This window comes from Streptopelia decaocto (genome assembly GCF_964273445.1).
Source record: "Streptopelia decaocto genome assembly, chromosome: 1".
NCBI classification, from domain to species: domain Eukaryota; kingdom Metazoa; phylum Chordata; class Aves; order Columbiformes; family Columbidae; genus Streptopelia; species Streptopelia decaocto.
In genome coordinates this window covers 190,301,173-190,373,261 of record NC_138663.1, presented here as the reverse complement: position 1 = coordinate 190,373,261, position 72,089 = coordinate 190,301,173, and the positions used below count along the sequence as shown (strand labels likewise).

Here is a 72,089-nt window from a genome sequence, read left to right as displayed (position 1 = left end):
GTCCCCCCCAAGCTGCGAGACTCGATAGCGGGGGCAGGCTGTCACCCCGGGCCCCCGGGGAGCTGCTGGCTGGCAGGGAGGGTCTGGTACAGCAGAGGCCAAGGACCAGAAGCCTCCTGACCATCCCCTGAGCCTTGATGACAGATGTCACTTACCAGACAGCATCAGTGCTCCCCAGCATCAATCTCTGCGCAGCCTGGCTTTTGGCACATGTATTTTCCCTTTGGAAACACAGAAGATGAGAGTGTGATCTAGGAAAGAGACAATTTTCTAAACAGAAGCAGCTGCTTCCTCTCCCCACAGGATTTCAAGCAATAAATACGTACTGTCTGCATCCTTTGCATTGCGTCTTGTCAAAACCACTATAAAGTACAGCTATGAATCCCCAAATGACATCCACTTAACATGTAATTTTAAAATCTAAAAATTGGTGTGTTGAGGCTTTCTGACTTGGAGGAAGTTTCCAACATTTGCATGTTTGTTCTCAGCTGGAATAGAGAGGAAATAAAATTCGAATATCAAAAAGTTCTGCAAGCTGGTAACATCCCTTTTGGTCAGGGCAACAACCACCAAAGGCTGTTAAAGGTAGGACCAACGTCCAACATCTTCATCCTACCTACAAATTAGAAAATGTTGTGTGCTTGTCTCTGCTTGAATTAATAGTAGGTAATTAGCACATCCCCACAGTAATGCTGCACAGGCACCAGCTGGAGCGATAAATTACAGCTGGGGAGCTGATTTCCCAAAGAAGCCATGGCAGCACCAGCACGGGCTGGGGCTGGAGCCTGGCCAAGCAAGGAAGAAACACTACTGCCATTGGCTATGGGGAAATAACAAGCGCGATTTTCAGTAACTCTTTATAGAAAAAACCAACAAGATATTTTAATCTTTCAACGTAATTGGAATGAGTCCTCTTGACTTTGCCAGAGACTGTTCCTAGATGTTTAACAGCTTAAAGTGAATGGGTTTTGCCATAACTTTGGGTGATTATAACCGAATGTCGCTTTATTTATTCATCAATAGAGATTTGTCAGGGGAAGAATACCACATTTTGAATTATCACTGGAGAGAGAGGGGCTGACAACTGTGTTCAGGTTTTTAGTACCTAATTAGCAGCATGCTGGAATCGCACCTCCTCTAATTACTCCTGATTAGAGCCTCATGCCGTTTTGTAAAGAATTAGCACGATGTTTATAAAGCCCTTCCTCAAGAGTTCGTTTCTGAGGGTTTTTGTGTTGCTGCCAATCTGTTTGCCTCCCTTGGTGGGAGACAAGAGCTGATATTTTGATGAGGAAAAGGGAGGTGGGGTGCTGGGGAGATGCGCCCCCCCAAGGCATCAGGTAGCAGCTGGAGGGGCAGCTGCTGCCTTGGGCAGGAGCAGCAGCGTGCCCGGAGCAACCTCCGCCTGGCAGCAACTGGGAAAACTCCATCTCTCTTCATCAAAAAACAGTGTGCCGAACAGGAACATTGTTTGAATGAATGGCAACAACTCACTCCTCATCAGAAACACAAAAAGAACAACTTTTCAGGGGCTCATCCTGCATCTGCTCATTACTTGTTGACAGAAAACCAGAAATTCTAAGTGTTGGTTGAGCTCGCTTCATTACACAGAAAGCAGTCCTCCAGCAAGCTCAGTTTGTTGTTGCAGAGGAGATGAGACAGGCCTGCAGTTAAACCCAGCAGCAGTATGATGGCCGTACACAGTAAAGCTGTTGTAACACAGCTTGTTTTAGCACAGTTTGTCCTCCTTGCCTTATCTGGCACCTGTGTCACGGGTGATGCTGTTTGGACAAGCTGCCCTGGCCTGAGGCTGGGGATCGCAGCAGGACAGCCGAAGCACCGCACCCCTGGCTGCCTCCCCAGAACCACTCCCCAGTGCCCACAGCCTCCGTCACTATGGCTTAATTACAGCACCAGGAAACCCCAGCGCCCCTGCTGTGCAGGACAAAACATGAAAATGGCAATTCACTACATGGAGCTGAGAACAAGAAATCCCACAGCAGATGGAATCCCCATCACCACCACAGGAGGAAAAACAATAAAGGAATTAGAAATACTACTGAACCAATCTCATCACACACACACAAAGTAATTTCCATCACTGTCATGGTGGATACAAATATAAATCTGAGCTCAACAGTAGTGAATCACAGAATAGTTTGGGTTGGAAGGGACCTTCAAAGGTCATCTAGTCCAACCCCCTGCCATGAGCAGGGACATCTTCAACTAGATCAGGTTGCTCAGAGCCCCATCCAGCCTGGTCTGGAATGTCTCCAGGGATGGGGCACCTACCACCTCTCTGGGCAACCTGGGCCAGTGTTTCACCACCCCCTTTGTAAAAAATTCCTTCCTCACGTCTCGCCACCTCAAATGCCTCCTATTTGAGCATTTAATATCCTTCATAGCTAATGACTGCTGTGGCTGAACTTCCACAGCGTACATGGCCCCAGCCCCAGTGGACTCATGCATTGTAAACAGGTGGTAATAACCTGGTTCCCCCTACAATCTCAGGATAATGCAGTAACTCACCAGAAAATATAAATGGATATGAGCAGTGCAAATTTAAAATTAGAAAATGAGAAAAATTATGATATTATTAGCAGCAGATACAGTACATCAGATGATTTCACAGGTGAGTTTCAAGGATAATTTTGCTTAGGAAGGAGATAATGAAGTCATCTTGCCAATGCTTTTAGTTTACAAATGACTAAATTTTAAGCAGAGTACTCATATTACGCATAAATGGAGGTGAAGGAAAACGTGTTGTGACTTTGTTAGAAGTTGTCCAAGCCAGGGTGCAGCTAGAGATGAGCAGCAGACCACTGACAGGTAGGAAGACCTGGAACTAAAGCATGTAGCTTTTGTGTAGCACAACAAAAACACTGCACATGGGAGAGGGTTTCCAGGTTAAAAACAGAGTAATTGGCAGTGTCCCCTCAGTGCTACTCAGACCCTGGTGAATGGTGACCCCATGTTACATGGACTGCCTTGAGTCTGTGAATCTGCAGGTCTCAAAGGTGGGACTCATGAGTCACAAGCCAAATACTGGGCTTGTGGGTTAGACTTGAATCTGCAGCAGAAGCATCCTGCTGCTGAGCCTGGGCAGGGCCATGCACTTCCAGTCTGAATACAGAGGGAATAAGTCTCAGATTGATCCCAGAGGAGGAGAGACAGAACAAGAAGAGAGCGGGACTAGAGCTGGTGGGACGAGTTGGGCTGGGAGTTGAGGCTGGGGAAAGCAGAGGGAAGAATGGAGAGCAGAACAATATGGGTGCAGACATCTGCCCTGAGATGCAGGTAGAATGTGGTGGTAGGGAGCAGGTCATATGGAAAATGAGACACACACACACAGAAACTGGGACCAGAGTCAAGGGTAAAGGCAAACATGGGGAAGGAGAGACTAATCAGATGGGATGAGAGGAAATTGCTGGTTCAGGCTGACCATATGTGAGGTGGCAGCAGGAGAGAAGGGTACTGAGTTCAAGTAAGTAGCCTAGTTAGAAATGCCAGCAAGAGGCATCTTAAATGAGGCATCATGTACCACTCAGAGGTGTGCCACAGGAGCAGCTGGATGAAATTTCTAGCTCTGTGATACACAAGAGGTTACATTTACTTTGGTTTTCAAACATGGAAAATGGAAGCCAGGCTATTCTCTATGGTACATGGTGGGTGGATGAGAGATAATCATCATAAACTAAAGAGAGAGAAGTTCAGGCTCACAAGGAGAAACTTGCACAACAAGGACAATCAAGCAGTGGTGCAGGTTGTGAGGCTGTGAAGTCTCTTCCTTGGGTGTTTACAAGACCCAAATGGAGAAAGCCCTGAGCAATCTGTTCTGGCCACAGCTTTCAGAAGGGAATAGATCCTGGTCTTTCACTAACCAACCATCTAATTCCCCAGCATTAAAAGCAAACAAGAGGATGGCATGGGAAAGCAATTAAAAAAACTTGCCATGGGCAGGTGTGAGAAAACGGAGGATTAAATCGGAAACAATCTCCTCCAGCCTGTGGAGTCAGAAGCTCACTCCAAGGTCACTTATTTCCTTCAAAAAGTCTCTGTGAAGCCCACTTGCTATCTCACTAATTTCTTTTCATACCAAACTGTTCGGGAGATAACCATTCTATCTCTTGCTCTGTTAGCTCAAATGACAGTTTTTTAAGACAGATCCAAAGTTTCCAGTCCTTCTAGATACTGATAAATTACCAGCACAAGAAAACACTTCAGCTTCTTCCTGTTGCCCTTCATTAAAATCCAGGAAGCTACAAACTCCAGTGAATATTATCAACTTTGTAAAGTCAAGCACGCAAAGGGTAGAAATGGGAGGAACGCTATCTTAATCCAGACTTCTGGTACATACAATTTAATACCCAAATGCTGAAGCCACAGTGAAGATTGAACAAGCACAGCAGCCTCAGATATTTACATTGTCTTAAAGCCTCATGACTACCCAGTGGCCTGGTGGGCTAAGGGCTCCTCCAGTTGGGATCTCCTGCCGCCGAAGAGTTCACATAGCAAAGTTATGCCTGAGTCCTAAAATCTGAGCTACCCATAAACCTGTCCAATGACCTGGTGGACAAGGAAACTGATTGCTCTGCAGCTGTTTCAACACAAATTGCTGAATGACATTCCCACAAAGCATTTCAGTTTTCACAACTCACTGATTTCTCACAAAATTATCTCTGCTGGAAAATCCCTACTCAGTTGTAGCTCTGGAGACACAAGTGCACAAATACAACAGGAGCTGACCCTCTTCAGAAAACGCTGTACCCCACTAGTGCATTTTACCGTGGCCCTTGGCAGTCTGTTGACTCCATTCTGTTGGGGGGTTGTGGAGTCTCCTTCTCTGGAGACATTCAAAACCCGCCTGGACACATCCCTGTGTAACCTCATCTAGGTGTTCCTGCTCTGGCAGGGGGATTGGACTAGATGATCTTTTGAGGTCCCTTCCAATCCCTGACATTCTGTGATTCTGTGACTCTGATCAGAGAGAGAAGGACAGGATTTGAGAAAGTTGAGGTACATTCCATTGGCACTCTGAAGATCAGGAGCAGAGCAATGGATCCAAGCCAGTATCTCACTGGAAGCTCATAGAGGGCTCAGAGCACCAGGGTGTTATGTTTATTGTGACGAGTGTAGCTTAGTTCCAGCACACTGGAACTTCTCCAAAGCTCCCTCCTGTAATCCCGGTGCTTGCCCAAGAAAATTGCTGGATTTCATTTCTGACATAGAAACGTGTTTCGACAGAACTAGATTCTCTTTCCCCACAAAGCTGCTCAGGCAGCCCTGCTTTTAAAAGCGTGTATCACTGACATGAGTGTAACTACTTTTCCTCACAACAGCACTCTAAACCAAAAAATCCCTAATACACCATTAGTCATTAGTAAAACTCCTGATGATGATCAGATACTTAGCACATATCATGTGTGGCGTTGCTTCGGGAGGACTGGTTTAATGAGAGTGTGTGAATTCTGCAGCAGTGCAATGTTCCTCCTCCGACATGGCAGCCAGAGCTGCAGATGGAGCCCAGGCAAGGGGGCATCTCAGTGGAACCCCTGCCCTCTCCGGTCGGCATCACCTGGGAGTCACTGCAGGTTAGTCCCAGGGGGACCTTCAATTGCATTTTCATGAAAGCATGAGTTTGGATAAATCTGTTCCATAACCATAGTGCTTCAGTTTGTCTTGTTCTTGAGTGATATAGAATCACAGAATCATTCTGGTTGGAAGAGACCCTCAAGATCACTGGGTCCAACCATAACCTAACCTAACTCTAGCACTAAACCATGTCCCCAAGGACCTCGTCTATGCGCTTTTAAACACCTCCAGGGATGGTGACTCCACCACTTCCCTGGGCACCTTGTTCCACAACCCTTTCTATGAAGAATTTTTTCCTAATATCCAATATGAGGCAACACTAGTCACAGTTAGTATGAGCACACATGTTACATACAGCAGCCAGTATTCCTCTTTGCTTACCAGTTCTAACCCAGCAACACGAACACCAGGTTCAGTTTTTATTCTCAGAGCTCTTTGAGCACAAGACAGACATAAGGGAAAGACCAATATTTACATCCAGCAACCAAAGCAGGATTTACAAAACAAAAATCCCAATCCTTTCAGCTAGCTGGCCATTCTGCAGCTCAGAATTGCACTTTATTAAATCAGGATCACCATAAATGTTTATTTCAGTATTTTATGAGAGACATACACAGTTTCACGGAATTACATGTATATATTTACACAAATTTGTAATTTAGTTGATTAGGTTTCATAGAAGAGAGCTTTTCTTCTCAAACAGTATGTATGCTTTTCAAAACAAAAAAAAACCCTACGGTCAACAGTATAAGAAAACAGAATAAGCAGAGTTCTCCAAGTATTATTAATTCTGTTTCAAATATTTAAAAGTCTACATGTAATGAGAGCTATTAGTGAACTGTGAGCAAACTAATCATAACTAAGCCTGACTGAATTAATCAACTCAGTTTTAGTTCAAAACTCATTCATTTGAGTTTATAAAGGAAAACAAATTTACTGTGAATGTTTTCTGCAAGTCCCAAATGGTATCTGAAGGAGACCAGATGAAATTTTGGTGAAAGATTTGTGCAATTAACTAAGTGCAGTAAAGTTATAAGCAAAGCCTGTTTTCAAAAGACTATTTAAAGAAGACGGAGCTTCTCTCCCACACTTGGTACGTGAAAGCTCTGCTGTTGGTGTTAGTATTTTTGTATGAATAGCATTAATCATCCATAAACACAAATCTGGGCTTATACAGGTTTGACTATGCTATGCTGTTACACCACACTTAGAACATTCCTAAGGCTTTGACCATTGCTATTACTGGCTCCAGTAATTTTTTAAAAAAAATAGAATTTATTAATGTAAAAATTTATTTACAATTATATGGAACTGTAGTTTTTCACCACCATCCACAAGATGTATTCTTTACCTTATGTGAAGCTACTGAAAACTTCTATTAATAAATCAGGGCAAAATTGTCAACACTATGTAAAAAGTTAGGCCTCCAACTCTATATTAGGCATCTACATTATAATGACCCTTACAAAGACATTGAGATTATGTAGCTCCTTGTCATTTTAGGGGAATTTTACTAATGACACTGAAAAAATATTCAGATGACAAGTGGAATTTTAAAACACATTGAGATTAGCTTCAGGCACTTGCATTTCAAAAGTTTTTGTTTTTAAATAAATACCCTGTTTTCCAGTATATAAGTAGCATCTTGAAAGCATCCATATTTAGATACTGCAGAGTGTAAGCATTTGCATGTCTACATTCAGCTTACATTTGCACGAGTATGTCAAAATGTTTTTTAGTTCCTCCTCACGCTTTAGGAGAAACATTCAAGAACTGACAGATTTGTGGAAAAAACCCTGAAGTTGGCCATTAGCAAGAGTCAGTGATTTACATATAATTATCTAGACATCCACAAAAGACCAATCTGCCCAATAAATGGAATGCTAATGCGACAGCTGACTTCTAATCTCCACATCTTCCTTACTATAATTAAGGAAATAACAGCAATAATGGGAAACCAGCATTGATACAAGGAGACTTGGAACTTCACTCAATAATCTATGAGAAGTATTTCAGTAAATTATTAATCACAAAACATCAAACTAATTTTCAACGAAAAACATCTCCAGCCTCAAAATTTATGTAGATCTTGCTTACAGAATGGGAAAAATGCTTCACTACTTTTAATTTCAGCAGATAATATGTTTGCATTGAATCAGCACCTCAAAGACAATGCTCAGGGAGAACTATTGCCTCTTGAGGGTCCATATGCTCTTATGGAGCACCTGGAAGGTTTGTTCTCTCAGATATTCCAGACCCCAAACTTTCAGCACTCTGTGCTTCTCCAGAAATTACTATGGATCTTGCACTATGCTGTCTTTGGTCCTTACTGACAAAGGTATTTAAAATACATAACTCCTATTAAATCTAATAATTAATTGGATTTTAGTTATTTCTCTGCATGCTGACCCTTACTATCTGATCCAGCCCCTGAGGGAACTAAACAGAAAATCCAGTGCTGATCTCAGTACTTGGGTAAATAGCTATGAAATATCAGGAAGTTTTCTGTCCATGCCCTGCCAGCGATGGAAATTGGAGTCCGATCATGCTTTAACGAGATAATCTTCATGTGCAGATGCTAGATGCCCCTCAGCTAGAAACCACCAAACAAGTTAGAACAAGAATGACTTTAACATAGAAAACCACCAAGGATACACATAAGTCCTAGAAGCTGCTGAACCTGTTGCACACAAGTGGAAGAGCAAGTAACCAGCTTATGTAGCCTTTCTACCCAGTCTTACCTCTAATTTTGCAAGGAATGATCTACAGGATAGAATTTTTATGTGCACTTCATGTAGAGGGCACAGTAACAAATTCAACAGTGGCCGCAATGCTGGACCATAGCAGAGTAAGTGGCAGGGAGGGCTCCTTGGGTGAAGATTTCACAGAATCACAGAGTGGTTGGGGTTGGAAGGGACCTTGAAAATCATCTAATTCAATCCACCTGCTAAAGCAAGTTCACCCAGAGCCGATTGCACAGGAATGTGTCCAGGCAGGTTTTGAACATCTCCAGAGAAGGAGACTCCACAACTTCTTTGAGCAGCCTTTTCCAGAGCTCTGGCACCCTCAAGGTAAAGAAGTTTTATCTCATATTCAGATGGAACCTCCTGTGCTTCAGTCTGTGCCCATTGTCCCTTATTCTATCACTGGGCACCACTGAAAGGAGTCTGGTCCTGTCCTCTTGACATCCACCCTTGAGATATTTATAAACATTGATGAGATCCCCTCTCAGGCTTCTCTTCTCCAGGCTGAACAGACCCAGCTCTCTCTGTCTCTCCTCATAAGAAGGATGCTCCAGGCCCCTGATCATCTTTGTAGCTCTCCACTGAACTCCCTCCAGTAACTCCTTGTCCTTCTTAAACTGGGGGGCCCAGAACTGGACACAGTACTCCATATGTGGCCTCACCAGGGCAGAGTAGAGGGAGACACGTGCATTTTCTTCAAGGGAAACACTGAATTGGGATAGGACTATTCCAGACTCCAGAGAATGACACTCAGCATCCCCATACACCCACGAGTTTGCTTTATTTTTGGGGTGGACACACATGGCAGCTGTATTTTCACATTATTCCTTCTCAATTTCCAAAATTTAAGTTGATATTTATGCACTTAAATACTCATGCGCTGTAACTATTGTAACAGGTGTGTTCTTTACGGAAGTCTTCTGTTGAATGAACAGCTGTGTTTTCTGCTGTATCTGGATGTATCCGACATACAGCATAAACACCAGGAGATACCATTTTTTGGACACACACGCTGACAGTGCAGGCTGATAATCTGTGTCATACGGACTGGCCCTTCCAGCCTGCACAAACAGCTGCCCTTTTTTTTCCCTTCCAGTCTGGTAGGACAGTCAAGGCTTTTTTCATCTCACTCTAATCCTTATTAATAAGCTTTCAGTATGCTAGTTAGTTTTATAAGTTACCAAATTCGGCCAAAATCAGTGTTTCACTGCCTTATATTCTTTAACAATTACTATTACTCACTGAGGCACAAAATTATCATGCACTATAATTTTTGTAAATGCCTACGTTATTTTTTAACCTTTTTTTTCCCCCGAAATACCTTCTTAATAAAGACAGACAAAGAAAAGTTTAGGAACTCTAGTCACTTTTGTCTTGTTTCTCCTCTGGTGAATTAGGAATTTTCCTGCATGCAATATATAGAAAAAAAGAGGTTAACTGGTGTTGCGATCTATGTGTGGAACATACTTCTTGATCTCAACCTGTAGGCCTCCCCCTAAGACTCTGCTATTCAGAAAAAGTCACCAGAATTTTACTGCAAAGAAAGGTGAGTGAAGACACAGACTATGCATATCAAAATTGTATTTTCAATATTGTCTTTTATAAAAAAAAATGGAATGAAAAGGTGCAGTGGCCAATCTCGGAGCCTTGCACATGCATAGAGTCCTGCTGAATGCAGTTTTTCCCCAGATAGTCACTGAAAGTTCTTGGTGGCTTGTCTGCAAATATCATGGATGGAGATATTAGCAAAATTCAGGTCCTGCTGGAATACATTTGGATTAGCAAATGCAGAGATACCTCCTTGGTATCTAGCTCCTACTGGTCTTAACATAACTTGTCCCTCATTCTGATTGACCTCTTTGGTGTGGTATCGCCATGGCTCCACAGTCAGCTCTGGGTAAACTCAAAAATAATCTGAAGAGTATATCTTTCATAAAACAAATGTTTCCTTTTCCAAATATGTTTCTGATTCTGTAACAATCTTAAGAGAAACACTGAATGTCTTTCAGAGTCTCCTTAAAGAGGAAGAAAGAGGTATACCCACATTGTATTTTTTCAACCCCATGACTCCAAAAAAGATTTTTGATATTGAAGAGTACTTTTACCAGAGAGGCATGAGGATTAGAAGGCAAAAAGCTACAGATATTTTCAAAGCACAAATCTTAAACATTGATCTCGTCTCTGAAACACAGCTCAGTATTTTAGCAAACATTGCCTGTAGCTGCGTATCAGCAGTCTTCCTTGACACAAGAGATGCAGAGACAAGACTGACGTGACATAACATTAGGATAATCAGCTTCTAGAAACACAAATAAATGTGCACGCATGAAAGTATGTAACTCGAGCTGAATGTCGTTAGCACATCTCATGAGAGCTGATTAAAGCAGCCATTACAATAACGCAACATTTAGTGAAACAGAGTTGAAATAACATAAAAGCAGCTCAAAGCAGCTGATGTACTTGCGTTACGATGTGATGACATTCAAACTCTCAACAGCCAATACTTGACAGAAGTCAGACTTTTAGGCATCCACGGATATTGAATCACTTAATAATATCAGACATAGCATGCTAATAAAATATTGGGAGACCTTCAATTTTTTTCTAACTTAAAATTAGTAACAGAAAACACAGAGATGAATCCTAGTGAACAGCTGAAAATGCTTTGTAGAGCAGACCATTAAAAGATTATCTTCCATTTGACTGACATACATGCATAAATTGTTTCTAGAGGAGTGCTCGTTAATACAATCCTATCAATCCAGCAAATTCGTGTAGATGGAAATTTCAAGTATGTGCTTAAATAGCAAATTCAACGCACACACAAAGGCATGACTCTAATAAGCAACAAAAGCCTAGAAAGGCAGGATACTTTGAGCATTCCCTGAATTGTCTGAGCACCAGACATCTGCATTAAATGTAATATTTTATCTTTTAGGAAATGCTGCTTTTATATCTAGTATGTTAGCAAAAAATTGTAAAGCCACTTTCCATATTCTTTGACAGATCCTGCTGTGCGTTTGCTCTCCTGGATTAGATAACCTGCAGAATGCAGGTCAAGGACACGACTGATGATCCTTCTGTAATTAAAGCTCCCTAATGCTGCCAACCCGAGTTCTATACAAAGAGCTGGGTACAGAGTACTTTGCCCTTTTCTGAGCCCTTGCCATCTCTTATGCAGGCAGCAACCACAAGCCATTAGAGGGAAAGAAAGAATATAATTTATTTGTACTTTTTGGAAGAAACAGGAAGATATTACTCAGCTCATTTTAAAACTGGTGATGTCTGCAAACAATTCCCCTTTATTTCCAACACATTCTTACACAAGTTTCCACAAAAGGATTCGTCAATTCCTAGGTTTAGCCTAAAATCTAACTCAAAATTTAACTCTGGTATGAGGCAGACAATATTGCAGACATTTTTGAATAAAGACCAAAGAAAGTTTACTTCTGCCTTTCTACGCTACCATTAAAACTGGAAATAACAGATTTCAGAGATCTCTGAATTTAGAAGATGAAGCATGTGTTTGTGTGATAGTTGACCTGCATGGTTCATTTATAACAATCAGCAGCGAAGCTGCTGCGAAATGAACAGCCCTTGAGTACAGAGTATGTAGAATATTAATTTCAATAATAATTGAGCACTTGGAGTCTTGCATGTAAAGAGACTAATGTATTATACATCTCACGTCATGCTCTGAGAGGTTAAAGAACTCTGAAGTCTTTCAAGACAAAAACCATAAAATGTGGATATTGCATTATCAAGAGGGAAAACAAAAACTGAATTTCTAAGATACACGAACTTAAGAACAACCCAGACAAATGTGGGGGGGAGAAGTGGACAGCTTAGAGCGTGAAGTCACTCTTTGAGAGCAAATAAGCTGTTATCTGCAGTATTTAAACTTTTTTTCTAAAAGTCACAAAAGTATCTGCAATGTAATACTGCAACCCACAGATTATTAACATCTACTGGAATCAAGTTTTCTCCTCTTACACTTAAAGGTAACTAAAAGATACAGGTACCGCTGGTGTAATCTACTAATACATCTAAAGGGGTGATATGCTAGTTTCAAAGAAACGCTCTCAGGCAACTTAAAAAACAAAACAAACAAAGAAAAACTAAAAAATGAAAAGCAAACAAAAAAAATAATCAAAACCAAACACATGCGCACACACACACACAAACCACTTTTTTTTTTGCATCCTTAGTTGTTGGTGCATTTGCAACACATTTTTTAAAAGTTCCAAATTCCGCCTTTCAGCCCAAGTTGAATTCTGCCATTGAATAAACCAGCTAAATAGAAAAAAAGATGCCACCTCTTCATGTGTATAACTAGACGAGGCTTTGTGTATAACCGAATTAATCCCTGTTCCTTTAAAATCCATGTTGTGGTGGTATACTACACTGCGAGACAACTACTGATTTTGAATGAACAGTTATGAAGAAAGTTATGAGGATCTGTTTATGATATTAACTGTAAAGAGTTATGATTTTTCTGGTAAGGGCAACTGGAAATGTTTGTAGAAAAAAGTAAGAAACAAAGCTACATAAGTTCTGGTAAATGAAGACTGAAGATTTCACATATCGATGTTTCTTTTAGTTACAAGGACGGGATTGCCAAGTCTATACATGATCATCTTACACCTACAGCTGAGAGACTGGACCAAATAGCACAAGATAAAGTTCTTAAATTTTAATACGTGAATTATGAAAGTATTAGAGGCCTCAGATACTTCAGGTTTTAAACTTTACAAACATCACCACAAAAAAGTAACCAAGTAATACAGATGTTCATCTGTATGTGCTCCAAATAAAGCATATGCAACAGTGCTTGTGGAAACACCAAGACAGAGACACGGGAACAAGCCAGGACGTCCAGAAGGATGCACGTCTGTGGATCTTGTGTTGTACATGCCCGTCCTATGTAAAGGTTGACAGGTATGGCAGAAGATCTGAAATCAAATCCCCATGTGCTAACATCCAAATGCCACCTAAAGATGTGCACCTCATCTATGACTAACTTCTGAAAACACAATTAGATTTTACCACTCATACAAGTACCTGAACACTTAAAAGTCACCATTTCCATGCAGCGAAAGCCTGTGAATATGGGTGTCAAAACTACAAACATGGCAGGGTATGAGCTGCTTGTAAAACCATGAGCACATATATTTATTACAAATAGTAGCAAACACTCCAAGTGAAGAATGACTTGATGCCAGATCATACCTGGATATTGTAACCAGCTGCATCTTTTTCTTCTGATGCTGGATTCCCGTTCTTTGGTCAGTCTCTCATATATTAGTACTGTAAACACTTGTATTTTTCTGTTTCCCCTCCCACAAGGTGGTAATCCAAGAAATCCTTTAGATAACTTGGATGCATATTTTATAGCAAGGTACAGACTTTTTTGAGGAAATGGAAGTCCAGGAAGAACAGTTTTTCAAAACACTTCCTTCTCCTTTACCCCAGAAACCAAAAACTTACTTAAAAACTAATTCCACAGAAGTACACCACTAAAACCATGGCTACCATTGAACTATTTTCATAACAACACACCTAGAAAGATATACAGTGCAGTGTAATTAAACAAACTTGTCCCTCCACAGCTCAGAGCAGTTAGTTTAATACAGGAAATTCCAGATACTTTTAGGTTTGAAAACACAGAAAAGCACAAAAGGCAGCTGACTGACCATTTGGGCTCCACAAAGGATACAGTACTTACCTTTACAGAACATACTTTATTTAATAGAAGTTTTTTGCTCCAATATACAAAATAGGGGACTGTGGTCCCAATTAACATTTACATAGTTACACAGCAAATAATTTCCACCATTTACAACAACTGACAACTCTCCCACACTCCCCACTGTATTACAGCCAAGAAAAAAATCCTACAATGTTTTACATAGCAATCAATTATATTTTGTACTTCCCTGCTTCTTTTCTTTTCTTTTTTTTTTCTTTTTAAGTTGCAGTTTCTGATATCAGTCTAATTAAGAACTTAAAATTATTTCAGCTGCACTAAAAGAAAAAATGAAATATACAATTTGGAGTACTACCTCAAAAACCCTATACAAAATAAAAGTCAGTATCTTATAAAAATACATTGCAGGAGTAAAACCAGTGAAACAACAAAAATGTTTTAAATTTTGTTAGGGTATAAAAGATTTAGCAACTAGTCTCAGCTTTTAACTACACCAAGAAGAAAAAAAAAATGACCAAACATTTTAAATTAGCAAAAAGTAACATGACAGTTCTTTTACAATACTGTACCTTTAGTATGCAAAGGACTTCATCCTTCTAACATGCACCATTATACGACTTATTCACCCATCAATCCTTTCCCCACTGAAAGATGAAAAAGGTTTTAAATTATTTGAATTCTTTAAGAAGAATCCAATAATATTTTGTGCATCTCCCACAATACTTAAGCTTTGCTTTACAATGCTGGTAGTTTAAACAGAACACATTATTTTATATAAAATAATCCTAGCCAAACCAAGTCTTTAGAAATGTTGCATTTTACAAAAGCAATTTGTTAGAGTATGACAATTGCTAAATAGCCCGATTTATTTAATGACCCTGTTAAAGGTTTGTTCAACTGAGCGAATAGGTGAAGTCATTTCCTGAGCTAAAAGATACAGGTAAGTAAATAGTCACTTATAGCAGCAGACAGGAGACATTCTTTTTAAAAGTTGTAACAGTATCAATAAAATAACCTCAGAAAACTACAAGAATGTAAAAATCGCTAGCTGAAGAAGGAGTGACAAGGACATCCAAGACCTGATTGCCATAATCTGGAATGCACATCCCATGACTTTCCAGAAATTACATTCAGCTACTGTCAGATAACATACTGGTAAATTGAAGAATGTCAAATCAATAGTTCACATTTATTACAGATCAGGTGTTTTGTCAAGATTTAATTCTTAAAGCTGTTTCATTAACCTAAAACAAGTAAACGGCCTGGTTTTAGAAATTTTCATTCTACAGGACGTAAGTATGATTCATTTTAAACAATGTAGTATCTTTAGTCTCATGAAGTTCCAAGCCTCTTTCTTCTTATTACTCAGACATAATTTGTACTTGAGACCTCGAGTGGTTTCTGAGATAGTCACCCGTGCTATTGGGAACAGAAGTAGATCTATGTCTAGAAGAGGGAATACTATTCTTAAAATGGTTTACTTCAACCCAAATCATTCTAATTTGCTTAGTGTGTGAACCATTAACAAATTATTAAAGACTTACAAGGACCAGTATACCACCACTGCGCCATCATCTTCTTATGATATGCATTCTTACAGTCTTCTATGTAATAGCTTGATCACTGCTTTTTTCATCCATTAATGGAAAGAGGATATTCTAATTTAATTAAAGTACCTCACTTAGATACCAGTTCCTCCAGAAGCAAATCTCTCTTTTGTGCTATTCATTTTTTAGAGATACTGTAGGCATTGATTTTAGAGTTTATATTGGCTCTTCTTTAACATTTAAACATAATCAGCTTTAATTCAAATTAATATATAAAATTTCCAATACTTGTTAGAATATAGGACAATACACAAGATCCTAAGTTACAATAATTTATAAATAAAAATAAAACTATTACAAACCAAATCTTTCCCCATACGGAGATTAAAAGCCATAATCTTGACTGATTGTTCCCGGTCATACATTATAAATAACATAAGCTTCTTCAGAGAAGCAAAACATATTTGCCTCCCTGACATCAGTTTATATCTTCAGTTAAACTACTACCATCAAGAAGGCAATTGTGTTGGGCCCAGATATATCTTCTTGCTTACATGTTAACCCTCCCAACCTCATTCTTTTAAACTTAAGCACAGGAAACTAAGTTCACAAAGAGTCCTTTACCTTTTATATATAAAGTCTGTATAAAATACAGATTTCTAATGCTCCTATTGCACTAATCTAACAGTGCAGTTAGAACCTGATTTGAATTTTACTGAAGTCCATGAAAGGTTCTCCAGTGACCTTAATGGGCTTTAAATTAGGACCACAGAAATAGTATTATCTAAAGGAAAGCTCCTGCAAGAGTGGCTGGTATCTCTCTTTTGCTTATGAGATGCAGTGGAGATGCGTACTCAGCACAATACCTGAGCAAATAAAATGAAAACGACACAAAGGTTTTAAGAATCCCAAACTCGTTGTTTAGTTGTGTGTGCAAACTGTGCTACTGCCCCTGGAGCTCCCTGCTTTCCTTTTTTTCCAGTGCTTGCTCCATTCCAAGATAGAGAAGATGCGAGACATAAAAATCTCTCTTCACTACAGTTCTCCCTCAATCCCGAGACTGATAGAAGAGGATGTAACCAGACTCAGAGTTCTTTGAGATGTCTGATGTCAACCCGTAGAATTCTTCAATAGCTTGTGCATCAATTTTCTGTATGTAAAAACCCAAAAATTTAAAGTAAGAATACCTTGCATGACACATATATAACATTAAGTTCCACTCTAAAAACTACTGCCAAACAAAAATAACTTTCACATAATTATATAAAGTAATAAAATCTAAATCTTAAACTTGTGATGTTCTGTTTTCCCCTCTGCCATCACCTGCACAGAGGGTAGCAGCTATATATGTTTTATATATACACTTTTAAGTGTTATGTGAGTGCAATCTGCTGTACAACTTTCACACAGAAAAGTTTTAAAGACAAGGATATACTTTACATCAATTTGAATAATGTAAGTACAAACTCTCTAACTCTAAGCGTTGTAAGTCAATCAAATGCAGAGGAGAATAAGGAGAAGGCGAAGAATGAAGGCTAACTTTTTATATGTTTTTCACACAGAATCTTTGCTTGCGATCCTGTTAGCTTAGAAAGCCTCCTGTAACCAAGATTTTTGGGAAAAGATGCAAAACTTGTGTTAGGAAGGTGAAGAGTATTGTTCCGTTTTCATTTTAATGATTTTTGGCTACAAAAGAAACTGAAACTGAAAGTAAGCTCTCTCACCACATTTTAAAATAAAGGCAATTAGGCTACAAACAACAAAGGTGGAAAGATAATTCTTCCTTCACTTAGGCAGGTTTAATTTAATCTTACTCCCATGACGTGGAATAAAAACTCTCTCAGAAAGGAGTGAGCCCTGGGCCTAAATCTCAATTAGATGTTTTAGATTTAAGAACAAAAAGTTCCTTATTTTTTCTTTAGAAGGGTTAAGAGAACAAAAATACATTACTGCCAGGTGTTACTGCTTTGGAACTGGAGAGATTGTCCCTGATGTTTGTGAAATGATGTGAGATCTGCTACAGCTCTCACTGTTTTCCCTGGAGGTAAGTGAACTTTCGACCCTACCAAGACATTTCAATTTACTGTGTATCTTGATAAGACACAGAAGAAAACCTTTCACTTTCCCATCAGCTCTGTATTTCCATGTTTGTCATTTCCTTTGTGAAAAACTGTCCATAATGTGGCTTGGAGAGAAGAACTCTTCAATACCCTTGACCCATCCTGCCAATTAAAAACGTAAGTCCAATACCTATCTCACTCATTTTTCTTCTTTTTAATTATGCAGTTCTTGTGTATTGCAAGGAAAATATAAACTATTCATTTTATAGATGTAATTAATTCAAATAAAGTCAGGAAAAGGACTTGGACAGCACAATCATCTTCTGTTCATGCATAAGCACACAGGAAAAAAAAAAAAAGGAAGATGACAGAACAAGCAAAAATCCTGAGATGATACAATATACGGACACCAGCAGTTTCTGCTCTTTCTCGCAATAAAGAACAAAAGCTAACTGATGAGACAGATGACAAAGTCAAAACTGGTAAAGGGAATTCTGCTGTTCCAAGAAAAGAATTAGAATCCTTTTTTTTTTTTTTTTTTCTTTAATAATAAGAATTCCTGGAAGCATGACTAATACTAGCGAGAATACCACCAGGAGCAAAAGGCTCCTGTTTCAGGGATTAACTTTAAGGTGAAATCTCAAAAATCTGAAGTTTCTTCCTATTTTGATATTCGTTACACCTTTGTCTGAAACAATCCAGGATACTCGATAAAACAGACTATAAGACATATCCATTCCATTAAATCATAAGCTCCTAGAAAATATGAACAAATGGCTCGCTCCAACAAATTGCCCTTGGAAAAGAATTGCAGTGAAACCAATATATCTATATCGTTATTTGCCATGTCTTCTGGTCATAGGAAAAGCTTATTAAACAAAGGTGAAAGGCAGTGGCCATAAACAAAGCAGCTTCTTTTAAGAAGTATAAAAACCAAAACACAATTCAAAGCATTGTACAGTCATATTAGTAAGGTGCAGCTCTGCACTCACAGTTATTTGCTCATTTAGACTGGGGTTGAACCCTCTTTTCATTAGCACACCAGTCTTTTTACTTTAAGTAATCATATATGCAAGGGGAGTGCATGCGCTCTGAGAAAAAAGTCCAGGGTTACATAGAACTTACCTCAACAATGTCATCATCAAAAAGCAACCAAAAATCATGACTCTTCACTATTGCAATATAATGTCCTCTGTTAGGGCCACTGTAAAATAAAATTAGAAAAGAACACAGACAATAACACATGTATGTACAAATGTATTCCATTAAATTGTTGTGTTTTGTTGTTTTTGTTTTGTTTTGCTTTTCCTTGCAGAAAAGCAATACTTAACAGTGATTAATATAGCTACCAGTGCAATTTCTGTTTGGACATTTATTTTCTTTTTTACCCTCCACTTATCTTCATAATGAGGTCTTACTTATCTATACATTTAATATTGTGCTAAAAATATGTATATATGGTTTCAAATGAGGAATAACTGGCACATATATCAAAAATATAAGTGAAATTAAAAAAAAAAAAAAAAAAAGAAGAGGGAGACAGAGAAGTGTAATCAAGAAAACATTCTGATGTCTGGAGGAACAGAACAGATCCCAAACTATTTCTGATCGATCTTCAGAAAGAAAAAGCTGTAGAGCTGATGTTCATTTACAGTCTCAATGAAGAACCTCTTTATCTGGTCCACTGTAAATAAAAACTTAATTAAAATGACAGTTTAGAAGACCCAAGAATCCTCACAACAATGAGAAGGGCTTCCAAACATATTGAAACTGTTATAATGCACAGCTCTTCAGTTTATGGCAGACAAGAAATTTCTCCACAACTACAACAGAAAAAAAAATAACAACACATCTTTAAAAGTGTCCTATTTCTAATCAGATTTCAAGTAAAGAAATAAAACACTTTCTGAAGCAGCTGAACCTTAAAACTGAAAGTGGACAATTAGCTAAAGCAGTTCCGGAACTGCCTGAACCAGCTAACAGCACTCATACAATTTTTATGTCTAGATCAGAGAGGGAAGGTTGTCATCTGTGAGGGACATGTCTGTGTACCAAATCATGTAACCCAATGAAAACAGGGTTCATCTCCTTCCATGGCTCTGAGAATGGATAAGTTTCAAAGAATGTAGCTTGAATGACAGAGAAAGAAAAGGTCAGAACTGGACAAAATGGTTAGAAATGGACAGGTTCTGTTTTCCCTAAAATTCAGAAAAAAAGTGTCTCAGAAGACTATGGCACAAAGACTTATTTTCCAAAACTGTCCTGGCAACTTGAGGGATCTTATCTGTACTCTAATCCCAGGTCTATTTAGGGGGGGAATAGGGGTGGAGGTGTAACAAAGAGCAGCAGCTGGCAACCAGAGGACAGGTCTGCCATTTTGAGAGACTTTAAAAAATTGGAAGAATGGGCTGATAAGAACCTCATGAAGTTTAAGCATGAATGCGAAGTCTTGTGCCAGACTAACTCTATCCAACAGAACCAGCTGGCCCAGGGGGTCAACAAGATGAGCTGTTAGCCAGCAGTGCATCATTTTGGTGGCAGGGATGAGCACACGTGGGGCTGCACTGTAAGAGCAGGGCCAGCAGTGAAATTATAACCCCCATCACTCTGCATTCTGGGACCCAGAACTGGAGATGGAACCCCAGACACAACCTTTCCAGTATAAGGGAGACACCGATAAACTGGGAAAGTCCAGTGGCAGAGGGCTACAGCACCAGATGGAGGAAGAGAGGCTGAGGGAGCTGGCTTTATTCAGCCTGGAGAAGAATAAATGAGGAATCCAACTCCTGCCTTCCACTACCCAGAACAGAAGAGTTATATGGGAATCAGAGGCAAGCTCTTCTCAGAAAGGCATAGTGAAGAACAGTGTGGCCAGCAGGACTAGGGCAGTGATCATTCCACTGTACTAAGTGCTGGTGAGGTTGCACTTCAAATCCTGTGTTCAGTTTTGGGCCCTTCACTACAGGAAAGATATTGAGGTGCTAGAGAGAGTTCAGAGAAGGGCAACAAAGCTGGTGAAGGGTCTGGAGCACAAGTGTGATGAGGAGCAGCTGAGGGAACTGGGGCTGTTTAGCCTGAAGAAAAGGAGGCTAAGGGGAGACCTTATCGCTGTCTACAACTACCTGACCAGCATGGAGGATGTTGGTCTCTTCTCCCAAGTAAAAAGTGATACGATGAGAGGAAATGGCCTCAAATTGCATCAGGGAAGGTTCAGACTGGGTATGAAGAAAAATTTCTTCACAGAAAGGATTGTCGGGCATTGGAACAGGCTGCCCAGGGAAGTGGTTGAATCACTATCCCTGCAGGTGTTTAGAAGATACATAGATGAGGTTCTTAGGGACATGGTTTAGTGCTAGATTTATGTTACGGCTGGACTCAATGATGTTAAGGGTCTCTTCCAAACAAAATGATTCTATGATTCTATGACAAGAGGCAGCAGTTGCAAACTGAAGCAAGGAAAATTCTGACTGGATATAGGGAAAAGAAAAAAAATCACTGTGAGAACACTGATGGACTGGAACAAATTGCCCAAAAAGGCAATGAAATCAGCATTCCTAGGCATGAAACTCAGCCCAGCGCAACCTAATCTAACGTCAAAGTTAGCCCTGCTTTGAGCTTTTAATAGTTGACCTTGCAATGTAAATTATTCTGTGATTCCAGATGTTAAATAATAATTTTTCACTTCAGGGCTTTTATATACTCAATCAGCAGTTTGTAGAGCAGCTCTGATTTTAAGACATGAAACCATAAGAACATTTGCCTAATATAGCAAAATCAAATCCAAATCTAACAGTCATTTTTGAAAGCAAGGAAACAAAGTAATCAACAAAACTCATAATTTATGGATATATTTCAGAAAATGTTGCTCAAGCCTACAAAAAACCCCCCATCCTAAAGGAAATACTTTTTAAAGGAATCTGTTCTATAATGCTTTCCTTTCTTAGAAACTTTAATAAAATGATCTTTAAGTATTATTCTAGTTACATGATACTGTGTGTATCATGTTTGGTTTTTTAAACATAGTTAAGTTCATACAAAGATCTGTCATGTGAAATACAGTGTTATCACTTTCCACAAAGAACCACCATGGCATGAAGTCCTATGTTTTGTCAGGATTGGTAGCACATCCCTGCAATGTTTTCTTTCCTAAGAAATTTTTCTTTTAAAAGGTCTTTAAATGCTATTAGTTATATGATATTGGGTGTTTTGTTTTTTAAACATAGTTAAGCTTATACAAAAATCCCTTGTGTAAAATGGAGTTATTACCTTCCACAATGAACTACCACAGCAACAAGGTCATACATTCTATCAGGATTGGTGGCATCTCCTGAGGTGTTAAATAAACGAAGCTCTAAAGGAAAAACTACTCTATAAGAGAGTTTTGTGTATCGATGCAGCTGATCCATATATTTAAATCTCTTCAAATGGAGAGCTAGAATCATAGGCAGCTTTTTTACTTTCATCCTGAAAAAACAAATAAACAAAACAAAAACAAACCAACAGTGTATACAATAGCCAGCCAAAACATTCAGTTGATATCAACAAACAAGAAACCTGTCAAGTCTCTAAAAATTTTTGCAAGTATTAAAAACTAAAATAAGCAGCCGTTTAACAAATATTGAACATGTTCTGTATTGCTAAACTAAAGGTGGATTTAAAATAAATAAAGGTGTATTTAAAATAATAAGCTATAATACATAATAATGATAATGGCCATGCTGAACCCACAGAATAATTTAGACACAATGAATGCATAGAACTTAATTGAATTTTTAAACATGCCTCCCCATAGCTTTCCTGAATTCCCAAAAGCAAAACCTAGAACCCGTTTGGTATACAGTGAAGGTATTGCAACAAAATTGTTCCACAGATCCTGTTCTAGATGAATTTTTCAGTAAACTTGCCAAGTCAAACAAGCTTTTTAAAATAAGTTTTGTTACGACACATATATACATATTTATTACTCCAAGTTTTCCCATCAAGCCATTCATTCAACATGGCCAAAAGACAAATAGCTCACTGTTACTCACCTTACCACATGCTACCCAAACAAGATGATGCTGTGCTTTAGCAAAATAATTTTGCACAAATGCTGCAGCAGTATTTTATGGCAATCAACACCAGCAAGTGATAATCTAGTTTTACTGAGGGCCCCTTTCCCTAGTTTGAGATACTGAGATCTCGCATCAGTGCCTATAAATCCTCGTGAGCCGTCCACAGCTGGGCTGGCCACAAACACAGACCTTCCCTCTCCAGGCAATAAATTTGCCCATACCAAGAAAACAACCACGCAGAGAGCTCTGCTGCTTGGCACAGCTAATTGCCTTAGATCAGCACCATGCTGAATTTTTCAAACTGCCTTTAGCCCAAACAGTAGCTCAACAGCCTCAACAATACAGCTCAGGTTTCAAACATGTCTATTAAGACCATATTGTCAGAATGTCAGGAAATACATTTGTACAAGACAACCTTATTTTCAAAAGAGAGGGAGATGGGGACAGAATACTTGAAGACTCACCTTCCTTCCCTTTTTCTCACTAAACTTAGACTAATAGTAACTTGTGGGAAACCCTGCTAGACTCAGATTTTCCCCATGGCCCGCAAGGGAACTAGGAAATGCGAGAAGTTGGAGAATGGCAGAAAGACGACAGAAGCAACTATTTCTAGGGAGAGATACATTTTTATTCTATTACAGAGACACAGATATAATTTCTGCTCTATTTTTTTTTTCCAAATGAAAGTCCCTCTTCTTATAATGCAATTCTGTTTGATAATAGAAACTCTTTCACTGGTGAAGAAATTCAGTACACCACCTTTGCTAGTTGAGTAGACACTATCATAGATAAGCTTCATGTTAGAGATAGAGGAAAATTATTACTGTAGTGAAACTGAACTTAAGCCCTGCATGAAAAGCAAACTACAGACAATAAAAGCTGTGTTTTGCCAATATGGTAGTGCCTACAGTATGGGTTTATGTCAACACAGCTTATGTTGGTCAGGGATCACATTACCTCCACCAAAGAAAATGAGCTAAGGCAACAGAAAACAACAGGACAGACGTGGCTTCACAACCCTCTAATACACACCAATTAGTAAGCTTAGGCAACGTTTGGAGGCAGACTTTGCAGATGAGATATGCCAAAAGCCATGTGCTAAATCTATGGTAAACCAAATAACCAGAATCAGTGGTATAACCTGTAGAGCATGTCAGTGTTCCCATCCCTTCAACACATCTGCAAGCAGCAAAATACTTTCTCAGATAATAAATACCACAAAGTACACAAAATCATAGCATTTGCAAAGGTGTAAACAAGACTAGAAGAATTATTAGGCAGACAAGAATTATTTTTAAACATAATGAATTTCAGGCTTCCACAGACCTTTTGATGCTTTTCAGGAGCACTGTGAAGCAGAAGTTTAGCTTAACTAATGCACTTTTAAGAAACCAGAAACTTAGTTAACAACAAAAGTGACAAGCCTCATTCTGTCTGAATCAGAAAAAAAAAAAAAAGTGATATCAAAGTGATTCTTACAGAAATTGGAAAAATTGTTTTATTATCGAGACAAAACTAAGTCTAAAAAGTCACATGAAATCAATGACTTTTCATCATTACCCATAATTGTTGATTAGTCACTGACAGTTTGTTTTAACATGTCTTTTTAACTTCTTTTTGGTCTTAAAACCATTCTTTTTCTTGTTCGTAAAATAAATAACGATCAAAGGACTCCCAAAATGCTTTACATGGACTCTCATCCCTCATGGCAAGTAGGCTCATTGAATTTAAGCAAGAGGAATGCAACCAAGTTACTCTTAAGTGGAAGACGAGTGAGAAAAACTAAGGATAAGGAACCTTCTCCCCCTGTCTCATACACACACACACAAAAGGAAATACAGGAGTATTTTCATGAAATGCATGTTTTCATCCCTGTGTCCGATGTACCTTTTATGTGCTTCTTGTTTACTGCGACACTCTTCACAGTAATATTTGTATTCACTGCACAGAGTTTCTGTATTGCTGAAACCCCTGAATAAAAAAAGAAAGAAAAACTATAGATCATGGAATACTAGTTTCTTATCTGAGATATACATATAAACACATAGAATATAAACATAACTTTATAATCTTAACTCTACCTAAGATAAAATTTACTAAGCTTGTGAGCTTTCAGTTTTACTTCACGCTTTCTAGGTACAGATACAAGACAAATTATGAAAATTCAGATATTTGCATCTACCTTAAACAATGAGTGATTGAAGTATTTTGCTCCACGTCAACTGAAAGGTCTAAGAAGTCTTCATCTTTGCTGCTTATCTGCAGGAGAAAAGAACCAATAGATTATAGTTAAAACTAGTTATACTAATTCACCTGTTTTCAGTACCATTTTCTATTGACAAAATGCACCTTTTACCTTATAACAGCCTTTTAAAATTTTTTACAAATGGCCTTTTTATTTCAGAGATTTGCTAGATCTCTGTTTCTGATTTTGTTCAGAAGGAGGAAGAAGGAAGTGCATTTGTGTCTGTGGGGGTATATAATACCAGTTGTCATTATGCTGATTACAGCTCAACAATATTAATGCCAAGTTCCTTCAACACCTCATTCTTTTCAAAAGAATACAATCACTGGGATTCTTCTATTTAGTCCTCCCACCTCTGTTCTTCCGCTAAGATTCCCTCCAACTGAAAGTTATGTATTTGCATATCATAGTGTCCCTAAAAAACAGCACAACTATTTTGAATTCTCTTCCTAGCTAGATTAACACTCTTAAATGAACAGCAGATAGTAAATTTGTCAGTAAATGAGAGCTTGGAACTTCGTCTGACAGAGGCAAAATAGTGCATAGCCATTTCTTACAAAAATGCAAGAACAGCAATTGAAGTAAAAAAGAAAATCCTAGAAGCACAGAATAAATTCCATCACAAATCCTGAAAAATGGTGGTGGATGAAATCCAATAGCTGCCTTAAAAACCAACTATGTTATAAAAAGGTTTAGGAAATGGCAATATGCAACCTTAACTTTTGTCTGCTCGTGTTTCCTCTCTGTATTTAGACATAATCAACGCCACTGATGAGAACGTGCTCTGCCTTTTATGGCTCCTAGGTACAAAAATAAATGCTTTCAGAAAAGATGACTAGCTGCAGTTTGTTGATGAAAGCAGGAAAAGTTAAAAAGCTATGGGAAAACTAATGTAAGTTGACCTTTAAAACATGAGATTTATGTTCCATTTTCAACCCAGAATGAAAATAAATTTGGAAAGTTGTTCTCTGGTTATCAAGAGATGAGAAACACACAGTTCCTAGGGGCAGCATACATGGGGAATAAAAAGAAAAATACAGGTGGTCAAGACAACTATTTTTGAGAATACTATTTGGCAAATCCAAAAACTTAGGAAATTGAGTTAAAAGCTTCTGATAATATCTGTGAGAGGACTGGGCAAAGATTCCTCGCACTCTTCTGTAACTAATCTTGCCAAGAGTAAGTGTACATGTACAAAAAATATGTCACTGTGCCAGTACACATCACATCTACTACACCATTCAGATACTGAAGTGTAATGTTTATACTTTCAAAGGGATCACAGAACATATACAGAACACTTCCAAGCTGTTTTTAGAATGGAAAAAAAAAAAGGCCACCTGCATCTTCAGTGTGCTGCACACTTCTTTTCTTCAGGGATGTACTACAGTTTAGGTGTGTGCACAATTGTCCAAAATATCCCATTGCAAAACACTTGGAATTATCAAACTTGAGTCTGATGAACTCTTTAGCCTGAGGATTAAGAATCATTCAGAAAAAAAAAAACCAAACAGTTCTAGAAAATACTCTGCTGCAGTCTTTAGCTAGGACAGCTGGAATTGAGTCATATGATCAGTGTTATTCGGACACGCAATTAGATAATTCTTCCTCTCTTGGTCTAATCAAAGAAAATTACATGAAACAATAAAGATTTAATAGCCAGCTTTATCCCATGCAAAAGCTGTAAGGGCAGGGAGGAGATGGAGAAGAGGAAAGGGATGTGGTGTACTTGATTAAAAGAGATTGATACTGAAACCAGAAGTTCACAAAAGGAATTCTTTTATTCTTAAGTGATAACGCTGACAGTACTGCTTTAAGGAACCTCTCTCAGGTTAGCACTTAAGATCATGAGGAACCATTAAAGGCTTTATTCAAAGAATAGCTAAATGGGTTTTTTCCATCTATGTTGATAATTTAGAAATTGCTATTCTTAATTTTCAATATTTTTTTTGATCATTAGTATTTGAACAGTACCTTTTTCCAACATTAAATCATACATTTTTAATTAAAAAAAAAAAGTTTAAAAGTCAGCCTCCCCTCTAACCAGGACCCCCCTCTTCCATAGTGATGTTTACTTGAAACAGAATGTCTAACTTCCTTAGACTGAAGTCACCAAAGCAACATATTTCAATCACCTATAGAATGAAAAAAAGATTAACATGGTCAGAAAACCCCATCACATGCAGAATCAAGCACTGACGTGTTCAAGAAACCACCTGAGTTTTCCTAATAGCAGCATCTGAGCAATAGTGAAGAACTGGAGTGTACCTCAGTTCCAGAAGGACAGGGAACTGCTGGAGAGAGTCCAATGCAGGGCAATGAAGATGATTAAGGGAGTGGAGCATCTCTCTTATGAGGAAAGGCTGAGGGAGCTGGGGCTCTTTAGCTTGGAGAAGAGGAGACTGAGGGGTGACCTTATTAATGTTTACAAATATATAAAGGGTGAGTGCCACGAGGATGGAGCCAGGCTCTTCTCAGTGACAACCAATGATAGGACAAGGGGTAATGGGTTCAAACTGGAACACAAGAGGTTCCACTTAAATTTGAGAAGAAACTTCTTCTCAGTGAGGGTGACAGAACACTGGAACAGGCTGCCCAGGGAGGTTGTGGAGTCTCCTTCTCTGGAGACATTCAAAACCCGCCTGGACGCCTTCCTGTGTAGCAATCATCTAGGTGTTCCTGCTCCAGCAGAAAGATTGGACTAGCTAATCTTTCGAGGCCCCGTCCAATCCCTAACATTCTGTGATCCCGTGATTCTGTGATTCCAGTATTCTGGCTAAAAGGGGATGGTATGTTGTTCTCACATCAAAGACACAATCTGCATGCAAACCAGCTTTGCTGTACTGATGACCAATGCCACATAGAACAGAAAACTTGGAAGGCTAACACTCATGGAATCTCTCTTTCTTTCAGTTTGGTATTTTACTAGCAATATGAATCAGCTCACTGACAAAAGAACTTTTGCAACTGTGTGTGCTAAGACAGAAATGATTTTTAAATGAAGCTGAAACAAATGGTATGATTTATCTTGGTTAAAAAAAAAAAAAAAAAAAAAAGAAAAGAAAAGAAAAAAAATTAGGGCATAGTTAAGGCTTTTATAGTACCCCTGTAAGAAAGATCGCTGAGCTTTTCCTGAGTTTTTTTTCTATGTAGAAGTACTGCCCACTTTTAGCTGTTTCAAATTTAACCTTAATTACATTATCTTCTGGTTTACTGTTCATAGAATCATAGAACTGTTATTCTTTCGTTAAATTGTGAGAGAAATCTGTAAAACCACTTAATGTCTAGATCATTTTTATTAATTAGCCACAAAAATTATAATATTTACTTCATCATACTGCCTCTATCAAGGAAGGGGGAAACAAGAAATTACACTAAAAGTACGTAAAGTCCGGTTTGTAACTTAGTTATTTTATAGTGTGGCTTGACCCATGACAGAAATCTTTGTTAAACAATCATATCTATGTTCCTTGTGTTCCACTGTCCATAATTAAAATGAGAATAAACCTTTAGTCAGTTCATTTTTTATCTTAAGATGGGCTAATGAGACAGCATATCCTGGAAAGAAGCTTTTTTCAGCTAGGACAATTGAAATTAGAATAAAATCTTGCCATGCTGATTTTAGGAACTTTGAGTAGGTTTGGCCAGTTAGAAGAGAATAATTTTCACTTAAAGCAGGTATATTAGGCTTTATATTCAAGTATATATTAAATTCCAAATTTAAATAAAAAATATACTAAGGTTATTTTGTTATAATTAGTAAGCACTAATTCATCCTCTATTGCTGTGTCATCTTCTATATGAGTTATATCCAAGCACTCCTGACATTTTATATTATATTTCTAAAAACAGAAAGACTCTATAAATGCCAACAGCTTCCAAAAACCATTAAAACAATGATGTAGGCTCACTAAATTTGAAAATAAGACACTATTCACAGTAATTCTACCTATTTAATGGGTCTAAATGTGTTTCTAAGTGCCTACTTTCAGGTAACTGTATTTTAACTAGACACAAGCTTATATATTGAATAGACAGAAGCTGATAAAATAGCTTCCAGATTATTAGGGCCTGGTAAACAAAGGTCCTAATGTACCAAAAAAAGTATAATAGAACACAGAATTTAAAATTTGACTGGCCAAGGAGACACAGTGGCAGACATGGCATATCCTGTTCAGCGACAGCCAACAGAAAAATAAACTGACCAATATTAGTAAAACTCTCAAAATTGTGAGAGGTCTGGTAACTAATAAAATATGCTGGGAAACAGCACATCGGCATTTAAAATTTTTTTTAAGGACTGTACCTACATCAAAATCCTGACAGTGGTGAATCACTATGCCATAGTGAGGAAAGGTAATGATGTCAGTCATGTTAAGAGACTACGCTAAGCTCATATTTCAAGAAGAAAAAAAAAATCAGTTCCAGAACTAAAAGAGAAGCAATTGACAGGTGCCATGAAATAGTTATTAGTGAAGGGAAATCTACCAGAAAAGAAAATATGGTAGCTGTAAATGAGGACCTAAATTACTCAGCACTACGATCTACCGAAGTCTGCAGTTACATTACATATGGCATTAGGAAGCTATTTTCTTTGAAATAAAAGAAAGGTGGGTATTTCTAGAAGACAGAGAAAAATACATGTGAAATATACAGATTTAATGTGATTAATTCCTCCTTTCCAATGTCATGCTGAAATATGTGCATAACCTAATTAAGGAAAATAGGTATGAGGAGTCATACATAAAAATACAGTCATTCAGCTTTTTACAATATCTAAAGCGTAGACCATGACAGAATTACTGTAATTTTCAAAATATGCTGCTATTTCTCCTTCTCAAGCAGGTAAAATTCAATTACAAGTTTTTCTGAAGTATATGCTTTCTCTTATTGTAGACCTATTCTCAAAGAAAACTTTAGCATAGCTTACTCAAAGAGGGAGTTTATTTCTCAGGGTCTAATACTAGAAGAATTCCTGTGGACAGACATTTAGGAAAGGATTACTGTTCCTGCACATTGTTATGTTCTTTGAGAATCCCAGTTTACTGTCTCAGTGCCAAAAGCCAACCACAGTATCTAGATTTCAATGGCTTTAAATTTAAAAACTAGAAACCAGCGGAAACTGATTCAGAATACTTATTTATGGAATGCATGACATGAAGTTACTAAGACATTGAATTTGACAAGAACTCCACATCCCCAAGTAGCAGGCTTCATTTCTCTAAGGAATACATACATTTAGAATTTCCTAACGTAAATTTTGAAGCTGATTATGATCACACTGACAAAATTTCAGCTGGGCATTTTCCTAATAGTAATCAAAAGCCTTTTCCTACAATTCATGCATCAGCTGCTGAAATTTTCTCAGTAACATATTTCAAATGCAAATCGCTATATAAATGTAAGATTTCTAAAGAAAAAGTAATCGAGTATGTTAGTCTGTTGAGAAAAATTAATAATGAAACATGAATTTCTGAAACATGGAAGAATTCATTTTGCAAAGTATATAGACACTTACGGTTTCACACGTAAGACATCTAGTTTCATTAGTTAATGTTCCCTGAAAGATTTCATGAACCCAGGTTGGGTCTGGCGGGCTTTTATTTTCATTGTCAATATTGCCATTAGGTAGGCGACCATTTTGTTTCTCTTGTTTTCTTTCCTCTTGCAAGATATCCGCAATTGTATTTAATAGATAGTTTAAGAACTCATGTGCATCCTGCTGCATGTAGTTATCAAAAAGTTCTACAAGATAAAACAACAGAAGATTTTTTAATTAATCAGTTAGTACTATACAACAAAAAAGTTTTTAAAAGAAGTCAAATTTCAAGACCAGTCTTTATTTCACATCATGAATCACTCGTGACAATACAAGATCAACCCAAAATGCGTACTTCATCAATTAAACCAAAAACATAGGGGCTGGGAAGAGGGGACGGCAAGTCAGCTTACATTCAAAGAAATCTCTCAGCTGATCAGAACTAACAGAAGTGTGAACCATTCTGCAGGAAAACTAAGGCATGATTCAACTATCTACACACAGGCGTACATATAGTACCACTCGGAATGTTACAGCTTATCCTGTCCAGCCTCCAGATGCCAGTCCACAATGATGTGGATCTCTGCCAGGGGCTATGCTAACTCTGCCAAGCTTAGGCCAACGTCTTGGATAACACAGGGCATCTCAAATGGCATCAGATGTTGATATTTTCCAGAAATGAACTGAGAATCTATGAAAGGAAATGTCTCATTGTCTCTATGTTCTGTTACAGGAAGGACATGAACAATAAATAGTAAAAGCATTGGTTTATTTACTTTCATCTTCAGGGTTTTAAGTCCACTGCTGCTCTGTCATAAGCACCGTGTTATCAATATTAGCAATGAAAATAAGATTAAGACTAAAAACTTTATCAGATACTGATATTTTAAACAACTATTTTATTTCTCAAAGCTCTTCAAGTACGGCAGAAGCCACATCAAATTAGACTGGAGTTCTAGCCACAACAAGAGTAAACAGGTTTCAAATTGGGACTTCAAGTAGATCTGTCTTTCAAGATCTGAAATATTGCTTCTGGAGATGGGTGTATGTGGTACCTTTTGGATAGATAATAACGGATTCACTGTGCTTTCCACTTCACATCCTCAGATTGTCAACATTTCTAAGCATAACAGTTTTAAGGTTAATTCAGTAGAAGGGGAATAGTTTCACTGGCACATACTTGGGATGTACAGCAATGATACAGATTAAAGCATAAATTTGAACTCTCTTGGAAGTCTGCTCTCTTGTCTATGTTCAAACTGGCACTAGCTGAAAACATTGCTTATTGGAGTCTCCTGGGATATCAACCTGAGAAATCCTTGCTGCTACAAATCCTCAAATTAGGAACAGGACTAAGAAAACCATAAAGGCATTGAATCACATTTAGTAATAACTACTACTTCTCTCACTGACCAGGAATTATTACAAGGAAGTTTACCTGCCAATTTAAAAAGCATTCTGTATCACTGGCTACTAAAATAAAAGTCTTTTAATGTGCAATTACTTTAATTAATTATAATTTGCAATTTGCTTGTAGTCCAAGAACATGCTAAGAGAGTGGCCTTCAGTGGAGGGATAGTTCCCAGGACTGGAAAGGTTAATGAAAAATATACTTAGTGAAGCTTAAGTTTTGAAGTGCATACAGGGACCACATGGAAGCTTTACTGTCATTCACTTGATGACATCCAGGAGTAAACATCAAACAGAAGAAAAAATCCTCAGTTATTACCAAAGTAGGGAGAATTTGATGCTAACCTAGATCAGCTGGAGAGGTTAAGTAGTGCAATATGTCAGGCAAGAGTATGACACAAGTTTATTTAAGGAACTACTACACTATTCTTGAAGAATAAGTTCAACTCTGAATCTAGCCAATTCTAGGATGGTTTTTTAATCAAGCAAGCCAAGGTAAAACAAGAGCTACAAGACTCTTGAGGTAAAACACTTCAAAGATTCTTCACAGTGTTCCATCATGGACCTCTCAGGGCCGTGGACCCAGTCAGTAAACTAGCATTAAGTATAACAGAATGAAAGTTACATACTGTTCATTTTATTATTAGAAGAAATTTAAGCAAACACAACAGTATACCTTCAGCTGACTCTTTTTTAAAGCTCAAAATTATATACCTCTACAGTAAGCACTTAATAGCATATATGATGTCCATGTAATTGCTGCCTGACAATTTAGCCATTTATTTGTAAAAAAGGTGAGAGTATCATCATTAAAAGAGACCTGAAAAGCCAACAAGGACTGAACTTTCACATCTGATTTCTCTAATGAAGATTTTCCAATTGCCTTCTCCTGTTTAGAATTTCAGTGTCACAACATAATTAAGGATTAAAAAGAACACTTTCTAAAAAGAACTTAATGGCTCCTGTGGTTTACTTTCTGCTTTCCATTTGAATCATTCTTGAACCACGTTTGTCCGAGTTAGTCAACGTTCTTCGACGTAATGAACTATTTCTGTAAATGCATCCAACACACAAGCACACTTACTCAAGTATACTTACTGAAGAATTGAATGACAGTTTTCTATTCTGCATACGTAGGAGATTGTACATCACCTGAGAGGTTTTTTTAACAATATTATTACAACTCATGGTGTGTATTTGCTAGAGGGGTCACTTCACATTAGGAATATCATTATAATATTTTATAACATTTTCTTTCTTGTTTTTACTACAGAGATGGTCATAATAACATTTAAACACTTTTTAGTTGCATATACAGTCTTTGAGAGATTACAACAGTATGAACATGTCTGTTGCAGCAGTGTTAAATATGGTACCTCATACAATTTATTTGAATTTAGTGGTTATTTTTTAGAAAAAAATTATATTTTTATAAAAGTGTATCCAGATTGAGCAGTAGTTTACAAGGTTCCATTTATGCTTGAACATTGAATGGTTTTCTAAAACATTTTGACCAATTAGCCTGCAGATAAGAAACACAAAATGTTAAGAATCTCTTGAAATTTAGGATACCAATTGCACTAAAAAGTTAGCCAAAACTATTTAGTGATTTTAAAATTAATTAACCTTTTAAAAAGTAGGTCAAACTAAATTTTGCATAAATTCTAAATGAATGTAAAATGTATGGGTTTTTAAGCTATATTCTTGCAGGCAAGTCTTAATGTCCTTTCCAAACACTCAGTTTGGTAGACGGATTCCTGCATTCAAAGAGCAATGTTTTTTTAAACAGAACAAAAGCTTTACAGTGAATTTGAATTATAAAAATACAATTCAGAGAGAGGCAAAACTAGCATGCAACTTCAAAAGCAGCCACTGACAATACACTCAGCTGTACAGGAAGAGAGAGACAAGGATTCTCTTTCAAAACAGCTTTGGGGTTACACCTTTATTCTAGGGTCACTTCTTCATTATACTGCAGGACCAAGAACACTTTCCATGCATAACAAATATGGAGGTATTCAATCAAGTCAACTTCAGAATTAAATCATAATTGCTATGATTATTACACAAGAAAAAAAAGTTACCATTTTCTTTTCGTAATCTTGTTATAAATTTCTTGGGAGGTATTACTCCAACTTTTTTCTTTTGGGTGGCTATACTGTGGAAAAGATCAGCTAAGCATGTCAGGAGATTCTCTTTTTTTCGTGGTTGACTCTTGTATGCTAAGACTTTGTCTCGAAATGGTCGACAAAAATAAAGTGCCTGAAGAACTGAATTGCAGTAGCATGTATTCCCGAACTACAAAATAAGAGAGAGATTTATTAGCTTGCATTGTATTACTGTAGAGAGGCAAAATTAAATCCAAAGCATAAGAGAATGCATAAGCAGAGGTAAATTTTCTGCAAGTCACTTCTTCTTGACTTTCAGATAGTAAAGCATACTTCTGTTTCACAAAGGATCACCAAGCACCCTGTAAGTAAATGCAAGCAAAACCTAGGTAAATTTGAACAACACTAAGTCTCACTTTGAAATATAATTTATTAGTGATATTTTGCATTTACTTGGGTCAAAATGTTCAAATACCACCAATTTCACAGCTCCCAAAATATGCCGAGGTAAAAATATCTATCCATCTAACACAAGTCAGCCACGACAGTAAAGAACAGGCACAACATGACCTTGTAGTGTGAAGAAATTAAGCTGTAAATTGAGAGCTTCTCAGACACTTCAGAAATTGGATACTCCAAATCTTACTAGTTGTGATCAAAGTCTGAAATAACAGCTTTAACCTGTTCCTACATTTTCAGGTCTCACTTTAGGGTGGCATGATTGGCATTTATCAGTTTTCTTAAAAGATTACAACACAGCTTGTTTAGGATTCAAAGCTATGGCACAGGTGGTCGTTTAGAATAGAGACTGAAAGGAAAAGAAAGCGCAATTTGCACATGCATATTTTGAAGGAGGTGGGCCACTGACTTGGAATAGGGCAGCAGGAAAGCATCTATAACCCCTTGCACCAGGACGCTCCAGACATCCCTCTTCCCCAGACCCTTCTAGCCATTGGGCACTTGAGTCCTGCGATCACTGACGCTGTCTCCAGCTAACTCCAACACTGCAAACCTCCCCATCACCTCTGAGAAGGCACCAAGGGCTGTCAGTGAATAGAACCACTCTCATTTTACACTGCCCACCCTCAGTGAAACCTATTATCTAACACTGAAAGTGTGAGAAAAATCTTTATAAGGCCCTCAGCAAGTAATCCAACCTTTCTGCAGTCACTCAACCTGCAAATTGAAGTCCACACCTGCTACACACATTCTGTTAAATGTGAAAATAATGTTCATATTTATGTTTTATATAAAGACAGTAGCATATACAGGTAGCAAATTCTAAGAGTATGTTGTGATAGGGACAGTGTTATATAGCAAACAGAGTGCATTTATATTTTAAAAGCAGGTTCTTTCAACAGAGAAAAATAACTAAAAGCTTTTACATCTTAGGAATAACAGGGAAGTAACTGCTTTTTGCTCTCTCCTAATAAAGAAAATGACAAACAAAGACACCATCCAATTTAAACAGAAAACTGGAAAGTAAATTGTTTTCCCTTATTTTAAATTAATGAAATATGAAGAATTACTTTCTAAATACCCAAGACAAAGATACACTCAAAGAATGAGTAAGAAGTGTATTTTTTAAAAAATATATTAGTAAGTCTTAAGATCTCCATATTAAAAAGTGAGGAAATTAATGCCCATTATTCTTATTTCTTTAAGTTGGGGAAAAATCTTTATACTAGTTTCTTTGTGGTCCAAATTTGCACTCACATAAGTCAATGAACTTAACTGGGGCTTTTTTCCTTAAAGGAAACAGATGAAATCACACAGTAGTTCATGACAAAACATTTAGTATTGTAAGCTAACTATTTATGAGTTACAATTAAAAATACTCACAAAAAAAGAAAACTACATTAAAAGGTTAAAAAACATCTTGAAATTAAATGGGAAAAGTGCTAAAATTTCTACAGCAAGTGTCAAAAGATGAAAAGGTAGCAAATTACAAATTTCATAACATTCCAATTTAAAAAAAGAACAGTCTGATGATAAGTTAATTGGAATGGCAAACACACAGTGAGGGATGACCAAAACGTGAAACAGGGAACGCAGAACACTGAACAAAATTCAGATTAATTTAATATAAATGTATGTTAACCTACATGCCTGTGGGTAGGAAATAAAAGCAAACAGATTAATTCATGAAAGGTTTTCTTCAACCGAATTCAGAAAGACAGTAGGCAATAGAAGATCATTTGAAAACAACCTCCGGAAGAAAATTGAATTAGTTCACATTTGTTTTATATCTAAAGCATCAGTCTTCATCGCTTCAAATCCTAAAATCTTTTTAAAACAAAAGCTTCTCATCAGTAAGAAATGATAATGGCACCTGTACTAAACAGTAAGGGGGAAAAGGTGGGGAGGTTTCTAGACTAAGCAAATATTTGTTACACAATTAAATGCTGGTCTTACCACTACTATTATTGTTCCCATCTTTGACCCCTACACAAAAGCACACCTATCATTTAGAAAACACCCAAGACCTTGATCCGGTCTCTGCATCCTCCCACCTCATACCGGACACCTATTTTTCGCCTCCTAATTCTGCTTTTTCAGCACTCAGCTCTGCTGCTAACGTGCCAATGCCACCTTCCTTCTCCCCCGACTTTGCAGCTGGTGCTGCCTCAGAAGCACAAGACTTGTAAGAAAATGTGCAAGTGCTGCACTGTATAATAAGAAGTTTGCAACCATAATCTGAATGTTTTGTAGTGACAGTGTAAACACTCCAACACCACTCTGAAATATGAAAAGGCACAGCACTGGAAGCCCATCAGGCTATTCAAAACAATAAGGATGTTTAGCTAGCTATAGAAATTAGCAGGCTTTATTCAAAATATAATTGTAGGGATATTAAACACTTGTGAAGTCTGCCTCAGAATAAAAATAGAAAATTCTAAGACAGATCATCATTGTAATTTATATCTTAAACTGCCAGGCTGTACTGTTGAAACTCCTCTCTCTCATTCATGGGAAGGTAATGAGACTATATGGAATTATTTAAATCTATGTTTTCAACTGGTTTATTGCTTGCCTCATTGTTTCTGTGAGGACCACCCTAAGATGTATGTATCTAGAAAAAGTAAAAAACGAAAATTTCTCTTTTTTTTTTTTTCAGTTCATATTGTTCTTCTCTTCTAAATTCTGAGAAATCAGATTATTTCCTTTTACAAAAATACTGCACTCTGTATGTTTCCCACACACATCTCCTGTTTTTTTTTTTTTTTTCCTTCCAAAATCAAAGTTACAACACTCAAACCTACATGGAAATAAAATAAAACTTCAGGAAAGTTGCAGTAAAACCACCACACACTCACTAAGGCCTATCACCTTGTAGTTTACTCTTGAGATGCAAGAAAAAACTGCAAAGAAATTTAGTTGTTGAACAACAAAGATTTACAAAAACAAACAAGAGATCTACAAGAACTTAGATCTGCTTAGAACACTGTCTTTGTGCAGCACTAGGGTTCCTCCCAGCTCTGATGCACTGGCAGCTGTGACAAATTTTAGTTGTTGCAATGAGCCACGCCAGTAAATAGGATTTATCCAAAACACACAGATCCATTGCAATAGACTGAAAAACCAAACTTTCTGCTCTAGAAGTCTGCTGAACTGCTGAAGAGCTACAAGAATAGCTCTTATGAGACTAAAAATGTTTGTTATTTCATACTCATTGGATAAAATAATCAATTTAATTTGTGAAGCACATAGATTTGAATAGTTTGCATTACTGCACTGTAGAGGGAAAGAAGAATGACAGGCAGGTTTGATGTTCCTGATTCTCCATGTACATGGGACATCATACTAATAACATTTTCATCTTACTATGTATTTTAACTATTTCCTGCTGATTTAGTGAATGGTATTGTCCTTTCAAGCTTAAGCAGAATTTTCCATTTAGAGTTTTCATTGACAGAATCAAGCATCCCATCAACCATCTGGTCTTCCATATGCTTCCCATAATTGTCCTTTCTTAATTCTTCTTTTACCTCTCAAATTGTTCATTCAGACATCCTCTGAATAATCCCTAGATTCCACCACAAAGCTGAAGAGAAGGTAAGATAGTGCTTCTGCCTTCTCTTCTTTTACACCACCTCTGTAAAAATGCTACATTTACCATTGATGGATCTCTATTTTGGAATTATCATCTTTATCTAAAATCCTGCCCTGCCTTCAAGACATCTCAAATGGCTCACTATCACACAGCTAGAAGAGAACTATTGATTTTCTCATTATATCCATTATTCCATTACTCTGGACAAAGTTAGGACAAACAAAATCGATAAACAAATTAGAAAACTTCAGTAGTAAATGTTGATGAACCTCAAAGAGCTTCATTTCTTGTAATTGCTATAAAACAATTAGAGAAATCGATGAAGGCAAAAACTGTGATTTCTATCATTTCTCAATAATACTTTTGATTTACTATCTAATATTTCTTTTAATTATCATTAGCTCTGTCATTCTGACTGGCCATTGGCCATAGTTTGCTAATGAAAAAGGTTACTACTTTTCTTTTTCCTCATAGATTTTAATTCTGCAAGCTTATTATATGTTTATGGAATATATATGCTGTGTTACTAGACACAATCTGTATAACAGATCTGTAAGCCATCCAAACAACAATATGACTGAATTTCTTTAGCCTACCATGGTACCCGGAAAACATGGCATCGTTGTGCCATAGATGTAACGGAATCCCATTTTACTATTTGTTACAATTCAGATAATTATGGTCAATGAAACTTTATTGTTTGAAGCTAAAATAAGCAACATTCCTGTCCTATACACAAAGTAAAGAGCACTCTGAGATATCTTAGCTGCATGCCTCTTATTTATATGGTTGAGGGCAATGACGTAAAGACAGATGTCCCCTCAAATTTCCTCCTCTCTTCAAACTACAGAAAGACAGAATTTTATGTTTATTATATATTAGTAAGATTGCCCTTTATGGAAGCTTTTCTTAAGGGTACAAAATACGTAAAACTTCAAGATTAGGTACACAATACAATTTTATTGTTAAGTTTTAAATCCTCTCTGGACTTCGACAAGAAATTAGGAAAACAGGTTATCTGTCAACAGAATAACAGATTTGAGAAAAGACAAGAACAGCTTTGATGGAAAGCCTAAGCTCTGCTACAGAAGTAACAAGTATTAACAGCTGAACTACTGTATGTCCTCTTTTCAAAGAAACAATGTGTCATTTTGAAGGTATTTCAACTTTCATGAGAAAGGAAAAAAAATACTGATCTAAGTCATGGCATTTGAGATCCATGTAAATCAGCTTATCACTAAGAGTGTTTACTGACTGCACAGTGTCTATTGGGATTGCAGACTCTTGAACCATGTTAGTGCTAAGAACCTAAAGGTAGAAACATATGTTAGAGTAGGAGGACAGCTTTAGAAGTAATTAGTTTCACTAAGAAAAGCAAGAAGATAGCTCTTGTTAAATCAGGCTGGTTTCAATATGTACTCTGAAGCCTCAATAAAGAAAAGAATTTAATATTTCATTTCAGAATAATGCAATTTCTAGCAAGATATACTTTTCAAAGGTAATTCCAGAAATTAAAATTTAAATTATTCCTTAAAACTCACAAATGAATCAACCAATTCAGTATTTTTTTTCCACCACTGCTTTCATCTTCAGGCTCAGGGGTTTTTTTTAATCTTAATGCAAATAGCAGATGTGAACACTTCATATCATCAGTCTTTCGTAGATTTTTTTTCTTTCACTGTATTCATTCACTTAGATTGATATATTATGAACCAGAAGCTACATACTTTAAGAAGTTACATACTTTAAACAGTTTTCTTAAAGATTTATACATTTTAATAGTAAGAAAGTGATTTTAAAAATACCCTACAATTAATAAAAGGAAATAAAGGACTAAATACACAGTCTACTTTCAGCAATTATTTCAGTAGCATATTTCAACAAGTACATTGAATATTGAAACACATTTCAACAGATGTGTATATTCAATGACTATTATCTTTCAGTGTTTTAATTATGCATTCAGTCACAGCTTTGTAATTGAACAAAATCACTCACAGAATTTCAAAGCAATGAAGTTGTGGACTGAAACTTACATTAACCAAACCAAAATAGTGCTCATTGACTGGAAATTGTTCCGGACCAATCTCTTTCTCCAAAGCTGAGGCATTGGCGCCCTAGAAAATCAAAAGCAATAAAATATTACTGTTGCAACTACATACACAGTGAATTTAACTCGGTGAGAAAAAAGAAAAAAAAAAAAATTTGGCAAGGATAACTGACTTGTCTCTAAAAACTCTAAAATAAGTAACTACAGCCATGGGTGGCAGCTCATACATGTCACAAGCATCTAAAACACAGTTGCAACTGTGAAGTCTGGCCACAGCAAATACCTGGGGCAATGAGCTGTTTTTCACAAATAAGCAATATTTTATATCATTTGCACTGAAATGCAGTAATGATTTTAACATTTGTATGTCAATCTTGATTCTTACATTTGCATACTGTCCAGTAACTCAGTCAAATATTTTTACCTCCCAACACTTGCTTGATTTATTTTGATTTACCTACAGGAAAAACAAAACCAAACCACACCTTGGTCACAACTACAGACCTTGCTAACACCAAACCAGTATCTTCAGATCTCAATCAGTGAGACTTAAGGTTTACTAAACTCACTTACACTGAAGCTGTTTCTAGTCATCAGGGAGGAAAACAAAAATAAATGAAAGACTAAATATTGAAAACAGATTAAACCCTTCCTATCTGTACCCTGAAAGGGGGGAGAAAGTGGAGTTTGTGACCCACCTCAACAATCATACATGGCAAATGAACCAAACTTGTTTAGGTAGTCTATTGCTTAATGCAAAGACAAGCTGGTAGGCGGGATAATATTAGCAATGAATGTGGAAAAATCAGTCCTTTGAGATCAATTCACACTCTCAGGTTGTTTAGATTGTCCATTAAATCATTTTACGCAGGTCTTAAAGCAGACAGCAAGTCTTCTGTGCCATAACTTAATATTTACATACTTATAATAAGGAACCTAACACTCTTCCACCACCAGAAAATTATTTCAACATAATCCATAATACCTTAGAGATACACATTTCCCAGTACATCATTTTCAAAAACATCTCAAAGTTCTATCATTTTCATGTATTATTATGCAATTATACTGTTTTGATGTACTGTATTTATTATTTTCAGAGTGATCTTCTTTAATAACAATTGCATTAATATAGTAATGCAAAGCAGGCGATACCAGATCAAATGATAAGCTCCGCTTAACAAGTGTAATTCTCATACTGTGTAGCACATTTCAGAAAAATTTTTTAAAATGCAGATTATTCATAGGAAGCAAAGAAACCGGTCTGTCTTTCTTACACTGATAATACAAAATGTTCAAAGTGCTTTGGTAAATACCTTCAATTTTGTAATATTAAAAGACAGCACAGTACAGCTAGTGTTGGCGTGCATTATAAATGCTGCAGCCTTTGTCCAACAAATCTGTTGAGTCTGATCCTCAAAAAGAAGTGAGAGAAGACAACTTTGGTTACTCTGTGGTTCCAGCCAATGACTGTTGACAGAACTGGTGAAATAGCCACCAAGTTTCAAAGGAAGAGAGGTTTTTTATTTAGATACAGAAAAACCGCTACTATGGAAAATTCAGAGAACAAAAAACCCCAACTTGCTTTCTATTAGCTCTTACGCTGACTGCTTTTAGAGAAAAGCAAATGTATCTGTCCCTAAATCCCTTTTGCTGGATACAACACCACTGAGATATATATATATATCTATATATATACACACACACATATATGTATACATCCACTATTAAACTAATAACACAAGCACAACACATTCCAGTCTAAAGTCAGGTGTAACTGAACCTAAACTAGCACATAGTATACAGCAAAGAATCTTAAAAACAGATGTGACTCCTTCCCAACAACTTTTTTCCTTATGCAAAAGACGTAGCAAATAGCTCTGGACATTACAACAATAAAATTAAATCAAAATCACAAACTGCACTAAAAACAGCACACAGGATTTCACAGATTAATTACAGACATAGGGAAGTGGGATAGAAAGAAAATTAGGACTGTATCAAAATGTATAAAATTAAAATGAAACTATTATGTGGTATCTGTCATGCCATGATTGTGGCACTGCAGAACTTAGCGCAGTTACACAATCTAGTTTAGTAGTTCTGAAACTGGAAACACATGGTCAAAGGCCCATTAGGAGGTAACAACTTTGATTAGAATAGAGCAAAAGATAGGACAACTCCACACTTGAGTACAGATCTGCTCCATTCACAACACAGCCCCAGCTGTTTATTCATCAGTCATATCCCTTGCAATTATCCAGTATGATAAAGCTTCTCCTTTACTGGGGATTTGACTGTAGGGCTTACTACTTTAGAAGCTGTTCTCAGATAGTGATGATGGTGGTACAGAAAAGGGATATAAAGCTCATTTAAGAAAAAAGCAATCCACAAATTCTGAATGTTTAGTTTTGCAGCATTATTGAAATACATCCACAAATTCTGGCAAAGTGGACATTATTTACAAATAAACTAGGAAAAAAAAAAGGAACTGTGGAGGCTTTGTTAAAATCTCTACTTCTTTAAATAATAAATAAATTCAAGAGCAGGCTTTTAGGAAATTCCTTCTCTTTCCACAGCTAGGGTGGAGTAGCTGCTTTGTTCTATCTTTGGAAGGAAGAATATTATGGTATAAACTTTGATGTTTCTATTTTGTACAGACCTGAATACTCTACTTAGTTTTCTAGCACAATAAATATCCTGACTTGGCAATAAAAAGACGCATTAAGATACCCCAGCATTGTTATAGTTTTCTGATTATTCAAGGCTGTTTCACTCGAGGCATATAGTTTCACATGATTTCAAAGCATAGCATTGCCTATGTTTGAATGCTGTTGTTTATGACTGTTTTCTTACTACAAACCAGCATAAATGTTTTACACCAATATAAAACCCATCAAGCTACTTAGGCTTCCCTCTACAGTTCTCTTTTTGTCTGTCATAAAGGATGTTATTCCTCCTCCCAAAATATCGTTTATACGGTGCACAATGTGTTGGTTGCATGGAATGAAAACACAGTATGCAGCAGTGGCTTGAAAGAGTATGCTAAAATGTGTGTTCACATCTGACCCATAAAAGCTCCTTTTAAAGCTAGCTATCCCTCACTACAAAATGTTTGCCATTCAACATTACAGTACACATTATCAGTCCCAGTTGACTCTACAATTATGCAAATACAGACGCAAAGGGGAAGCACTGTGACACCACCAACTATTATGGTATCTTCTGATCTTTCAGACCAGGAGCCAGCAGAGCTTTAAGGCAGAAGTGGAGTCTATCTCTTTTCATCAGCAGAGATGGACTTACTGGGCTTGGGAACCAGACTTCAGAGATTTCAGTCTATGATCTATGCTGCAGAGTATAGAATTTTTTCCCTTGCCACTTAACTGGGATGTGGGAAGATTCCAAAACAAACCTCACTTTTTTGGGGCATTCTGCACGAACCATACAATAGGTGCCCGGTCCCCACACAGGAACTTGCCTTTGACATTGTGCAGAGGACAGAAAGGAACATCATCACCTTCAGTCAGCACACCCACCTTCAGTTTCCCTACCCTTCTGAGCAGTAGTACACAAGGTCATCATCCAGCAGTGGGAAGGAACAGAGGTACAACAGAAATACCAAAAAAGCTAATATTGCAATAGTACCAGCAGTTAATAGTTTTTGCATCATATCAGTATAAAACTTATACATCAACAAGCACTGCCTTACATTACATGCCTTCCAGCACAGAGATAATTCGGCAGGCACATAGAAGACATACTTGTCATAGTTAAGGCAATGCAGCTTTGTAAAGTGGAAAGTTCAGCAACTAAGGTGTGTATACAAGAACACAATATGAAATCAAGATTTGCATAACATTTACTTGTTATTGAAAATGATCCTGGAAACAATGTTAAGATATCAATTCTTATAAAATAGTGTTCTCACACATAATGAAAAGCTGAACTACTACTATACACTTCATTCTGTGTTTAACTTCAAACTGATATGAGATAAATCATGAGTAATCTTAGTTTCACCATGTTCAAATCAGTTTATTATCTCCTCCACCAAGTTAGAAAAAAAAAAGCTGTATTATTTGATTAATCGAAGATCCCCTTAGATGCTTAATGAAGGAATAAGAATACTTGTTTACCATGGAAGGCCTTTAAATAAGTTTTTCAACCTTTATTTTCAAAAGAGCTCAAGGTTTCTATAAATTAACACATTTAATATTAACCAAATTAGTGTTTTATTTCAGTTTAGTGGAATCAAAACCCAGAAAACACAGTGCGAGAGGGAAGTGTAGTAGCTTTTAATTAAATACAGTTGTATTTTCCTGATTTTCAAGTTTTACAAAAAAACTCTGACATTGTACCTTTCAATGGAAAAGGGAAAAAATATAAAATGCAGACATATGAAAGGGGTTTTTGTTTGTTTGTTTGTTTAGTTTTTCATTTGCTAAAACAATAATATCATTTGCTATTTCTGCTTTTATTACTGCCTTTTCTCGCTACCTCAGAGAACACACTAGTGTGGTGCTACATGTCAAACTAGTACTCCTGAGACACACTAACAGCTAACATATGGATAAACTAATTAGAGCCAATATGTGAAGCAAATCAGTTGGTGCTTATGATCTGACATAGACACTTTGGGTTTCAGAGGTGTTTTGCCATCTTAGTTCTAGGCTGTCTCTGAGCCTGAACACCAAGGTGCAGCTAACATTACTTGATTTAGTTTCCTCCAAAAGGAATCTAATTTGTGCACTCCAAGACCACTCCAAGATGCAACCCAAACTATGGTCAATTGGGATGCCTGGGAGAATCACTTCAGAATTGTACACGCCTTACCTGAAGTAAAACGCTAAGATAAATGCACTCAGCACTTGCCTAAAGAAAAAAAGAAAAAAAGAAGAGCCACCCTCTATTAAAAATACTGTCTAAAAACATGTCAGCAAGCAGGAAAACAATTGAAGTTTTAAAGTGTTCTACCTTGTTGTTATCATCCAGCCTAAATAGGAGGCATTTTCCTTACAAAGACTTGATTCATAACCAGCCTACCATGCTTTGAAGATTACACTGGTGTTATTGGGGTGGGGTAAGAGGGTTTGATCTATCCTTTTCTAGAATAAATATCAGTTGATAACTTGGTGGGTCATCTTTTCAGTAGTTTGCTATAACAGGTTTATCCTCTAGTTTTATTGAGTTGCAAATTTCCCAAGTAAAACAAAAAATTTCACCTTTAAAATAAATTTCTTATCTCAAAACTCACACTTGTCAAAATTCTGAAGATCCATTTCATCCTTCACACATGCACTATGCTATATCCTTTCCTACAATGTGATCCACCTCCCTCAAGAAGCAAGGAACAACAAAGATAAAGGTGACTCACATAACCAAACTATGTTGCATAGGAATATGTAAGCCATTTTTTTTTTTTTTATTTAGCTTGGCTATAGGTAAGTTAAGAACAATAAAAAACCCCCATGAAACAGAACTTTTATTCTTCCTAGAGACAGAAGGGCATTACAAGTAAAAAGGAAACTCAGTAACCAGGAATAGCAATGTTTTCCTGAACAAGAAAAAAATCATTACAAGTGTAAAATTAATTTAACTGTTTATAAATTGCAAAAATAACTCTCAGTATAGAAGCACTCGTTTACTAGTGCTTTCACCTTTTTTTTGCCATGTATTAGAAGACTCTTCCTTGTCAGTGCCACTAGTGAAGGTATACAGCATTTCATAGTCTACACTAACTAATGCACTGTGACTGAAGGAATTTTCTCTTAAAGAAGAAATATATACTGCTACTCTTCCAGTTATGTTTTATCAGAATATGTGAATTCCTACATTTCCATGTATTTATATGAAGCAGGATTAAGAGCAAACAGAATAGCTACATTAAATTAGTTTGTATCTACTACTAGAACTGCCAGCCAAAATGCAACACATTCCTTTTGATACTGTGTCTAGCCCAGGAAGCAGAAGTGAAATACACTGAGTGGGATTCAGTAATCCTTGTGCTTCATTTATTTGCAAAAAAAACATGACGTAGTAATGCACAACTTGATAATCTATGAAATATTTTGATCGTTTAAGTTAATATTTTAATATACTTAGAAATAGTGATATTTTCTAATTAGTTAAAGACATAGTCCTGTATATTCTAGTCATGTGCGAAGACAAAAGGGTTTTTTTAATTGAGTATAAAGTAAACCCATCTCTGCCTGGGCAAGGAAAATGATAGCAGAGCACAAAATTACCTCCTCTTCACACTTGGAATGTCTACCACACGCATCTTTTTGAGCCCCACTGAGCACACACAACGTATCTTCCTTCACAGTAACCAGATACAGTCATACTTCCTTCTGTTTTGAATACTGAAGTCAAAGATCAGTTACTCTCACACACAAAGCTAAGACTTGGAGAATTAGGGCTCTGGGCTTGGCTCTTTTGTGGAATGGATCTTCAGAACATGAAAAGATGTTACGAAGCTTCTATAATTCTTCCCCAATTGCTGCCAGACTTAATCTAACCTACTGCCCCCAATTCAGAATGAAATCATAGTGATAAAAATTAAAATACTGACAAGTTAAGTCGTATTTGTACTGTATAATTCCAGAAAATTCCTGAGGTAACACTGTTTATGGTATCAGGCGCCTTTGCTTCAGTTTCTTCTGATCAGATTGGATTTTCAATAGCATCCATGCAACATATCTTATAATGACACCTATTAAGTGGAGTCCCAAAAGATCAAAGCTATTACCTTCAAAGACTTTTAGTTAAAGTTGGAATTACTCTAGCAGACAAGATAGGAAGTTTGCAAGATGTATTTAACAGGGGACCTGATGGTGACCTTGGAAATATTTCACTACCTAAAAAGTACAGACAGTTATAAGACTTACATTCATCTTCTAGAACAATTAGACTTATCTAATCACCCAAAATGCAGAAGGGGAGGGAAAAAAAAAAAAAAAAAAGAGAGAACATATTTGCTCAACTATTTCTGTTGATAAACTGCACACTGTGGTATGTTTCACATGCTTTTTTAACCCACATAATTCCTGTTTCATAAAAACAAATATGTTGCTTTTGTAATTTCACATTTTCATGGAATTATAAAAAGAATTTGAGTTTATAAAAACTTGTAAAAATGTTTTTCAGTTTGGCCTACTTGTGTTAATACAGCATTCTGGTTTTACAATACAAAAAATCTAGATTTTTTTTTCAACTGAAAGATCAGATAGACTTTATTGAAATAAATAATTTCTTAAAAGCATTTCAGTTTAGCAAACTCCCTAAGGTAGGAAAACAAAAGTTATCCCATATAGGGCTTTTATACACCTCTTTCCTTCAAGAAATTTGAAAGAGGAAAGTAGACAAAACAAATTAATGGAGAGACATAATTTTACCACATTTTTACAGAATAATTCCTAGAAGTTTTAATGCAAATTTGTTGCTTCAGTAGTTTAAAAAGGAAATACAGACTATACAAATGACCAACCTAAATATTCAAGCTTTGTCTAGTAATAGAATCAGTTATTCTCACTGACACAGCTAAAAATTCTGTCAGCAAGACTAGAGTCCAAGTTTGTATTTCATTGTTTCTTTGTGCTTAGAACTTGCAAGATGAATATATGCATGCATACAGGTAAACAGAAAAAGGAACATTTATATATAAATGTAGGAGTAGTTACATTTATACAGTCCTACAATTACATTCGGCCCTTTGAGGGCAACCGCGAGACTGATGTGGCCCCCGGCGAAAATAAGTTTGACACCCCTCATTTATATAATTGAAATCATCCAACTAAGTCATATGTCAACCAAATAATTCTCTGTGCTGGCAGAAATATTGCTTTACAGCTACACAACTTCATTTTTTTTTCTTCGTGTCTCATATTTGATTTTTAAAATATTAATTTAGAGTCAAATTCACATTTTGATGCAAATTTTTAAACAAATTTGCACATTACACCTAGGTACCTACACCTACAAAAAAGATTATGACAAGTAACATGGCTAGAGTCTTAGTGGCATATTTATAATGAAATATTATCCTGATAAAAATGCTAACAGATAGGTGAACCTCCTTACTGTGGTTTAAGTTCTTACCCCAACTGCCTAGCAAATACTCCAAAATTCAATGTGCTTGCAACAGAATCACCACAAGAGAACATGTGCCTGAACACTCCAGACCACTGATCAAGGTGGATTCAGGTCACGATGCCAGAATGAAATGTGGTGGCTGAGACATAGCACATGTTCCTTCTTGCCAGCCCTGCTACATAAGCCAGTCAGACAGCTGCATCAAGCAATATCATAACACCGATATTTCCTCTGTGTTACTTTAGTCCTGTCCTCTGCTTTCTTCTCTATCACCTCCTCACTTTGAAGCTATGTTTTTCCACAACTTTTCTTTCCCTGCTGTAACTCTCAGTTCTCACTTCTTACAGCATGAGTCTTCTGTATCCTTTCCTGTGTAATCTGGTAACCTGATCATAAGTTACCGTTTAAGTATTATAATTTGCACTTCAGAGGAGACTGCACTTGGAAGGAAGAGGAGTGAGTACATCATAGCCATCTCTGGCTGACTGCAAACTCTGGCAAACATCAATTTACATTAAGTGCAGATTTCACAATCAGGTTTGAAAACCCTATTGTAAACAAATAATTCCTTATGGAGTAATGAAATCTATATATGTATATCTATCTCACAGTTAATTATAAAATTTTCCTGCAATTAAGTGTTTTTGTAAAGCCTCTCTTCTATAACATCTGAGGCAGGAGCACCACAGCCTTCCCTCAGCTGGGTGCTCCCAGGGTCTGTTTCCTCTAAACTGCCTTTTTTTTCCCTGACACGCTTATATGAATTTAAGTACCACCAACACCTCTTCACCTTTGACAAATGTAACTGAAATGGGCAAAAGGGTACTGGTGACAGTACACTTAGACAGGAGACTGGCAGGAAAAGCCATTCAGTATGATCCCACAAGTTTTACTCCTTTCAAAAACAAGACAAATGTCTGGATTGTTAAAATATGTACAAATTTCTCATCTCACAGAACACATCATACAATCCACATCCAGCTATGAACTATGTATTCGAAGTCAGTGTTGGGGGCTGAATTGATCACTGAAAACATGAGTGACACTGGCCCTGTATATAAAATGTTAAATTGCCAGATAGAGGAGGGAACATGTAGACAAATACCTGAACCATGAAAAGATTTTCATGTATAGTACTACAGCTTCTAGATTAGCATAGTTTTTAAATTGCATTAGACTTTTTCAGGTTGTGCTAACATAACCACTTTCTACAAGAAACACTGAAAAACAACTACTACTACCATTACAACTTCCTTCTGTATCTCTGAGACTGACGCCTTTGTACCTTTTTTGTAGCTTTTAAGCTACAAAGAAAATTCTCTTTTCTTCAGCTACTGTAAGACTTGATACCCTTCAACTGCTGGCAAGTGTTTGCTGGATTCTAAAGAACAGAACTGAAAGTACTAGATTCAATCTCTGTTTTATGGTGAGCATAGCTTGGGGCACATCTTCATTCCAGTTAGCATGGATTACTTTACCACTTCTCAGCCATGCATAAAAACTCCATATAATTCAGTCAGGTGAGACTTTAACTGCAGTTTAATGCATGGATGAGGGTAAAACACCAAGTTCCACTTTTACTGTGAAGACATTAAAAAAAGAAAAAAACAAAACAAAACACACAAACAAAACAACAAAAAACCCACACACACTTTTAACCTCATCCATTTTGCAACAAGAACAGTGGGTAAACCACTCTAGGGCAACGGTATTTTCCAGTGCTTTCCCACAATCTCCATCTATGTAATTAAGACTTACTACAGCACAAGGAACCACAGGAGTGGTGATTTAGAGCAAAGAAGTCCAAGGAAGCTCAAAGGGGATATGACACTAGGAGACAATACTACAGGATGAGCTCTGCCACCACTGGTATGAACACCAGAGTACAGATCAATGAACCAATAAAGCACAGAAAAGAACCAACCCTTTGTAGACTGAACGTGCTCCTGTAAGATCATCTGAAAATGCACCATAGTTAAAAAAAAAAAATACTGGATATCAGTCTTCACTGTACCCACAAAACCTGCCAGTACTGTAAAACATAACATATTGCTTTCTAATATTCAGAGCTTGAACAAGAAGGATAAAACACATAAAACAGAATTGAGTCAGTAGAAGTGAAACTTGAATTTGGACATATAAAAGGAAGTAATGTAACGCAGGACTGCGATGGAAGAGGTTCTTCAACATAGCTCCAGACTGTTCTGTTACAGATTATAAGTGTACATGCATGTCAGGTTTCTGTGGGGACAAGAAGTCTCTTGAAAAAAATTACCTGTTACTGGTTTTGTACTAAGCAAACACATGAAGAGAAGTAACAGCCTGAGAGCTTTAGTAAAAAGCATGGGGAAAGGCAAGAAAAACTTCTAAGAATTTTTAGGAAGGTGTCTGGCAGTTCATCAAACAGTGGGTTGACACAAAGAAGAACTGCCAGGAAAAAAAATTATTCTTCAGCATTATATTCCTTTCTGGTTTTGCTAAATATATGCTTAAACATGAATATATGATTCTTGTTAAAATTAAAAAGATCTGCCTAACCACAACCACATAGTTCTAAACAACTCTACAGTAAATACCAAGTGCTTCTTTATACTATCTTTACTGAAATATTTTAAAGCATCATCTATTGCATCTATCTATTAAGTACTGAAAAAACTTTTACAGCAGGTGTCCTGTGCTAGCTGTCCCACCCTACAGCACATTTAAAGCTCATGAATCAGAAAAGCACAGGAAAAATCTTATGCCTGCAGTTTATCCGTCTCAGTTCACAGGATTATGATTGGAAAGATAATACCTAATTGCCATCAGAATGACACTTTAGCTAATCGTAAGAAGATTTTTAGTTGAAAAAAATGTTTTGGGGTTGACCTAAATGTCAGTGACATAACGTCATTTCTAATAATCATACTTACAGAACACTCTTAAACTAGCTGATTGACCTGTCCAGAACTACAACTTCTCTGCTGTTCAGAAGCAGAAAAGTGAGGGCCTATACTGGACCTAAATCAAAAGGTCAGCACTTAATTTATGATGGCAGAAAAGCCAGTGGTCAGCTGTGGGTGAAAAGACATTAGCTAGAATTGCAATAAAATGAGGTTGTCCTAGCTCAACCACACTGACTCCTCAACAGTCTAACCTAAAATCTAACTACTTCAGAGAAGAATAACTCCTGTGGTAAATGGTATCTGACCTACAACATCTGGCTGTATGAAGATCTTGGTATACAGATCATGAATTCAAGAAGCCAGACTTTCCAAGTCCAAACAACAAGATGTGGTCTCCCATTTCACCAAAAATATTACTCCAGCTGATCGACAACTATCTGAGCAATCTCACCCCATGGGCTTACAGTTATTCATTCAAAATTCTCATGAGCCACCTCTGAAATGTCTGTTTGATATGTCAAAGCCTCTTGGCAGCAAGACTTATGAAAACCATAAATCAATTTCCAATAATATAAAATGTAAGCATTTCCCACTGTTTGACGTCACAAGGCATTATAATCCCAATTCATCAAGTTAACAAACTAGATGACAGAGTGCATTTTGTCCCTTAATCATCTCTTCCCTTCCCCTGTGGAAACAGGTTTGGGAACAAGAACTTTCATTTGGGTATAGAAAATATAGAAAAGAGCACAAATGCAGTATCTTCAGCTATGGACCATCAACACATCTCTTCCATGACAAGTAATAACTTCTACTGACTAAGGGATATTTCCTTCCTTAAATCCAGTATTCCTCCAACAGTGAATCTACTGAGCTCCTCACTGCTCTTTAAAAAACACCAAGAGAGCTTTATCACATATGTGTATCTGCTCATAACTCTAATTTATCAAGACAGAGAGTCATGAAAAAGCAATCACTGGAAGCAGCCTGCTATCAGGACCCAGATCGATGCAAACAAGTGGAATCACACGCCAGTGCGTGGAGCACGCTGGGCCGAGCCGCGGAATGCTAATTAACTAACTAACTAACCCTTTTGCGGGTAACTAGGGGAGCACCCTTCTGCTGACAGGCAAGGCAGTTACAGCCCCATCACGCGAGTAAAGTGTCCGGAAAGCTGGGGACGATTACGAAGAGTTTCGGTAGAAGGAGAGCGTTTCTAGAAACCCTGCCCTAAAACCACACTTGGCAATAAGCAACCCCGGACGGGACGCGATGTCCCGCAGCTCTCCTTCTCAGCTTTCGGCACGCTTTGGGGAAAAGCTGTGCTCAAACCCCACGCACATCCACCCCGCTCATAGCCAGGATACAGCTCGCCCCGAGCCCAAACCAACACCACCAGCGGCTGCATCACGGCTGAGTCTCCCAAAGCCGATTAACCCCGCTCGGCTCCCGAACCCCACCCACGGCAGCGCTCCCGAGCCCGGGACGCCGCCGCACCACCCACCGCCGGCCGCTGCGCAAACCCGGCCTCCCGCGCAGTCCGCCCCTTCCACCGCCCCGCGTCCCCACCCCCGGGGAGCCGGCAGGGCAGGGGAGGGCCGCCCCGGCCCCTCACTCACCATGGTACAGATGGAGGCGATTTTGGAGACTGTCATTAGGATTTCCATCCGTCCAGCGCCATCTTCCGCCCAATCACAGCGCCGAGCCGAGCGGAGCCGGGCTGGGCCGGGCGGCAGTACGGGGAAGCGAATGCAGCCGAGGGGCGAAGCGCTCGCCGCCCCGCCAGCGCCCGCCGCGGAGTGCACGCAGCCCCGGCAGCGCCAACGGCCCCAACGGCCGGGCGCGCGGCTCACAGCCGCCCCCACAGAACCTCACTCCCCCTCGCCCCGCGCGCGGCCAGCACCGCACGAGCCCGCACCGCCCCTCCCGGCCCGGCCCGGCCCCGCCTCCCGCCGGGCCCTAGCGCCGCCGGGTCACCGGCCGGCTCCCCGCCCGCCCCTCAGCCTCGGCGCCGCCTCACGCCCCGCTCCCGCGCCCCGCCCACCGGCCAGCTCCGATCCGGACCCAGCCCCGGCCGGCGGGCGCCGCCGAACAGACATGCGCGGCGCGGAGGGGGCGGGGCGGTGGCGCGCGCAGGGCCGTTTGAAAAGGCGGGGGCGGTGGGTGCGGGGCCTGGTGTGAGGGCGGGTTGTGCTGCGCCCAGCGCTTCGGCTTTATTGTTCTTTTTATTCCTTCTGGGCCCCTGGAGTTGAAATGTAACGGGCCGCCGCTGGGTGAGTGGTGACGGTGGAAGAGCTGGTGCGGTTGGTGGATGTTTCCTTACTGCAAGTGTCGAGCTGCTTCCACGGAAAGAGTTCCACTGCGGCCTGGAGAGGTGAGGGGGGTGAATAGGTGTAATTCATAAACAAACGATAAAAGCATATTAAAAAACATAACTAAGAAAACTTTTGCCTTCTGTTAACTTAGTCGCTCTAATGCCAGGCTAACTTCAAAGTGATGTGACGTCAGAATAGTGGTTGTTTTGTCGAAGCTATTCCCGTGGGGTCCCTCCGAAGAACAGGGTGACAGGGAGAGGCACATACCTATTAATTTCTCTTTTCTTTTTCCTGCTTCATCTCATTACCAGTTCTTTGGTTTCTGTGGGTGTGGGATTTGTATGCCCCAGTCTCAGACATCTTGAAAAATTAATCTGATTTGTAGAGCAGTCATTTATATCAACTACATGAGGTGTCTAGTTGGGAATGAGATGAATCATCTAGATGTGCCTGTTTGTCCACAGTCTGTAATGGAAATCTGGATGACTCGTTCAAGGTGTTGATGTCTGCATAACAGAAGCGTAGAGCTAGCTAAGATATAGAATCATAGAGTCATTTAAGTTGGAAGAGACCTTTAAGATCATAGATTCCAACCATAAACCTAACACTGCCAAGTCCACCATTAAACCACCACATACACAAGCTTTTTGAACACCTCCAGGGGTGGTGACTTGGCCAGTTCCCTGGACAACTTGTTCCAGCACCTGGCGTGGAATGTTCCACCCACTCTTTTTTCATATATAGGAAATATCTAGGAGATCAAGATGCTTTATCATAAAGAATGTCTCTGCATATAAGGCCTAGATCATAAATGCATCCTTTCACTGTAAAAAATGATATTTTAATATCTATACATCATGATGCTTTCTATGATCTTCAGAAATAAACATAATGGAAGTAGTAAATTCTCCTTCAGCTGAAACATAAAGAACATGAATTCAGAAAGTCTTCTAACTGAATTGTAGTGTAACCTGAAATATCCTCAAGCAATTCTTTTACATAATATCTGTGGTCAAGGAGTGTTTATTTCAAAAGTATAGTATTTGAGAAAATGAACGCCTCTTGGATGACTACATTCAGAAACTGTTGCTACAGAAACCATGGGGGAGGACAGCATCAGAAGAATGAGAAAGAATAGAAACGAAAGAAGTGGATTGGCCATTTATGTGCAAAAAAGCAAGAACGAGTATTTGGCTGGCTAGAAGTGTCAAACCTTCAGATATCCAGCAGTTCATCTACTGAAATACAAAGCAGCAAGATATATCTGTAATACAATTCATGACAGTGTTAATCAGACATGCTACAAGAGATACCCCTGTACAATCCAGAGTGGATGAAGTCTTCAAAAAATGACACAAGGAAACTATGACAGCATGCTGCCTCCCTAAAGCAAAAACACAAAAAGCAATTGCACTGTTGCAGAGGCTTATAAGATTATCTAGGAGATAATTAGGTTTGGAAACAATTATGTGGCACCAAGTGAAACCATACAGGCCGTAGAAAACTGCAGAAATCATGAAAAGCACTCAAACAGAATGTCAGAGATTGCCTTGAAGTTTCTTCCTGCCCACAAACTAGAGAAAGGCGGCAAAATGTACTTAGTGTGAGGTGTTCTTTCTGTCTGTGGTTCCAAGGGAAAATTTAGATATTGTGCAATATTGGGCCACGTTTTTAAAAGAGAGGGGAATGTAAGGCTATGCTGGCTGACATTTGACAGGTGTGAGCTAATCATGGCTGGGGACTAAGCAGAGGAGCTGAGAAGATGCTAAATTAGTAGCACACAGAGAGGCTGATATTTTTTAAATGCTGTGTGAGGTGCTGTGTTATGAGCAAACTGAACTCTTGTTGCATAGAATGAAGGGAAATACAAAAACACTTTCTATACCATTGACCATTAAAATGAGATAAAATATGAGGAAACAAGTAAGACAATAGGAAATTATCACTTAATTGTTATCATTTAGCCCCTTGAGGATATTGGAACTATTAACAAATAAAATGCTCCATGTATTTGACCAGTTAAGGAAAAAGGGTGGCCAGACCAGGATAGTGCATGTGTTTGTGTACTCTTGAGGAGACAGAGCTTTGAAAGCAGTTCCAGAGTCACCATAACACATGTAGATCAGAATGGTAGCTAATGCTGTCTGAGAAAATATGTCAGTCATCTCTTGTGTTGCTGAGGAGAGACAAGATCCACCTGACAAAATGTAACAAGAGCATCTTTGCCAACTGGCCAGGCCACCTGCTGAGGAGAACTTCAACTAGGAACAAGTCTCCTGAACAGACATCCTGAGTGTTGGGGAATTTCAGCCTGCCTGACATCCACTACAAGCACACATCAGAATGCCAGCAGTCAAGGACATTTCTAAAAGGCATCAAGGAGAACTTCTTAATACTGGCTGGGTGAACCAGAGGTGACTGGCAGCTGGATCTGCTCTCCACTAATAAGGAAGAACTGGGGGATGTGGTAGTCACTGGCTTGGTTATCCAAGCCTGGGCTGTAGTGATGGAGGAGTGGAGTTCATGATCCTGTGGGGGCTGAGGAAGGAGAGCAGCAGACTACAGACCCTGCCTGACTTTAGGGGAACAAATAATTTTTTTCCAGGAAACGGGTAGGTGGACTCCACTGAATGGCAGCTCCGAAGGGTAAAGTTGCTCAGGAAAGTTGGCAGGAAAGCACTAGGATCCTAATACTGAGAAAGACAAATAAATGTATGAGTATTTTCAGCAATGAGAAAGCAAAACTGATGTGCTCTGAAGAGAAAAAGAGTGGCTAAATGGGAAATTAAATTTAGGCTGAAGTTATTTTAAGAGCTATATTGTTTGGTAAATTCACCCCATTCAGATACAGTGTGTTTTAATACAGGCATAAGTAGAGTTACTTAAAAACATAGTGAGCAGGTCATGTCTGCAGAGATGAGGGGCTGTGTTGTAGAGAACAGTGGCTGAAAAGAAATTAAGAGTTCACAGTGCCCAGGACAGCAAACATTAATTTCCATTCTAATGCTGTGGTTTAACTTAATAATGGAATCTTTGACTATATAACCAGGGATATGCAAGTAGGAAGAGACATTATTTTTCTTCTACATATGGCATTGGGAGATTTTTGTGGTCATACTATGCTAGACTCTGGTGTCCTTGGTGTCAAAAGAATGCTGAGAAATTATTTGAGGCTGAAGAAAATTCTTTGCACTTAAAGAGCACAATCTGTTTGGCTTATCAAAAAGAAAGCAGGAAGATAGCTACAGTGATCTGTAATCTTGCACAGTGGGAGGTGCAACAAGAAAAAATATCCATAAACTGAAATCAAACAAATTTGAATTAGAAACTACACACACTTTTTAACAGTGGAAGATATTAATGGTTGGAATATGCTGCCAAGATAAATGGCACATTCAGTATCTCCTAAGGGCTTCAGTTAAAGAAGAGATGCTTTTCTCATAGAAGTACGTTAGTTGAACAGATAGATTTAATTCCCTGCTCTGAAAGTCTCTCAGAGCATGTAGTTGTTGTTACATAGTATTTGAATTACCTAACACCTAGAAATGCAAGTCAGAGGCCAGAGCCCTTTGCTTCTTTAGTCACTATGTAAGAAAGCCCTGTTTTATCTTCTGAAGAACTTATACGCCAAATGTACAGGGGCACCAACAGACACAGCGGAGCAAAAAGAAAATATAATGAGTGTGAACTGTTGCTTCTTGCCCTGTGCCTCTCCTTGTTTCATAATCTTGTGGTTTGGCAGGAGCCCAGCTTACTCTAGGGTGTGTGGGTAGGTTTGCTTTAGAAATTGAAGAGTAGGCATGGTACAGGTATGTTTGTGCCTGTATCATCTATGTGTGGCTACAGATGGTTCTGCTGAGTCTGGGGCATGTCAGTTTTTTATTAATGTTGCTCGACAACAGAGTTGGTCCCATGAATCTATTTACCACTCTGCTAACCAGTCAAACCACCAACTGGTCGGACTGTTGCTGCAGTATCTGAATGCAGACATACCACATCTGTTGTTGGACTCGTATACAGTATGGTTGTGAAATCACAGCATAACAGGACCATAGGGAAATTCAGGTTGGACAGGGCCTCTGAAGGTCTCTAGTCCAACCTTTGGCTTATAGCAGAGTCAGATCTGAGGTCAGAACATGTTACTTTTTGTGTATATATACACCATTTCACTTCTTTTGGAAACCCTTAAATTTGGATCCAGACATAATAGCAGGGGGGCTTATTCCTTGCAACAAAACCATCTGAATTCACCACCTGGATTGTTATTGACGTGTAGCGCAGTGAAGGTCACCCAGTATGCTCACAATAGATTAACCAACCCTGCTATGGAAATACACCTCACCTTATGGGCAACATGTGTTGCAGGATTTCTGCTATGAGGTAATGGAGGGCAAGACATAAAATAAATTTTCCCTAACTTGTTATTTGATAATTACAAGTAAACCTGGAGCTGAATCAAATTATGCAAACGGGAATCTTAACACATTATGTGAGTGAAATTGGATCCTTATTGGGAACAGAAGAGACGAACAGGAAATATATTTGGAAAGTTATATCAAACCATCTTGTATGGACTGACAGACAGTTTAGTATCTATATTAGTAAATTAATCTTTGTAAATTATTTTGATTATACATTTTCAGAAAATACAACTATTTTCATAAGAGTTGTACATGCTGTCAGGGAGCCATGACAAGAGAGTGATGGTAGACTAGCTGGATATGGGAAGATCTGAGCAAGTGGTTAAACAAGTGATACATTTTATTCATAGTTTCAAAAGAACAAATTCAGTCTTAGTTAAAATAATATACAAGACATTAATATTAATAAATTATTGTCATAGAAAACTATACAAACTATAATTGTGCAATAGATAAATATTCCTTAGCACTTTTCATCAGTACATCTCACAGCATTTTACAAAGAGTTGTGAGAAATAATGATTATTAGACTAAATTTCTAAACAGAATAAATTAGGTGAGAGGTCTCTGACTGAATAAAATTTGCTTGTTATGATTATTTCTTATATACTAATTTCAGAAGACCAAAGCTTTCCTCAGTAAGGATGTTTTTTGTTCATTTGTGGTTGGTGGGGTTGTTTTGCTGTTTTGTTTTGTTTTAAGCAGAGGGTAAAGTTTGTTTCTTGCAGAGTTGACAAATGGGGATATTTTGATACTTTCATCTTCACAGCTCAGCTGATACTGGGCATCTTGCCATAAATACATAGCTGGCAAACAATGAACCTGTTATTACACAAAGGATTACGAGCATCTGAAAAGTTAAAAGAGAAAATTAAAAAAAAATTACACTACTAAACTGAATACAAGTTTCTGCCAACAACACTTAGAATATACATCAGTTAAGTGAGATGTCCAGTGAGTCTGTAAAATATAAGAATTTAGTCATGTTGAAAAGAACAATAGATTTCCAAGCTGTTATTGCTGTTTGAATCTGCTCTTAAATGCAGGTGGAATTCTAACTGAAAATAAAGTTCTAGTTCTTAGAAAAAGAGTCTATTTATAAAATGGTAACTCTTTTGAAAGATGTCAGTGTATTCCACAAGAGAAATGATCTCGATATGAAAGGACGTGAGCTAAGCATGAAAACAATAACTGTGCTTTTTGACATTGTTCTGAACAGAATCTTGTGGAGAGATGGGACCACAAGGATGTTTAGAAATAAGGTCGTTTAATATTGTAATGAAATACATTCAATAATAGAAACTTGTATTAAAAAAATAATAGATTTGATCCTTGACACAGGCACCAGAGAAACCGTTGTCTCGGTAACTCCAGTTTATCCTCAATATGAAAACCTCAAGAGTCACAAAACTTACTTGGAAAAGTGATTACTAGAGGTGAGAAGTACAGGATGCTTCTTCAGTCTCTGTGTTCTCTACCCAAATACCAAGCAAAGCTTCCCACTGCAGTCAGCAAGATAGTATTTTTGTGATCTTCGCAGCAGCTCTCCAAGAGCAAGATTAGCTGTCATGTAATAACAACAGTGACGCACAATATGACAACAGGCAGCCTCCAGGTGAAGAGTCTTTGTATTGTTACAGTTTCCCCCACTAATCAGTTCTCTACAGCGCCAAGATAAAAAGGAAGCTGAGGAGGAATATGTAAAACAGCATGCACATAGCTATGCAGAAGAAAAAAAATATCAGTAAGAGGTAGAAAAAATACTGGAAACAGCTTTGTGGAGATAATAAAATTGCTAAAGAGTATTTACTGTTAATAGCCTGTGTTTTTCATGACACTAATGGGTGGTTAATTATTTTTGTTCTAATCGAAACATATGTCACAGTTAGCAATATTTTGGGCTTCCGCTGATCTAAAGCTATTGTTGAAGTGCATGTTGCAATCAGTTCTCAAATAATGCTCTCTTTGTCAGCAATACAGAAGTAGAATGATCTTGATTTCTTCTCTTGGAAGATTAGACCCTGGAAAACCCACAGTTCCCCTCTGTACTTGCAGATGGTCGGTTAAATACTCCCATCTGGTTATATTTGTTCTTCTGTGGTTATACTTATTTTTTTCTAAAAACAACAACAACAGACCACACAAACAAAAAAAACAACAAACAAAACCCCCAACCCTAAACAAACAACCACAGGTTATTACATGAACAGCAGAACTAATAAAGCTCAATTTCATGTGGATTTGTTCCCTGTGTCTTTATACAGCAGTAACCCAGGCATCACGTCTCTGTCCCATATGGCCTCATTTCCTCCTTCCATTTGCCCTGCAGTTTCATTTCCTCTTCCCCCCATGCAGCATCTCCTCTTGCCATTTGCCCTCTATTTGTTTTTCCCTATTTTGCCCCTTCACCTGCACTGCCTCACTCCCTTGGATAAGCTGTGGCTGCCTCGGAGCAGCACATAGGCTAATCAGTTCACATTACTACTTTGCATATTCCATGAAGGACTCCACAGCATTTCATGAATATTAATGAATTGATCCTTAACAATAACCCTGCTTCCTAAATAAGCGCTATTATTCCTACTATGCATACAGGAAAGCCAGTCTAGTTTATCCTCGGTTGGTCATAGCTTGGTCAAGTTTATCCTTTGTTAATTCTCTGTTTCACTTCTCGACTGACCATCAATTTGTTCTTTTCTGGCTGTAGTATTTGTTCAGAGCAGCTGTTGTTGTCTCATTGACAGGGGTTGTCAGAGCGTAGCCAGCTCTCATTATTTTATTGCAAGCCTTGTGATATTTGATAGTTCCCTTGCAACCACAGTTCCTTGGTTCAGGTGATGAAGATTACTTGAGAAATTCACCTTTTGCTTATTATAACAAGTTTCTGGTTCAATAAGCTAGAAAACTGAAAACTGAGATGGCAGGACTGAATATGTTCAAAACAGGGTGAAAATAAAAGCACATATACTTTAAAAAAACACAGTTATTTTAAAGCACCTATACCTTGTGATGACATGGGGTCTGTCTCAGGTTCATCATTTAAGATACTGGTATGGGTAAGACTGCAGAAGCTACAGACCATTTCCCATTTTGGAAAGAGGCTGGCCTGTGAAAAGCAAATCACTCAGTGAAGGTTGATGCTTTCTCACCACAAATTCAAACTCTGCTAAAGCACCTAGGAAAGAATATGTCATTGGAATTACAATCATATGTGAAGTGCTTTAATGCAGAGAACAGTGTGCTTCTTATTCCTGTAGCTTTCGTTTTTGATTCTTATTAGAATTTCTTTCAAGAAGAGGTTATGGAGGATAGGTTTTTATTTCAGCATCAGGAACACACAACTAGAGCAAGACAATGATGTTTACTGAAAGATATTACAATCTGCTCAGTACTTGAGTTTGCAATAACTCCAGTTACTTCATGCGTTATTAAAAAGAGCATTTTGTAGCACTATTAAAATGATAAACATTCTACTTTTTCTTCATTCATACAGAAAAACAAATTTAATTTGGCATAGTTAAAATATACATTTAAATTTGTGCTTACTGGAATTCAGCTAACATTATGTAGAAAACATTTCTTTACTTGAAATAAAACTAGTAGTATTTTATATAGCCCTTTCCTTCCAGCAAGGTTCTTTGCCATTTTGTAAGCAATTAAAAATGATGATGTTAATGGCTCTGATTAGAACAATAAATGAGAAATACAAATGGCTACCTCAGATACCAATATGCTAATACAATGCCATGGAGTATTTATAGAACAGAGAATGATTCCACCCACATTTTTACTTTATGCTGTTGCATCCATCAGGCATGTTGTCTTTTTAAACTACAACACCTGATGTTGAGAAGTTGCACTGACAGGCTTAAAACAACCTCTGGCACCTATGGAGGTCTTTAGTCCATACCCTGCTCAAAGCAGGTCCAATCAGGTTGCTCAGGGCCACACTGAGTTTTAAAGAGCTCCAAGAATGTAAATTCTACCATCTCCCTGAGCAACCTAGTTGAGTTTTTGACCACCTTTACATTAAAAAACATTTCATTATCTTGAGGCATAAATCTCCCATGTTCTAAGGTCTGTCCATTGCCTCTTGTTCTTCTACTGTGCACCCCTGAGAGATGTCTCCATCTTCTCTGCACACTCCCATGAGACAGCAGAAGAGAGATACCAGATTTCCTTCTTCTCTGACCGCTGAGCAAACCCAGCTCTTTCAGCTTCTTCTGTCCTTCTGTCTCTGTGCTTCAGCCCTGTGACCATCTTGGTGGCCTTCCACTGCACTTGCTCCATTACATCCATGTCTTTTGTGTCCTGGAGAGCCCGGAACAGGACGCATACCCCAGAAGTGGTCTCACAAATGCCAAATGGAGAGGGAAAATCCCTTGCCCTGCTGGCTGACCTCTTGCTAATTCACAGAATCACAGAATCACAGAATCGACTGGGTTGGAAAAGACCTCAGAGATCATCGAGTCCAACCCTTGGTCCAACTCTAGTCCGTTTATTAGATCATGGCACTAAGTGCCATGTCCAATCTCAGTTTAAAAACCTCCAGGGACGGCGAGTCCACCACCTCCCTGGGCAGGCCATTCCAATGCCTGACCACTCTCTCTGTAAAGAATTTCTTTCTAATATCCAGCCTAAATTTCCCCTGGCAGAGTTTAAGCCCATGCCCCCTTGTCCTATTGCTAACTGCCTGGGAGAAGAGACCAATCCCCACCTGGCTAGAACTGCCCTTCAGGTAGTTATAGAGAGTGATGAGGTCACCTCTAAGCCTCCTCTTCTCTAGACTAAACAACCCGAGCTCCCTCAGCCTCTCCCCATAGGTCTTATGCTCAAGTCCCTTCACCAGTCTTGTTGCTCTTCTCTGGACTCGCTCCAGCACTTCAATGTCTTTCCTGAACTGAGGGGCCCAGAACTGAACACAATACTCCAGGTGTGGCCTCACCAATGCAGAGTACAGGGGAAGGATCACTTCCCTTGTCCTGCTGACCACGCTATTTTTGATACAGGACAGGATACCGTTGGCCTTCTTGGCCACCTGGGCACACTGATGGCTCATGTTGAGCTTCCTGTCAATTAGTACCCCCAGGTCCCTTTCTGTCTGACTGCTCTCCAGCCACTCTGCGCCCAGCCTGTAGCGCTGCAGGGGGTTGTTGTGACCAAAGTGCAGCACCCGGCACTTGGCCTTATTGAACTTCATCCCATTGGAATCAGCCCATTTTTCCAGTCTGTCCAGATCCCTCTGCAGAGCCCTCCTGCCTTCCAGCAGGTCGACACTCCCTCCCAACTTGGTGTCATCAGCAAATTTGCTGATGATGGTCTCAATCCCCTCATCTAAATCGTCAATAAAGATGTTAAACAGGACTGGACCCAACACTGAACCCTGGGGAACACCACTAGTGACTGGCCGCCAGCTAGATGCAGCCCCATTCACCAGCACTCTCTGGGCCCGGCCCTCCAGCCAGTTCTTAACCCAGCGTAGAGTACACTTGTCCAAGCCATGGGCTACCAGCTTTTGCAGGAGTATATTATGGGAGACAGTGTCAAAGGCCTTGCTGAAGTCCAGATAGACCACATCCACAGCTTTCCCCTCATCCACCAGGTGAGTTACCTGATCATAAAAGGAGATCAGGTTGGTCAGACAGGACCTACCTCTCCTAAACCCATGCTGGCTGGGTCTGATCCCTTGTCCATCCTGAAGGTGCTGTGTGATTCCATTCAGGATGATCTGCTCCATAACCCTGCCAGGCACTGAGGTCAGGCTGACAGGCCTGTAGTTGCCAGGGTCATCTTTGCAGCCCTTTTTGTGGACTGGGGTAACATTGGCCAATTTCCAATCATATGGGACCTCCCCAGTGAGCCAGGACTGTTGGAAGATGATGGAGAGAGGCTTGGCAAGTTCTTCTGCTAGCTCCCTCATCACCCTAGGATGGATCCCATCTGGTCCCATTGACTTGTGAGGATCCAGATGGCTCAGTAAATCACCAACTATTTCCTCCTGGAATACAAGGGCCCTATTTGGGTTCCTATCTCTGTCAACCACCTCCAGACATGAGTTGTCCTGAGGCCCACCTGTCTTACTGGTAAAAACTGAGGCAAAGTAGGTATTAAGTACCTCAGCTTTCTCCTCATCTTTGTTAACTATATTTCCCTCAGAGTCCAACAGAGAATGGAGATTTTCCTTGCCCCTCCTTTTGTTGTTAACATATTTGAAGAAGGACTTTTTATTATCCCTGACAGAATTGGCCAAATTAACTTCAAATTGCACTTTTGTTTCCCTGATTTTTTTTCTGCATGATCTAGCTATTTCCATAAATTCTTCATAAGTAGCCAGCCCTTTTTTCCACAGTCGGTAAAGTCTCTTTTTATTTCTGATTTCATTCAGAATCTCCCTGTTTAGCCAAGCCGGTTGTCTTCCCCGCCGGCTAGCCTAGTCCTGGATGTGGCTGACTTTGCAGCAAGGGCATATTGCTGTTGTCCACCAGGACCCTCAGGTCCTCTTCAGCAAAGCCCCTTTCCTTACAGCCATCCCTCAGCCTATCCTGTTGCATGGGGTTATTCCAACCCAAGTGCAGGACTTTGTGTTTGCCTGTCCTGAACTTCAAGGTTCCTGTCAGCCCATGTCTCCCACCTGTCTCAGTTCCTCTCAATAGCAGCCCTGCGCTCCAGTGATTTGATGGCTCCCAACAATCATCTGCAAACTCACCTGAGGATCAGCACCAAAATATTGTTTTGTAATATAGTTTCAGTGAGATTTCATCAGTTCAAACTCAGTGTACCATTACAATAAATTGTTCCTATATTTGTGATACTTTACACCAGGTATTATGTTTCAGCAGCAAAGCTCATATTCAGATCTACTTAAAACGAAATCTCTTTGCCATACAAAGTTAGGCCTGTCTTGAGAAACCAATTGGCATAGGTTGAGCTTCTGTTAAAACTATACCTTATAGTGAATAAAATAGTCACATGCTAGAAATCAGATAAGGAAAAGGTCAAGTAAGCCTGACCCTTGCCAGTCTGCAGTTTTTCCTAGGGTGTACTTGTTTTAGCCAATCTATTTTAAAGTGATTAAAGGTCAATTCTATCCCATTTATTCCTTATAGACAAAAATTCTTTGAAGATACTGCAAGTTTTGCCTGAGCAAAATCAGTAACACATAAGAACTGACTTTGTGCCACTGAAATCACTGAGACACTTGCCGTTGCATGAGTGTTAGATTAAAAAAAAAAAAAAAGTCTCCTAGTTCCTGGCTATCAGGTTAAGGACAAGCACTGAAGCATTTACAGACACAGAAGAAAAAAAAATCAACCCCAGGAGCTTCATGTTTTGTGGACTGTAATAACAGGAAGTGTCTCAGAAATAATGGGTGCACGGTGAGTAAGCTGGGACTGCTGTGTACACATCTGATCCCTGATACTCAAGAGAGGTGTGGGAATGAGAGCAAATGCACAGAGCCTGCTGTGTGTCTGGAGGCTCCAAGAGCCCACCTTATTTAGCTTTGTAAAATGGATGTGTAAAGAGAGTATCATTCTTCCTTGTAAACAATTACAGAAAAAGAAAAAGGGCAAGCATTGTTCTTCCAGCTAGAAGTACACGTAAGATCAGGCATCAACAAATGAACAGAAAATAGCAGTATGTTCCTAATCATTAAGCCAGTTATTTCTTAAAGTGTAGTTAATAGTTCCCAAGAGGGCTAGTGAAGGGCTTAAGGGGGATTGTGAAAGATCAAGGGTTTTAAAATATATTATAATATTAATTCTACACTTATATTCAATACATTATCAAAAGAAAATTCCCACAAAAATACACACATTATGTAGATTTACTACTGGCAGCAGCTCAGTTCCTCTGTGACAGAGGAGCAAAACGTATCTGTAATTACCAGCTGTGCCAGCCAACGAGTGGCTCATCACCTTTAGTCAAAACAATAAATACACAGCGAAGCTGATGCTGATAATGTGAGGAGCTGCTTGTTCCTGGCTCGATGGGTTGGACTCGAGGGAGGTTACACAGAGATGGGTGGCCTCAGTAACACAAGAAGTTTGAGAAAACACTGCATTAATGAAAACAGTTTCCTGAGAAGCCACTCCATTAGTAAGGGGGGGAAAGGACATTAATTCTTTTTGAAATGAAGTTTGTCAAATGGATTATGTTATTTGGCACCCGTGAGAAGCTGATCACAGTTACACAACAGGTTCCATGCAAGTCCTTGATGATTACTGTATGGTCGGTAGTGCAACGTTCCCTCAAGTACATACACAAGTAGAATGTCATGTTATTAAAATAAGCAGTTGAATGACAGAACTTGTTCAGTATTTCAGATGTTGTGTGGCAGTCGAGATAATGATTGAAAAAAAGGCCATTTTTTTGGCCTCAGTATCAATCTACGTGCATCTACTAACATTTCAAAATAGCAATTAATGTATAAGTAACATTAGTGTAATGAAAACTTTCACCCATGTGTGATGTACTGGGCCCCATCACGATTCTGGTCTATGGTTTTTGCCCTGTTATTTCTCTCAAAGGCACACACTGTCATTATTTTCTGCTCCTCTCTCCATGAAGCACCTCACTGCCCATGCAGCTTGGTTCAGCCACCTGTCCTGGCACTTGTGTGATTCTGCAGAGCCTGTTCAGAGAGTTTGTCTGTACTGTCATTTTTGGGAGGTAGCTGGTTGCTCAGACACAAGTCTTGCTGATTTTAACTCCCATGAAACTAGGCTCAGGCTTATGGTTACAGAATGGGTTTCGTGGTTGAGGAGTTGAACTGACTACCAGAAATAAAAAGGTCATTTAAGCTAGAATCATCAGGAAGCTAAAGAGACCATGAAAGGGGACAGACACAGGACTCTGAGATGCCACGTAACATGATCCTTTTGGAAAGAGTGAACAATGGGCACAACAGGGTCAACTTATGAGGTGACAGATGACTTTGGTCAGTAACTTTTTGATCAAAAGCACAGGGTAGATGCTGCACTTCTATGGACGGGAGCCTGCCATGGGGTAACCAATTAGCTTCACAGTCTTGATTTTCAATATGCACTTTTGGTTTTGCAGGATTATCAAAAGAGGAACTGCAGATTTAAATCCTCTTTATTCAACACCTATTCTCAGTGATTTCTGTTAAAATTTTGCTCCAGCCATGATCAGCTATCTCTTTTTTTTGTTTAATGAATGCATTATGTGAGATACAGGAGACTTGCACCCTACTGAAGGAGAATATTTTTCATTTTTCACCTCAAAGCCCTTTACAAACTCTCATTAATTTAAATTCCTTTCACAGCTCTGCTGAATAACCTAACACAAATGGAATGTCACACTTGAGATCTCTGTGTGTATCACTTGGTCCTCTGAGCATAGGAGTGAGCCAGATCCCACTGTGCATTAAAATTTCAGTGGAGAACTCCTGACAGCCCCATGTACAGAGCCATCACGGCACATTTATTCTTTAGAGAGAGCTGTTGTCCAGACAGATAACTGCAGAGCAGCATCAGAAACAAAATGGGGCTGTACCAGAGAAGATGCCAGAATTGTAACTATGGGAGCTTGGGGACTGGAAATGTTTATTTGCATGGTACTTTCCACTCCAAAAACAAAGTGATGTTGATCTAGTCCCCACGCCTCAGACTTCTAATAAGCCCTCCCTTTCAAGCTCCTTTCCCCAGCAACATTTGAATTGGCTCCCATTGAAGCTGCTTTCCCTCTCTTGCTCTACCTCCAAGCCAGGGAGAGTAGGAGAGAAATTCAGTCTGCTGCAGTGTAGTAAGATTTCCAGAGTACATTAATGGGTGCAGCACTAGCCTTGGACCTTCACGAGGTTTTAGATCTTCATGTTAAACTGGGTGTTGCCACTTGCGTCCGGCCCAGTCTTGAGGATGTGGTGTTTCTGAAGCAGGACCAGATGTGGTATTTGCTGTACAGCCCAGGAGAAACTGGAATCTGGATCGAACAACTGCAGTTTGATGAAGGAAGAGCAGTTTAGGCTGGGCTTCTAAGGGGAGGACAAAGGGCAGTAAGGGAAGCACCTGCAGGCTGGAATGAAGAGCTGCAGGTCTCCCCAACAACCTAGCTTGGCTGCTAGCTCATTTCCAGATCAGATCTCACCCCACAATTTGTGCACCTTTATCTGCTGGAGACAGACACTATTAAGAAATCCTTTTGTGAACAATGTACAAAGGCTTTGCAGCCTTTTAAGTGCTCAGCAGGCCACAGATTTGGGAAACCGTGTATCAAATGCTGGTAGACAGGATGTACTTCTGGATGAGACCCAGACAGCATGGCCAGTGAGTGATTCAGTTGAGATAAACTGTGAAACATGGTTGTTTCTTTGAAATGTTGAGCTAAAGAAGGATCCTGGGAGTGTACTAATCAAGGTAAATTTTATGAACAAAAACATTACTGACATTTTGAATAAACCTGTCATGCAATTTATTCAGGAAAAAAAATGTAGCAACTCCTGAATGTCTTACTTGGCCCCAAATAAGGCAGAGTTCAATTAAGTTCACGGTTACTGCTCCCTTATGAATTACACTTACATGCTCTATATGTGGACATGAGTTTCAACATGTGGAGTTTCTTCCCCATTCTTTCTTGCTTGATGTGGAAACAATCTGCCCTCTATGTAAATCACTAGCAAGACTAAGGAGTTCAGCTCACTGAAAATGCCTACCTTCCTTTCTTCAATAATGCCTTTTAGGATTTGGCTTCCTGTATTTGCTTTATATCCTCCCTGAAATCTCTGTACCTGTTGCAAACGTGCTTCCTCACCTAAGAGCTGTTCAGGCTCGTAGCTATCTTCATGCTTGGAAACCAATGCTGAATGCATATTAAATGATACAGATTTTCTCTGCAGAGATATCAGGTGCTGTAAATTCTAGATTTTTCATGGTGCAGACCTCAAATACACGCACACTTTTTCTGAACATAACACTTTACTCCAAGGGATTTAGTGTGGAGACACGGCCTCTGTCATAACATGCCCCGCCAGCTAGCTTTGCAAGCAGAACCTGATAGTGTATTTAATCCTACATATCCATTCTTGCAATCTATAAATATTAAACTAGCTTTAAAATGCTGATAGAATTGCTTAAGTTTTGCAAAACAACATTACAAGAACTATGAAGCTATTCAGAGGATCAAACATGTTTTTATATGCCACTTTAAGTAATCATCCCTCCCCTAAATTAAATAAGCGCTTCTTTCATTCAAAACAAAAATTCCTGCAGTAGGGCAGCTTCCCGCTGAGACAAGTTTTGAATTGTCCCTGCGCGTTTAGCTCGGGGGAGGGAGGGAGGGAGGCCCTCCTTTGCCTTACTCCTGCCTGCTATCAGCTTCCCATGACAATTCCTGGCTGCTCCAACATTGACGATGCACAAACACACTGAGTCAGGCCCCCAGCTCTGGGAGCTGCTCACCAGTCCGCTTTGTTTTCAGGCACTACACAGCTGATGCAACCTGTGGCTGTTTAAAGGCTCTTTGGTCAGAATCTGTGCTTTATTTGTGGAAACATCTGCCACGCAAATTGGAGATTATAGCATTTAATATCTGAGCAAGTGCAGGATTTTGCACCTGGGACATGGCAACCATGGCTGCACATAGAGACTGGGGGACAAGAGGCTGGAAAGCAGCTCTGCGGAGATGGATCTGGGGGTCGATAGCAAGTTGAACATGAGCCAACAGTGTGTCCTGGCAGCCAAGAGAGCCACTTGTGTCCTGGGTGCATCCAGCACAGTATTGCCAGCTGGGCAGGAGGGTGATTGTCCCACTCTGCTCTGCACTGATGCGGCCTCACCTGGAGCTCTGTGTGCAGATCTGGGCCCCACAGGATAAAAAAGATATTAAGCTACTGGGGAGTGTGCAGAAGAGGGCTGTGAAGTTGGTGAAGGGTTTGGAGAGAAAGCTGTATGAGGAGCAGCTAAAGTCACTTGGTTTGTTCAGCCCTTAGAATAGAAGACTGAGGGGAGGCCTCATGGTGGCTACAGCTTCCTCACAAGGGGAGGAGAAAGGATAGGCACCAAACTCTTTAGTGACCAGTGACAGAACTCGAGGGAATGGCAGGAAGATGTGCCAGGGGAGGTTTAGGTTGGACATTAGGAAAAGGTTCTTCCCCCAGAGGGTGGTGGAGCACTGGAACAGGCTCCCCAGGGAGGTGTCACAGCCCCAAGCCTGACAGTGTTCAAGAGGAGACTGGACAACACCCTCAGACACATGGTGTGAACTGTGGGGTTGTCATGTGCAGGGACAGGAGTTGGACTTGATGATCCTTGTGGGTCCCTTCCAACTCAGGACATTCTATGAAAACATAGGCCTCAGCACACAGTTCCACAAATAATTAAAAATTCCCCAAACCCGAGTGGCCTCTTTGCCTCTCTGTAGGTTTGCCTCCCCCGTCATGCTCTCCTGCCCGGGACTACCAGCATCTCCAGCTGTGACTGACACGCCGCAGGGGAACACTCACATTACCGCCGATTTCAATTTCGCTGCACTTATTTAATGTCGTGAAACAACTTCTTGGCTGATTATATTTTTATTTACCAAACACAACTCCTTGTGGACAGCGAGCCAACCACTGCGCACAGACCCAGCTCCTCGGGACCCCTGACAAGCAGCCGGCTCGTTCTCCCGCTTCCCCGTCAGCCCTGCTGTCAGACCTCTCCTAGCCCCGTCTCACGGCACAGCCATGAAAACAAAACCCAGCATTTGTCCCTGCTTTAGCCAAAGGGGCAGACTCCTGCGGGGGAGCCCCGTGGTTGTTTATCACGATCAGCGCACAAGCACTTCCCCCACAGTAGTTGTTACATCACTCAGGCAGCTAGATAGGCGCCTCTCCAGCACTTTCTATCAGGCGCGGCGCGGGCAGCCCCGCCGAGGCCCCGCTGTTAAGGGCGGCCGCAGCACCGCCTCTTTCCTTTCGTCCCCGGCCGCCATTTTGTAGGCACGCACGGTGAGGTTCGCCGGGCCCGCTCTCCGGCCTCAGGTGCCTCTGCGGCTCAGGGTGGCGGCGGGAAGGCGGGCGGCCGCGCCGGCGGTGCGGCGGGTGGCCGCCTTCTCCGGCTGGGGGTGGCACGGTCTTGCTGGAGCCGTGGCTGAGGGAGCGAGGAGGCCGCGGCTTGCAGGGCGCGGCGCGGTGCGGGGCGGCTGGCCGGGCCGGGCCGGGAAGCAGTTGAGGGAAGGAAGGAGGCGGCCGCCGGGACAGCAGCGGGTGCAGATGCGGAGGAGTGGGGCTCGGCCGAGGCGGCGGCACGTGGCGGCGGGCCCGGTCGGCCTCTCGGCCGCCGGCGGGATGTCGGGGCTGGGGAGCGGCCCTGCGCGGGCCGGGGGCTGGAGCTGCTCCCGTGGGGGTCCGCCGGCTGCGGTGGCACTCCGGGTTTGCTAACGTGCCTGACGGCTGCAGTCGCTGTCCCCCTGAGGCGTGTGTGTCTTGTAGCAGGTGTAATAGTGGGGCATAAATCTGGTAGTGGGGATCTTGCCTTTTGGGTGCCTTGTGAGGGGAGGCTGAGAGAACTGGGCTACTTAGCCTGGAGCAGAGGTGTCTTTGGGGGGCACCTAGCAGCAGCCATTATCGAGAACGTGGATCGTGGTGTTTCATGAGGGCACGTGGCAGAGTGTGAGGCAACTGGCTTAAGTCAAATTGAGATGCCAAGGCTGGATATAAAGAAAAAGATGTTTATCATGAGAACAAGCAGGCTGCCCAGGAGGGCTGTGCAGTAGTTTCTCTCCATCCTTGGAGGGTTTCAAGACCTGACTGGACAAACTTCTGAGCAACCTGGTCTGGTCTCATAGTAGACCTTGATTGAATCAGGAGATGGAGCTAGGTGACTTCCTAGCTTCCATTCTAACCTGAGTTACCTATCGTGTGGTCCTCTGAATACTGTTTTCTATGACTGTCTAAACTAATAACATTCCTAGAATTGACCCAGGAATTTGGAAGTAGTGTCATTTTGAATAGGGTTAAAGACTTTTTGTTTTCTGAAATGCCTGAAAATGTTATCACTCAATTTTTGGTGAACTAATAGTTCTAAAATATTTGCATTAATTTTTACAGTAATTAGCCAACATGACGAACACAAAGGGAAAGAGGAGGGGGACACGTTATATGTTCTCAAGGCCATTTCGAAAGCATGGTAAGTATAGCTTATAGCAAGGACACTGCATTTGGTTACAGACCTATTGGATGTCAACAGCCCCTAAGTAGCATTTGTAAAACAATGGCTTGTATCAAAGGATATCTGGCAGCTTTGGATAAACAGTGTGGAACAACA

General features: G+C 39.2%; 2 protein-coding genes across 3 annotated transcripts in view; one reads left to right on the top strand and one right to left on the bottom strand.

The window, feature by feature from the left end:
- Window positions 1-14,057: 14,057 nt before the first annotated feature.
- USP12 (ubiquitin specific peptidase 12) lies at window positions 14,058-53,015 on the bottom strand. Its single transcript, XM_082053639.1, has 9 exons — window positions 52,709-53,015; window positions 40,097-40,177; window positions 33,983-34,196; window positions 30,468-30,694; window positions 24,887-24,963; window positions 24,592-24,675; window positions 21,917-22,114; window positions 18,776-18,854; window positions 14,058-16,740 (listed from the first exon to the last, which is right to left on the bottom strand). Exons 1-9 carry the CDS (start codon window positions 52,754-52,756, stop codon window positions 16,639-16,641), a joined length of 1,110 nt encoding a protein of 369 aa, XP_081909765.1. The 5' UTR covers window positions 52,757-53,015; the 3' UTR covers window positions 14,058-16,638.
- A 17,680-nt stretch (window positions 53,016-70,695) lies between these two features.
- Window positions 70,696-72,089, top strand: part of RPL21 (ribosomal protein L21) — a 5,153-nt gene continuing 3,759 nt past the window's right edge. The window contains exons 1-2 of one of the 2 annotated variants that reach the window (XM_082043651.1): window positions 70,696-70,771; window positions 71,873-71,951. In XM_082043651.1, the coding sequence (XP_081899777.1) occupies window positions 71,885-71,951 (67 nt within the window). In that variant the 5' untranslated portion in view covers window positions 70,696-70,771; window positions 71,873-71,884. Of the gene's footprint in view, window positions 70,805-71,872; window positions 71,952-72,089 lie in introns of both variants that reach the window. The other variant, XM_082043650.1, reaches the window with a different exon arrangement.

Coding starts and splice junctions, on each gene's coding strand:
- USP12 (XM_082053639.1), bottom strand. CDS start 52,756: ATGGAAATCCTAATGACAGTCTCCAAAATCGCCTCCATCTGTACCATG. Junction 24,964..30,467: donor GATGTCTTACGTGTGAAACC/GTAAGTGTCTAT, acceptor TTTCTCCTGCAG/ATAAGCAGCAAAGATGAAGA. Junction 18,855..21,916: donor GTGGTAGTTCATTGTGGAAG/GTAATAACTCCA, acceptor TTTATTTTACAG/TGGCCCTAACAGAGGACATT.